This window comes from Erinaceus europaeus, chromosome 5 (assembly GCF_950295315.1).
Source record: "Erinaceus europaeus chromosome 5, mEriEur2.1, whole genome shotgun sequence".
Lineage (NCBI taxonomy): Eukaryota > Metazoa > Chordata > Mammalia > Eulipotyphla > Erinaceidae > Erinaceus > Erinaceus europaeus.
Genome location: NC_080166.1, coordinates 61,988,905 through 62,060,993, shown reverse-complemented (window position 1 = coordinate 62,060,993; position 72,089 = coordinate 61,988,905).

The window sequence follows — 72,089 nt, the reverse complement described above, 5'->3', positions numbered from 1 at the left end:
TACTATAGTCTTAAAATGTGCTAAATATTTATTTGTGAATTAATTTCTGTGGAACTGGGGCCTCCCTAATGTGCAGTTTCATTGCCCTGGGCTGCTGTTTAAATCAGACAGAGGTGGAGAGAGACAGGAATTGGTAGAGACATGGTAACTCCAGAGTTTCCTCTGGTGCTTTAGCACTTCCCATGTGATGTCACCACTGGAACTTGTGTCATGCTCATGGCAAGGCATTTGGCCTACCTGGAGTTAACTCTCCCTCTCTCCCTAAGCACTTATTTTTCACTGCATCCTACTGTGTAGGTAGTAGTACAATATTACCTTTTTTTTTTTAAGGTCAAGCAACTGAGATCCAGAGAAGTTTATATGACTTACCTAAGATTACATGGCAAAGAAACTGAGGAACCAGAATACAACATCAACCAGGATCAAGTGTGGTAGTTATTAATTATAAATCTATAACAACTTTAGAAGAGTCTCTATGTGTGGCTAGTAAAACAGCTCAGTTGGCAGAGTTCAGAATCTGAATGCCTGCAGCTCCTAGTCTGATTGTCAGTATCACACACACACACACACACACACACACACACACAGATATCTCTGTGTGTGTGGTGTTTTCTTTACATAGCCACTAGAACACCAGTTCAATCTAGTGGCACAATGAACTTGAAATAATAAACTTCAATATGCATTGTCCCCATGAAAGAAAACCCAGAGCCAGAAATTGCATTTTATAAAATGACTTAGTACTTTATTAAGTAGGAAGAAAGTTAATCAGTGTGCACTTTGCATATCTAACTGGGGTAAAGCTAAAGTCACCATACTTTCTTTGTAAACCACATGAGTGCCTTCGGATGCCCAATCACCTCATATTCAAGTATCTCCAAGTGTTCCAGAGTCGATGTTAGGAAGAGGATCATGTGAATTCCACTTCCCTTTCCGTTCCTATCCTTCCCTTCTTTAGTTTTTTTTTTTTAACTTTTTAAAAATTATCTTTATTTATTGGATAGAGACAGCCAGAAAATGAGAGGGTAGGGGAGATAGAGAGACAGAGAGAAGGAGAGACACTTGCAGCACTGATTCACCACTTGTAAAGCTTTTCCTCTGCAGGTGGGGAACGGGGTCTCGAACCCGGGTCCTGAAGCACTGTAACATGTGCACTCAAGCAGGTGTGCCACCACCTCGTCCCAAAGCTGGAATTTCTTTCTTTTTAAAAAAAAATTTATTTATTTATTCCCTTTTGTTTCCCTTGTTGTTTTTATTGTTGTAGTTATTATTGTTGTTGTTATTGATGTCATTGTTGTTGGATAGGACAGAGAGAAATGGAGAGAGAAGGGAAGGCAGAGAGGGGGAGAAAAAGATAGACACCCGCAGACTTGCTTCACCACTTGTGAAGTGACTCCCCTGCAGGTGGGGAACCAGGGGCTCAAACCGGTATCAATAGGTCGGTCCTTGTGCTTTGCAACACCTGCGCTTAACCAGCTGTGCTACTGCCCGACTCTCGTATCCTTCCCTTCTATCTTCCTGTCTTTTCATCCCTTCCTTCCTTCCTTCCTTCCTCCCTTCCTTCCTCCCCCTTCCCTCCCTTCACTCACACCTTCCTTCCTTCCTTCCTTCCTTCCTTCCTTCCTTCCTTCCTTCCTTCCTTCCTTCCTCTCATTCTTTTTCTTCTTTACTAGGGTAACTGCTGAAGCTCAATGCCTGTACAATGACACCAGTGCTTCACGTGACTTCTTCTTTTCCTTTCCCTTTTGTTCTCTTTCTTCTCTCTTTAGAGTCAGAGAAATTGAGAGGAATGTGAAGGGTGGAGAGAAATAGTGAAAGAGAGACATCTGCAATACTATTCCACAACTAATGAAGCTTCCTCTTCCAGGTGGGAAACAGGGGACTTCAACTTGGGTCCTTAAGCATGGTAACATGTACACTCTACTGGGCACATCACCACCCAGTCCCTTAATTTCACTTCTAAATTCTTATGTTTATCTCCTACTATGCACCTGTGGCTGTTTATCTCTTTGAGGGGTGAGGGATAGCACCCCGTCTCTCAGCTGATGCTCCCAGGGCATCTCAATTGTGGCTGAAGCCCATCAGTATCTAAGTCAGATGACTTCCCAAGACTACCAGCACGCATCCACGGAGATTTTACTTGGATTACCTAAGCATTTTCTTGCCCTTATGTCACAGATCATTTCCCCCAGCTTATCAATGCCTTTAGACAGAGCTAGGAGAAGACTCCCCCTCTCCTTCCAGCATATTCCACTGCTCCATTTCTCTTCTGAGTCAAGTGTTAGTTACCCAGTAAGTGTTACCCAGTAAGTGCTCCATTCACATGGACCAGGCATGTCTGACTTCACAATATTCCAGATGTGCCAGATTTGCTCAGCTCTTAAGGTGAACATCACCTATGCTCCAATTTTCTGTGTTCCTATCTAAAGAGGCCAAGTTTCCATAACACTGGTAATGCAACAATCATAATGAAAATGTATTTCCTTATTATGTAAGGGCTGCTTACGAAATCCCAGTACATTTCTCACAGCCAGATTAAACATTTTATTGCCTTTATTTTTCATCAAGTATGCAAATTCCTTTTAGCAGGTTTCATTTTTGATTTAAAACCATTTTTCATGAAAAACTAAATCATTCATGGCCATATGGTCTCATGACAATGCATAGTTAAGAAAAACTCGGTGAATTTTATACAGGAATGCCTCTTTGATGTCCTTTCAAGTGAAAAAGAACACACTTCCTTACCACAGAGTGAGGTGCTTTAAATAATTTTAAATGTTGGCAAACATGTAAAGTGGATACTCACCAAATAGAAAAGAGGTCAACAGCAGCTCCCTCCTTTCATAAAAAAAAAGAAGTGATGATTTGATTTCCAGCAGGAGGAACTAAAACAATGCACCCCCATATGTTTGGGGAGATGCTTGATGAAGCAAGAAAGACCAGCATGGATGTAATCCAACTGCTTTCTCTCCTCAATGCAAGGAATTAAAGCAAAAAGATAGGACTGCCAGTAATAAAATGATCTATAACTTGGTGAGAAGCTACTGTATCCTAGGCATCATTATATTACTTATATTTTCAGTAATCCACATTTATCTCACAATAATAATCTAAGAAAACTAATCTGACCACTTATAAACAAGAAAGCCCAGGCTGAAGGAAGAAAGGTAACTTCCCCAAGGACTATATATATAGCTAGTAAATGGCATTACTAGGATTGGAGCTGAGGTATGACTGACTGTGGTTTAAAATAGAGTCAGGAAGCAAATCATGTCTTTCCCATACTGGGACCATACGTCATTAGGTGAACCTCTAGAATCCTTTGTCCACACAGAAGAACATTTCTTTTACATATTCTACTATCCTCATTGTCCCTAAAACATTTCCTGGCCATACAGAACCAGTTTTTTTTTTTTTTCAGTGACCAGAAGACAGATGTCATACAATCCCCAAGCATTACGTATTTCCTTCTCCTGTATTTTCATCTTCTTTCTACCTCCAACCCTGTGCCTTCAGTTAAAAGATAAAAGCCCCTTTGCATATTTATTTCCACAGACAGCTAGAAGGAACAAACACTACTTTATATGGCTAACTATTTAGTAAATGCTAATTGCTTCCCTAAACCCGGTGTTATGTTTAAGTCCTCCCCCCTCCCCTCCCCCTCCCCCTCCCCTCCCCCCACACCCACATACATAAACCACCACCAGGGTTACTGCCGGGGTTCCATGAGGGGACCATGAATCCACTGGTCCCAGCAGCCATTTCCTCTCTTTTTCTTTCTATTTTTTATTTGTTGGGACAGAGAGAAATTGAGATAGCAGGGGGAGATAGAGAGGGAGAGATCAGGGGCCATGTGGTGATGCATCTGGTCACGTGCATGTCACAATGTGCAAGGATCAGGGTTCAAGCCCCCAGTTCCCACCTGCTGGCGGAAAGCTTCACAAGTGTAGAAGCAGTATTGCAGGTCCCCTCTCTCTCTCTCTCTCTCTCTCTCTCTCTCTCTCTCCCTCTCTCTCTCTCTCTCTCTCTCTCTCTCTCTCCTCCTCCTCCTCCTTCTCCTCTTGATTTCTGGCTGTCTCTTATGAAATAAATAAATAAAAATTTTAGGAGCCAGGTGGTGGTACACCTGGTTAAGTGCACACACTACAGTAAACAAGGACCTGGGTTCAATCCCCTGGGCCACACCTGCAGGGGGAAAGCTTCATGAGTGGTGAAGCAGAACTATAGGTGTCTCTTGTCTCACTCCCTCTTTATCTCCCCCTTCCCTCTTAATTTCTCTATCTCTATCCAATAATAAAAATAAATAAATAAAAAGAAGCAAAATATTTTTTAAAAAAATTTAAAAAGAGGGAGAGAGAGAGAAAGACATCTGCAGAAATGCTTTACTGCTCAGGTACAAGAGCCAGATCCTTGTTCATGGATGCACGTGTGTTAAGCATGTGCATGCAATGTGTGCTCTTAACCAAGTATGCTACCACCTGGCCCCACCTTAGATATTTTTAAGCAATGTAATCTAGACCCTCTAGGGTATGCAGTTGAAATCAGTGTTGTGAACACAGCACAAAGGACAAAGAAATCTTGTTACATGTCTTGTCAATACACTAGCATTAGACTAAGAAACAGGGCAAATGCCTACAAAAAGACTAAACAGAAGTTAGATATGAAAATTTTAATTTGATTAAAAAAAGAAAGTTTTCCCCTCTTCTCTTTTTTTTTTTGGGGGGGGGCAGTAATGGAGAGGTTTAGATATAAGAGTAGGCTTTGTAAAGATAATGAGACCTTAATCCTTTCTTTAAAGAACTAAAGACAAGGTAAAACCTTATAAAACTTTAGAAGTATGATTATCCAAGTAATGAGAATAGACAGAAAAATCTGGGGAGGGAGAGAAGTTGGACAATGACAGTTAACCAGTTATCTCAGTTTCCTTTCTCCCACCCTTTTTTTCCAGTTCTTTTCTTAAAATCATTTTGTTTGGTGGTTAATGGATTGTACAATTATAGACATATGGGTAAAATTTCACATCTTACCATTTGTGTCAGCAAAACACTTTCACCCCCAACTTATGTCCTTTTCCACTATCAAACACCAGGCTCTCTCCTGCCTGCCCTCCTTCCCCTTCTTTCTGTCCTTCAGTTCTGCCTACAAGTGAGATCATCCTGTCGTTAATGTTCGGAGGCTCCAGCAGGCCGGGCTAGCTTCGCGGTGGTGAACAGAGACTGACTCGGGGACACACAGCTGGGCTGAGAAGCTGTATATCTTTATTCACGAACGGGCAAATCACCACACCATGTGCTTCTCCATCATTCTTCCTCCGCTGCTGCTGCCGGGACTCTGGACATCCTTAGCATATGGGGCAGGGAGAAAGAGGGGCGTGAAACTAGCAAGGACCAAACCAATTCTCTCAGAGGTAGGGGGGAAGGGGGCCAAACCAACACGAAGAATACCAACATATTTCCCCTTTTCTTTTTAACTAAATGACCACAGTATCAGGGATGTGGAGTGAACAGAAACCTATATCGTACAGGCATTTTCAAAAAAGAAACTGGCACAAACATGGAGAAACATGTAAGCGAGTAACAAGAACCAGTGTGCTGCCAAGGGAAGGCCTGAGGGGGCCATTTTTTGCCTCTGGGCAAAACTTTATCAGCTTAAAAAAAAACATTTCCTGCCTCTGGGGGGCGTACTTGCCTCGACGGCATTTTCTAGCATGAGGGAAGGGTGAGGCCTAGAGTCCCAAGGCATGGCTGCAGTCAGTCTTTGAGAAACCCAGCAGCATAAGGGAAGCTGCTAGTTTTGTGCAAAGTGTCCGAGGTGTACCAGTGAGTCCGATAGAAGTCCAAAACAGATGTCCACTGAAGAATTTCCAGGGGGTGAATTGTTGTACGTCTGTCCCGATGGGGAATGTCTGCCATCGGAATTCCGCTTTTCTGTAGAGAACTTGACAGCTGTAATCTACTTACTATGAAACAAAACTTGTAGCAGGTTAGAAGTTTACCACAATTGATAACTCTGTTACAATTGTTAGCATAACCATAGCGCAATCTAACATTTTTAACTGAGAAGGAATTTGAGAGTTTTACATATCAAGAGTGTCTTTTTAACATTTTGTTACACCCATTCAAGATGGAGACACACCCTAGGTGTGTGCAGTTTTTTTTTAGACTAACTTAGTTAAAATACATTGATTTTTAACTAATTTTTAACTCAGACTTTAAATGTAAGTTAATTTTACCTTTATGAGAACTATGTTGAAAACCTTTTTTATTTAACTCTGTCTGGTAAGAATATAGCCTTAAAGTTACATTTTTAACCTTAAAGTTAATGTCACCAAACTTTAAACACACACGTAAACATGGTCTTTAATACACAAGGAGAGAAACCTTTGTTACGAAGGCATGTCGTTTTAAACACGAATTTAGATCTGTACTGTCTTAGTTGTTGGGGGAGTCACCATCCAGAGGTGGCCTCTCACGCAGCTCCACTTGTAGGAATTGTAGGTTGTGATCTCTGCACAAATCTCTGCATATTATAGCTCGTCTGCCTTCAGACCCAAGCTGGAGATCTCGGCCAGGGGGCCCAGTTTCGGCAGGGAGCCCGCAGTCTCTGGGTGGTCCAGGATCTGTCCAGACTTCATAGCACGAGGGCAGGTGGGCCTGCCGTGCAGAAGGCGCCAGCCGAGGTGCCCCAGGGGGGTGGCCACGATGGGCCGTCATGTCTGCTGCCCTGTTCCCAGCGTCCGAACAGTGTGGGGGGAGCCCACTCCCAATGTCCCGCGCCACGAGGTGGAAAGCCGGCTCATGCGGACTGGCATTGGGCTCTTGCGGACTGGCGTTGGGTGGAAACCACAGAGTGGTCCAGAGATAAATGTTCCAGAAACAGAGCAACATTCTCGTGAAGAAAGGGCAGAGGCCTTTGGAGATCTCTTCACAAGCAGAAGAGAAGGCCATAGTGCATAGGTAGCCAAATTGTCACTTATCTGAGAGATGCGCAGGTCAGGTTCACGTGGGCGCCATTTGTCATTAATATTTCGGGGGCTCCAGCCGGCTGGGCTAGCTTCGCGGTGGTGAACAGAGACTGACTTGGGGACACACGGCTGGGCTGAGAAGCTGTATATCTTTATTCACAAACGGGCAAATCACCACACCATGTGCTTCTCCATCATTCTTCCTCCGCTGCTGCTGCTGGGACTCTGGACGTCCTTAGCATACGGGGCGGGGAGAAAGAGGGGCACGGACCAAACTAGCAAGGACCAAACCATTTCTCTCAGAGGTAGGGGGGAAGGGGGCCAAACCAACACGAAGAATCCCAACATCATCCCATATTCATCTCTCTCTTTTTGGCTAATCTCACTTAACATGATTCCCTCAAACTCCATCCAAGATGAGGTGAAGAAGATGACTCCATCATTCATAATAGATGTGTGGTATTCCATTGTGTTAGTACACTACAACTTTGCTAGCCACTCATATGGCTGTTTGTTATTTGTTTTGAGCTATCTGTTATCTGTTTTGAACTAACAATAAAGATGCGTTAGTATCTACATGAATCAGCCAGCAAAATAAATAAAAAGAGAGGGAGAAATTGTCATCTGCATAAGGATAAGAAGCAATATACACAGGTGGCGCAAAGTACAAGGACTGGCTTAACGGTCCTGGTTCAAGCCCCCGGCTCCCCACCTGCAAGGGAGTCACTTCGCAGGGGGTGAAGTAAGTCTGCAGGTGTTTATCTTTCTCTCCCCATCTCTGTGTTCCCTTCCTCTCTCCATTTCTCTCTGTCCTATCCAACAATAATGACATCAATAACAACAATAATTACTACAACAATAAAACAAGGACAACAAAAGGGAAAAAATAAATATTTTTAAAAAGAAGCAATATACAAAGAAGCATGACACCTGAATTAAGAGTAAAGGTACTGAGAACTATAGAATTTTACTATTCAATGGAAATAATATAGAAAATTAATATATGTTTTTCTAATGTCAAGACAACATCCTTTCCCATTAAATATAAAATATCTTATCATTACTCCCTAAATCCTTGGCATAGTCTTTAGGACTCCGTATAGTCTGAAATTTTCAGTCTAGAAGCAGAGTTCCTTTAGTTTCCTGGAATATGAGTCTTTGTTTATGTTTCTGGTCTTGATTGTATTGATACTACTAACTTACTGTGAAAAGTCCTACAAGAAGTTACTTCAATGTTTTCTTCTTTCTTAGAAGGTATTGAATGAGAACATCTCTAAATTTCTCTCTAAATTCAAATGTTCTATAAGTCTATGAGTATTCAGAAAATCCTACTAGCATAATTTCAAGATAAAAAAGTAGGTAATTAGTATTTATTAAGAGGTAATGCCATGTTTTGACCTAGCATGAAAAAGATGCCTCACTTGTAGAATTTTCTGTAAAAAAAAAAAACAAAAAAACAAAAATCACAGTATTTGTAGGTATTGTAAGAAGCTAAAAATGGTCATTATAGAATTATTAGTAAACTTGTTTCCTTTATAATATTATTAGCAAAATATATGTTAGTAAGAAGAAAAAGATCAGTTACAATTGTCAATACTACAGCCGTTATTCTTGACTATAGTTTTGGCAAATTGACCTCTTTTCTTTAAATATCTCTCTAATCTTACTTGGGTACTCTGTATGCCTTTTGTGCATCATTTTCCAAAATGTAGGAAGTAACTCTCCAGCTAGGACTAGGAGATCCCAGTTAATTTCACATTATTTCCACAATTCTATCTTAAGGATATTCTTTTGTTGTCTTTGGTCCGAGAAGTCTTGGACCTCCTGAATGATGCCAGTTCTCAGGAAGGAATTAGCCACTGTGGCCTGTATATGAGAAGAGAAATGAAGTCTGGGGGAGGAACAAAGGATGAAGGGAGTGTGCATTCAATCGCAGGTAAAATCCTACCTAGAAATGAGTCAATAAGCACAACTCTAGGACTCTAGAGATCATGGAAACAGCACTCACTGATTTTAGAGGATTAGAATTGAATTCAGAAGTGTTCAAAGTCAATAGCAAAATGAGTGGTAGAACACCATGTTTCCACTCATGTCAGGGAATGAGATACCAGAAATCACATGGATAAAATGATGCAAGAGCAGAGCTAAATGGGTAAGAAACTAATAATTGACATAGGCACAGAAAATATTGACCTTTTCTTTAAAACAAACTAATTGAAGTCCCAAATTCAGTGTTTACTGTCCTAATGGGAGACTTTGTCATAGCCTTTTCTTCCCAAATGCTACACAGGTGAGAAAATACATACTGTGCTTCAGGTAAACTACAGACATACCAGTGAACAGAAAATAAGTACTATAATTATTTCTTTACTTTTGAAAAGTATGTTATATTAAAATAAATAACAAACACTAATATAAACACATTCACTTAATTAAACACACAATAAAGAAATAATAGTTCAAGTTGTATTGTTCCTTTTTGACTTAGAATTCATTCTGAATATCCATGAAATAGGGCAAAATATATACCTGAAAACAAAAGTACACAATAGTCTGCAGTGAGTCAGTATAAAGTTCATAATAAAATAGTGTCTATTTAGACTTAGATACCCTCCTCACCTACTTCCTATTACAGTTCTCTCACTCACTCCAAAGCTAACTTTATCAAAGTAAGGACTGCAAAAGTTGAATAAGGGCAAGAGACTGGCATACTTTAACGATGACTCTTTAGTTACTATCAGGCCACCACCCCATCAGCTGGGGCCCTAATTGAGGAGTCCTGAGATTCCCAAACAGACATGATGGACCTAAACCTGAATCAATACCCCTCCCCAATGTTACCAGTCATCTCTATCTGGAACAAGAGAATAGACCCCTTTGTGGGCCCCCATAGGGTCTTGCCCTCAACTTGGATCAACAGTGGTAGAGAATGTTCCATCCTTCGAAGGAAGGCTGGACAACATACTCTATGTCCCACCTGAGGAAGATGGGTCCTGATATTGGGGCAGCTTGGAACATTCCTACTCATGACCACAGAATGTGAGCTCAGATCTATAGGGATGCAGAGGTCACATAGGCTCCTAAGCTGAATATGGGCCCCAGATCAGATCAAATCGATGGAGTTTACAGTCAACAATATTTAGACACCTTTCCCATATTTGGGAGCTACTATATTCCTTGATTCAGCTTTCTGGTCCTTTTTCTACCATGACATCATCTCCCCAGACAATAACTTGGATCCACCTACATATCAGGTTTCAGGCTCAGGGAAAAAAAATAATAAAACAAAACAAACAAAAAAACTAGTACAGTCATGGGCCCTTTGGAATATAACTAAAATATGCCTACTAGCTATCTACAAAATGGAGACTGCCCAACTCTTCATCTGTACTATTCCAGCCTTTAGGTTCATGATTAGTCGACAATTTGTTTAGCTTTATATGTTTACTCTTTTTTCAGCCACCAGGTTCCAGATGCTACCATTGATGCCAACCAGACTTCCCTGGACAGACAATCCCACCAATGTGTCCTGGAGCCCCGCTTCTGCAGAGGCCCACCCCGCTAGGGAAAGAGAGAGACAGGCTGGAAGTATGGATCAACCTGACAATGCCCATGTTCAGCAGGGAAGCAATTACAGAAGCCAGACCTTCCACCTTCTGCACCCATAATGACCTTGGGTCCATCCTCCCAGAGGGATAAAGAATAAGAAAGCTATCAGGGGAGGGGATGGGATACAGAGTTCTGGTAGTGGGAACTGTATGAAGTTGTACCCCTCTTATCCTACGTTTTTGTCAGTGTTTCCTTTTTATCAATAACAAATAAATAAATAAAAAAATAAATAATTCTAACCTTTGAGGTGCTAAGTGCAAGTTGAAAGAGAGACTACAAAATGAAATTCTTCAGCCATATCTGTAAACATGAATGCATGTGTAAGGTAATGTGGAGGTAATATTTTTAGTGTTGTGATAAGAAACGTATAGCCTATCCATTCTCTCATAGAATTTGCTCTAAGAAAATGATTTTTCTTCCAGATTTTATAGTCCTGTTTATTCAATGTAGAAAAGATCAAGTAAGAGCACACCAAATTTCTATATAAATAGAAGAATCTAACTAGTTCTTGATGTCTACAGTAGGAAACCAGTTTGCTCCATAAATATGGATTTGGCAACTAGCTTGAGTTGGCACGTTAATTAGAATAATGTCTTACTGGGAATCACTTCTTTACCTGTTGTTATTTTTTCTTATTGAATATACAAAATGAATGTATGTTCTAGGGTACTGAAATTTAAGGACCCTTTTTTTCCTTTTCTTTTTTTTTTCATTTTTACTGTTTTCATTTGTTTCTTTCATTGTTATTGACTTCACTGCTCCAGGTCAACTTTTTTTTCAGATATATATATATATATATATATATATATATATATATTCTATAGAATATATTCTATATATATATAGAATATATATATATTATATATAGAGAGAGAATATATATATATTCTATAGAATATATTCTATATATATATAGAATATATATATAGAATATTCTATATAAATATATAAATATATATATAAATATATATATTCTATATATATTTATAGAATATATTCTATAGAATATATATAGATAGATAGAGATAGAGAGAGAGAGAGAGAGAAGGAGGGAGACCAGGGGAGAAAGTGAAAGAGAATGACAGAGAGAAAAACCACATCACCAAGTTTCCTCCAAAGTTGCAAAAAACCTATACTGAAACTGGTTCACATGCCTGGCAAAGCAAGAAAACACCCAATTTGTTTTGCCAACCCTTGGGGTATTCATTCTTTTGGGTATCTATGCCAGAAGACTTAAGGCTATTCTTTGAGAAAAAGCACTATGCCCGTTACAGACATACCATTGCACAGCTTACAGAGAATTTGCCACTACCTGAGCAAAGAGACCTGCAAAACTCCAAAATTTTCTAAGCGTTATCTAATTTACTACATGAACAGTTGGTAAGAAATGTGCACCTTTATTTAATCAGTAGCTCAGAAGATAGGCACTTGAAGCCCTCACGAGCAGATTTAGTCATGATTTCACTATGATAAATGCTTTTCTGAAAGCTCAGAGGAAATGCTGACTTTGGAGAGGAAAGCGGTATTTATAGAGTGGGAACAGGATGGCAGAAGAGTCAAGCATTTGAGAATCACCCACAGTGCTTTTGCTAATTCTCCCTTGGCTGCTAACTATGGGCTATTCAGACTGAGTGCACCTTGTTCCGTCTTGCCCTTGCTCATTCTCTCACCTCTCCCAGGTCATACAAAGTTGTCCCAGACCAGGTTCCCCAAGATGAGAATCATATCTTAAGAAATAATGTTTATGAGAAAATCCTATTCCTCAGGTTCCTTGGGAATTAAAAAAATAACATTAAAAAAATATTGTGGCCCTCACTGTTATTAGTACAAAGTCAAAATAGTTTTAATTGTCTAAGTAAAAATTAAACTATTCAGAATGACACACTTTGTATGTAAAGCATAAATTAAATAATAATAACACATTCCAGATTTATTTTCTCTCTTTTATGCCTCCATTTTGCAGGCGCTTATCCTACCATGGATGGGGAAGAAAAGATTGGATTGTCGGAAAAAGTCATGGAACACTTTTGCATAGAACAAAATATGTCCTGACTTTTATGACAACCCAATGCTTGAGGCCAACAGAGCTATGAGATTCTAACTTTCTACTCTTTCACAGTTCTCTAAATGCTATTACTGACCTAGGTAAGGGCATCTGAAAGTAATATCCCTGGACTATATTATCTTATTTTCTGGAAAAATGCCTTCACTGAATTATGATTTAATTTTATGCCCTCAGCTTTTATAAAAGGTCATTTTTGAAGAATAGTCACTCATCCATTTGGAGAACTAGTCTGTGCCTTTTGCAAAAGCTAGTGAAAGACTTTTAACCAAAAACCTCTTGGATGAGCATCCATGTGATACATTTTCATATAATTTAAGGAACAGAAAAATATTTATTTCTCTAGTTAAGCTTGTTTTATGCTTGGGGAGGGGAAGGGCATTTAAAATGAAATAATCTAAAGTGTGTTCCTTTGTATTTGACTGTTACAGCATACAAAATTGATAGTAGTAGCTCCTTATTGTTTAATGAATTTACCCTTATAAGGGAAAATGTTTCTCTGAACTCAGGATAAATATTCTGCCTCAGTTTGTTTTTCATCTGTGCACAATGAATCTTGATCCATCACCCATCCCTTTGCACAAAACCCTGACGTCAATTTTGTGTCTCGTCTCCAGTAAGTATACAAGGTTTAAGGGGCTGCATTTTGTTTAGTAATTATTGCTAGATCCATTTCACTGCCCCCTTCTCTGCTTTGCCACACCTCCCTAGGTAGGTCTGTTAGAATACACTAGACCAAATTGCTAATGATGTCTTTGCAAGTCACTTTAAAGCCACTCTCCCTTTCTTGTTGTTTAAAGAGAAATAAATGAACAGATAGTTTTGAACAGCTGTCGAAGTATTTTGTTCCATTTGTTCTTCTTTTAAGTATCCTCAAATTTCCATTTATACTTCCCTATTTTAAAAATCCTGATTCATTTCTGGAAATAGGCATGGTACAATGATGCTTGAAAATATTATGATAAAGTAATAATAGCAATAATAGTGGCATAAATATTACAAAGAGGACGAGGTTAAGAGTTCTGTTTGGTAGGGTTGAGAGTATGATGAAAAATTGTGACTCAAACTAGAGAGAATTTGTGAAAAAATATGGGGGACACATAAAGCATGACTAATTTTTATTGATGAGACATACTCCAGTTTTCCCTTCCTCTTGATTTTCTCTTTGTCTTTTTTCCCTTGATACATCTTTGTTCAAATCTCCACATAACTACCTTTTTTCTTCTATCTTTAAAATCCTGCTAGGTATTGAAAATACGCCCAAATTTAGACATACTGAGCTCAAAATAGGAAAAAATGTAGACAAATTAATAAAACTCCATGGAAGCTCTACAGTTAGCCTAACTTTGACTTCCCTTTGCAATGTGTGTCTAAGCATAACGTACTATATCAGACCTACCCAAACCAGACTCTTTTTACTGTTTGGAAATTATTATTATTATCACATGTGGGGAAGTGAATGTAGGCATAAAACTCATAGCACCTGAATATAAAAAGGACATATTTTATCATAAGCCTGTGCAAATTAATAAGAGGTAATAATGGGAACCTCTTATGATGGGCTGGAGGTGGGAAAGATGTAAGAGTAAGGGTTTGTGAGTATAATCAGTGATGTGATTTGCTATGTCTAAATATTCCAGTTTATATTGCTAATATATGTGCAGAAATACTGTAGTTTTTTTTTCTTCAGCAATTTATATATAAGTGGTTCTCAAAACAGGGACACATACTGTCCATGATACCTGGCTGAAAGGAGAGGGCATCCCTACACAATACATAGTTGGTTTCCTCACACAGGGTTCACAATGTAACTCATCTAGCATGTGATACAAAATGAGAAATCATTTAAAGTCAGAAGTGGTAAGTACAATTAAAGGTGGTTTTTCAAAAGTGCTATAACAACACAAAAGGGAGATACCATTTATTTCTCACATGTCACGATTAGGGATTTTTATTTTTTAAGTATGAATTGGCATTTGAAATAGATTTGGAAGTTTGAATACAAGACCACATCTTATAAGTATGTGAATACACAAAATACCTTTCCCCTCAAAAACAAACATATCATCAAAATACCAAGGTTTTTTGTTTGTTTTCTAAGAGAAATGAATATACACAAGGGCTGGGGAGGTAGAACATAGGTCAGAACTTGAATGTTGTAAGCTCCTGAGACTGCAGGTTCAATTCCTGACACTAATTTAATCCAGAACTGAGCAGTACTCTGGCATCTCGCCTTTCTCATATAAACAAATCTTTGTGTTTTTTTTTTTTAAAGAAAACATCTCATGCCTGAAGCTCCAAGGTCCCATGTTCAATCTTCAGCACCACCATAATCCAGAACCAAGTGTAACACGATCTGTTACACTGCTTTAGAATTCTCTCTTGATTACTGATCCAACTGGCCCTAGACTTTTCCTGAGGATCCTGAATTACATTCAGAAGCATTTGAAATCCACCTGACTAAAATCTGATTTTGCCTTCTGTGTCAAACCAGACCAGCCAGCAAATGCATCCTACTTTTCAATTAGCTACAGCAGTTCCATTGAGAGAAGAAAGTCTACACACTGGTGACCTCGTTTATGTCCAATTTCCCTACAAATTTGATCCTCATAAAAATCCCAAAAAGTACATTCTTATTTTCATGTAAGGGAAGTGAATAATCTCCATGTTTACTTCCAAAGGCTCGATGAACAAGGAAACATGATCAAGAACTTCCAGGATCCACACTAATAAAAATAGCAAGCATGCACTTTGCAAATAATGTTTCAAATGGAATAATAAGCCATATAGGCCATTCACACCAGGTTTCATGCAAGAGAGTACACTAAATTAGAAATTGGTGAGAATATGAAGCAAAAAGAAATCTTTTTTTTTTTTTGGTTGGTGTTTTTTTAGTAATTTCTAGAACATAAACTCTTTCCCAAAGTCTTTATTTAAAAAGTCTCAGAAGCTACTGAAAACATAATAAAGCATATTTTTCTACTGATGCTGAAATATTATAGATCTCCTCCCCTAATCATAGCATTTATGTGTTTTATAAATATAGACAGACATTATGAGCTATAACTCAAATATACATTTGTAAAAAAAAGAAAGAAAAGGTTAAACTGTACATATTTAATAACACCTTATAAGATTGCATGTGTTCCTTGTTTTATGAACCACATTGTTCAATACCTTACAAGCTGCACTTTAATCCCAATAAAATTTTTTTTAAGTGGAAATGACATTAGGACTTTAAGTGTAGCGGCAGACCTGGTTCCTCTGTGCTGCGGTGTCAGCTGTTTCTAACCTGCAGATACAGATCTGCATTTGAGTGTCACAACTCAGGTCAGAACCAATGTTTGCTTTGCTACCTCCAAAAAAGTAATAACTCTTACAACTGCCTGGCCAGATAAATATCTGATTGAGGCAAAGTCTAAATGAATCTGAAGGTGGTTTGTCCACACTGAGATGTAAAAGTGTTATTACTCCAGGCTACCCACAAGTTTGGGGAAAGGCTGCAAAATGAATGTGGTCTACTAAGAAAGGCAGTCAGTGCTGGCAAGCTGATTTGAGTTTCTAACTGCCTAACTTTTCACTTGTGAGTTTTTTATATGTTAAATATGGTTCAGAAGATTAAAGTCTTCATTTTAGGCAAAGAAAGGAAATAATGTTTCCTGTCCCATTTGCCAAGCTAAGTGAACAACTGCTCCAGCACAATTAGAATTGTTAATTGATTTGAAAACATAGGGCTTTGAAGGTGGAAAACTGCTGACATTATTTCAATGGGGAAATGCACTCCTGAGAGAGAGCACTGCAGTACCATTTCTCTCCTTGTTTTGTTGAATATACATCTATAAAAACACTGTGAATCATGCAGTAAAAACTGCTGTGCTGATATCATAAATCTCTGATAATAAAAATTTCATTGTTGAAACAATAAAATAGACTTTTATTATAACACAGAGTATCCACCTAAACATTGTCCTTTTAGCTTCTTCGAGTTAAATGTATGCACAGTTTTACAGTCTATAAACAGATCTGGAATAAAAGTTAATAAATGTCAAAATTTGCATTTCAAAAAATTCTTGCTGCATTTTAGGGAAGATCAATCTATGAACCTTTCAACATTATGTCAAATGAAATGCTAATTGTACCTTTAGGAATTTCAGAGACAGTGACAAGAAACTAAATGCTCTGTTCCTTTGCATCAGCAAGTCGAGGATAATTGTATATCTACTCTTGTGAACTTCTAAGAAAAAAAAAGAGGGGGAAAAACTAAGAAAAAAGGGTTTTCTATTCTTTAACTCAGGAGGGTAAATTCTTTCAGCTACCCTCCATCAATCTACCTTCAAATAAAGTGTGTTAACATGTTGACAGTGGACAAATCACACAGTGCTGCATTTATTCATTTTATAATAGGTTTGTCAAATGAGCTTCAGTTAAAGAGATTTAAGAGTAAGAAAAAATTTCAGCCAGAAATAACTGACTTATTCCATTCAAAGTGATGTAAGGTTTAAAGGTGTACTTCTTAAAAGCCTAATCTTTATTAAAACACACGATTTTTGAAGGCTAAGTCACACAAATAAATACCTGGAGCCCAAAAAGTGCTTTTATTTTCCCTGCCCTTAAGATAAAGCACTAATACATCCCTTCCCTATTCTGCAATAAATCTTACCACTGTATCTCTAAGAGATACAAATTATCCTCTATACTGTCGTACAAGTGTGAGTATAGATTGAACCAATGAGCAATGTCATCTAGAAAATAGCACTTAGTGTAAGGTTTGCACCATTTTTTTGAGCATTATCCTATTTGTGGCACTGCCTTCATTTCAGAGTCAAGCTGCTGAAATATTTGGCATACCTACAAACCAGTGAAAAATGAAGGTTGAGACAACGAGAAAGCTGCTCATGTTGTTAACCTGCAGCACTCAGTCACCTATCACCACTCTAAAAGTAAAATAGGCATTTTCACCTTCCTCAAATACCATTACAGATAGCACTGAGTCAAAAGCAAAGATTGCTCCCCTCCACATTTCTGGAATTCTACATTGTCTGTTGATACATAGTAGGCCTATGAGGCAAAACCACTCTAGACGTTGAAAAGACTTCATTTACAAAGTGTATGACACAGGGGCATTTTCAGGCTTATATTGGACAGCTGATTTGTAATTCTGTAGCTTGGAGGAAAGAAAAATGCCTGAGGATTCTCACACAACAGTTACAATTTGACTCAACAGATTCTGTGTTTCAGAAAACCCAAGTGGAAATAATATACATATTTCTTCTACTGGGTGGCACTTGTTTATCTTACACAAACTCGAAATTGCCTTTAAAAATAGTATTATTTTACTGCACAGAATTAAAAAAAAATTATTATATTTCTTTATTTTCCCTTTTGTTGCCCTTGTTGTTTTTATTGTTGTTGTTGTTATTGTTGTCGTCGTTGTGGGATAGGACAGAGAGAAAAGGAGCGAGGAGGGGAAGACAGAGAGGGAGAGAAAGACAGACACCTGCAGACCTGCTTCACCGCCTGTGAAGCGACGCCCCCTGCAGGTGGGGAGCCGGGGGCTCACACTGGGATCCTTACTCTGGTCCTTGCACTTTGCGCCACGTGCACTTAACCGCTGCGCTACTGCTGGACTCCCCTGCACAAAATTTTTATTGAATCGATAAATAGATTTAAATTCTTTTAACAGATTTATTTATTTTTAAAGAGATAACAGCAGTGCTCAACAACTCTCGTGTATGGTGATGACAAGTATTGAACCAGGGATCTCTACGGCTTTAGTCATATAAATCCTGTGCTCTATGCATTGAGCTATTTTCTGGCCCAAATAGATTTGATTTCTAAACCTGCTAATCCTTCATAGAAACTGGAATTCCTGCAAATCAACAAAATTTCAAAAATATATTTAGAATATACATCTGGACAAAAATTAGGAAAAGCATTATCAAAAAACAGAAGCTTCAGTGCATTTCAGATGTCAGTGACTTCTCTACAGCAAGAAGCTCTGTGTGATCCATTCTGAATTGCCTTTTGACCAGGAGATTTTCTTCTTTAAAAAAATTTTTTATTTATTTATTTATTTATCAGAAAGATAGAAGTAGAGAGAGAAAGGACCACGTATCACTCTGGTACATGTGCTGCCAGGGATTGAACTAGGGACCTCATGCTTGAGAGTCCAATGCCTTATCCACTGTGCCACCTCCTGGACCACAATCATGTGATTTCCATGACTGGATATGGATTCTACTGCATCCCTGAGTATAAAATTGTACCCCTTAAGTGGTAATGAAACAGAATAAACAGCATACTTTGAAAAACAGGTTACCATACAAGTAGATTCTCAGGCATAATGTAGTATAAACAACTGATAAAGGAGGTAAAGAAAGCATAACTTTACTTTTTCTTTCTTTTTTTTTTCTTGAAGGTTTTATAGAATTCATTTCTAAAACCATCTGATCCATGTTCTTCTTGGGAAGGCTTTTGATAATTGCTTCAATTTATTTGGTTGTGATTGGCCTGTTTGTATTTTCTTTCTTTTTAAAAAATTTTTTTATTCATCAAAAGGAAACACTGACAAAAAAGCATAGGGCAAGAGGGGTACAACTCCACACAATTCTCACCCCCAGACCTTCTTTTTGAAAAAAAAAAAAACATTTTTTAATCTTTATTTATTAGATAGAGACAGCCAGAAATGGAGAGGGAAGGGGGTGACAGAGAGAACACCTGCAGCCCTGCTTCACTACTTGTGAAGCTTTCCCTCTGTAGGTGGGAACTGGGGGGGCTCGAACCTGGGTCCTTGCACATTGTAGCATGTGAGCTCAGTAAGGTGAGCCACCACCCGTCCCCCTCCACCAGATCTTGCAGTTCATTTTTTTTTTTTTACAGAATTTTTCCAATACTCTCTAATGTTTACAATTCCAAAAACAAATGGAAAACGACCAATTATTCTGAGAATCTTTTGAGCAAATTTCTTAGGATAAGCTTTGCTATTAATCATCCTACTTTTGTTCATGTTGTATTACAATGGTGGAAAATAGTTGTAAAAGGGACCAGTATACTACTAAACAAAATGATCATCTTTTTCTTAAGAGTGAAAACGGAAGGCTAATAAAGACCATTTAAAATAAAAGGGCCCATTACTCCTCAGCTTTATATGAGCTTACATGCTTTCATTGTGCAGAGTGTGTTATTAATTTCACATGCCAGATTCATAGGTTTCTGCAATATCAGGTTTGATGTATTCATTATCGGCACTCAGTACATTAATTCACGCTGAAGTCCGGTAAATCAAAATTATACCATCTGGCTTCCTGTTCTTAATGATGAATTTGATGTAGGGGTGATTAAGATTGTTAGGCTTTTGAATTTTAATGTAAAAATTAGGGGATTAAAAAGGCATTTAGAAATGACCAATAGTTAGAATAAACTTACTGACAGGATCTAATTTGTGTACTTGCTAGTAAAGCTCCATTTTAATTAGCAGCCACAGTCTTTCAGCACAAGCTCAAAGAGACAGAAGTTTAGTGATTAAGAAGATGAAGCTGTTAAATTGATAAATTGACCTTGAAATACTTGTAACTGTGGGGGATGGCCCAGTAACTCAAATTGTTAGTGTGTTGCATTGCCACATGCAGAACTGAGTCCAAGAGTGACCCCTGACACTCAATTGTGCTCTTTCTTTTTTTCTTTTACTTTGTGTTTGTGCCTGGGGCTGGGGTTGGGGGTGTTGTAAGTGTGTGTGTGGGGGGGATGTTTGTTCACCATCCTTATGTTGGAGTCTGGGCTCCAGGAATAAATATAAAATCCTTCAGATGTGCAGGTTAGCACTCTAATAGTAGGAAGGTAAAGATCCCATCACTGTTTCAGAACTCCTTGACTGGTGACATTTGAATACTGTGTTTAAACCTGTAAGCACTGTATTGGTCTTCTTGGTTTCCTACCAGAAGGATGCTAAAAACACATACTGAAATCAAAGTAGAGGGCACTCAAGTCATGAATTAACTCAGCAAATCCGGGACACAATCGCCAACATTCTCTTCTTGGCACCATAGTTCAGAATATTGAAATGGAGGAATCCTTAATCTCTACTACACAGAGCATGTACATAATACACAGTCATTGCACTCAAACTTGACATGAGACTTCTTTTAATTGAAAGACCAATCTGACATAGATGTTCCTTTGACAGTTAAAATTACCTCTGATTTGAACAAAAGCATTTGAAATATTACACTGAACTCATTTACACCTTCTCTGCATTTAATAGTTAAAACAAGTTAAGAAAGAATAGACTCTTAATGTAAAATTGTATAAAGAAGCATCCACACTTTTTCAAACACATAAAGGTACAAGTATTAGAAGCCAAGAAGTAGAAAATGAAGGTTTAAAATAAAATGATTTCCTGAAAAGAAAATAAATGTACTACCTTGTGTGGTCTCATAAAATGTGATGCTTTGGTTCCTGGGAAATTAATAAATGTAGTCACTAATGCACTAAAATAAAATACAGGCAGAATGACTTACATCAGAAAACAAGTACCTCTGTATATATCAACAATTTGAAGGATTCTGATTCCTGGCAAGTCAAGGAATATTTTAAATCTTATATTTTAGAGGAAATCGAATCTTGACTAACCACTGCAATTTATGTCATTTTAAATAAGATATATTTGAATAAGTATATTTTTCATGCCCTAAAAAGACTGATGTCTTCTTTTATAAGCTCATCCTGTGACACACTTGAGTAGGTAGGTATATTGATTTTTTTTTCTTTTTCTGATGGCAATGAAGTGTAAATGGAAAATATCAGACTTGGCAATCACTTAAACCATGTGAAAATTTCAGAGTGAAGGCTATTAAAGTCACTTTGTGATCTCCCCAGATGACCAGGGGAGGGGGGGGAAGGAAAAAAAAAACATTTTTACATTTCTTCAGATCCTTTGTGTGACAGCTAAAGAGAATAACATTCTTTCTAATACGCCAGTTTTCGTCTCTGGTTGAGAATAACCTCAGTGCTTTCTTATGTCACTGGCTGAGAGAAGATGAAAGACCCAGCCTTGTGTAAATGGCTTTGTCTAACCATCAGTCTTTAGCTCTGCATGGCAGCTGTACTATTGACATTAGCTTGTGCACTGGGTGAAATTGAAGTGAGTTAAATGTGACCTTGGCTTAGTTGTTGAAGTAGAAATGAACTCTACTGGGAGTGAAAAAAAAATAAGACCAGTTTCTCTAACTTCATTTTTCCTTTAATGAGTTTAACAGCACTCTTAGGATTTGATACATTTTATAAAAAAGCTTTTATTTCCTTTTCTATTATACACTGAGTAATCGGTATTTAGCCTGCCCTTTTGTTATGAAATCTTGTTTCAGGTATTTAGATGTCACATTCTGGAAAAAATATGGTGCATTTCTTTTCCCTCCTTGTTGATCATGACCCTTAAATATGGACCAAAGGTTTTCATGCATCTTCACTGACTTAAATAACAAACACTGGGCCACTGACATGGCTTTATATGCCCAGTGTTCCTGATGAGACTGCACTGTCCCCTAGGTCACATTCATCTACCAAATAACCTGCTGGTAAGTCATGTGCAATGGATATGTGAAACCTGTAGGCAGACGACAGGGGCTGGACCACATCTAAGACTGTAACTTCTTTGTTTTTTCAGATGCAGTATGAGGAAATGATTGTATCAGAAACACATGAAGACAAGTTATATCTTTCAAATGGATATAATTCATAATGTCTTTGGGGTTTCATTTCTAATGGGAACAACTCAAGCTCATATATGCACATATGGTTGAATATCTTTTATGTATGTGTTAATGTGAATGTGTATAGATGAATGGGGATATCTGCATATACAAATTAATTTAGCTTATAATAAAGACACAAGAGCAACAAGTCAGGTACTTCAAGTTCCGTGTCTCATCAAATTTATTTAAAAAAGACCCTGATGAAAATATTTTAATTAGCCTGTCCAATCCAACTTGAGCAAGCACAATCCAAACTATTCATACTTTGCAATTCATATTTCACTAATAACTCACTTCTACTGCTACCCTAAAGTAATATCGCAGTTGGGTGTTAATGGGGATTATGCTTTTGGATTATTTCTTTGTATCAGTATAATGCTGTATTTTTTTTTGTATTCATGCTTGTTTTGCAAGAAATAATGGATCCTCAATGATATCTACATTTCAATTTCCAGAATCATATGGCAAAGTGATTTAGCAAATGTGATCAAGATAAGAATCTTGTGAGGGAAAATATCCTGGATTATCTGTGTGGATAATTAGAAAGGTCCTTATCAGATAGAGTCAGGATGGTTAGAGAGGAAATGACAACAAAAGTAGAAGTCAGACTGATACAATGCCATGAACCCAGGAATCCATGCAGCCTCTATAAACTGGGGGGGCGGGGGGGAGGAAGAAGGGAAATGGATTGGCATTATAAATTCTCAGAAAGAACACAGCTTCACCCACCTACTTTTGGACTTCTAATATCTATAGATGATATATTTGCATTGTTTTAAACTATAAGTTTATGGTTATTTGTTTCAACATAGTTGGAAAACTAATGCATTAGTTTATGCATACTTCAGCCATATGTACAGAATAATATGTGCAATAGCATAGTTATTAGTAATCTACCTGGTCTAACACTTACTGTTTTCTCTTCTTTTAATTTTGATGCTCAAGTAAGAGGAATAGAATTAGTAGAATTATATTTAGGATGGAATCAACAATATTGTGGAATTCAAAAAAGGAATAAAAAAATAAGAGGCACTGACATAGTCTTTTGAAATAATCCTGAATGTTAGACAGGAAACCATAAGCTACACTGAAAAAACAAAAAACAAAACTGTCAGAACACTCCATGATACTGGAGTCTGAGATGTCTTTGGAGACTGAGATTCAATAGCAAAGAAAACAAACAAACAAAAAACAATGAGATTGCACTAAATTAAAAAAAAAAAAAAACTTTTAAAGAGTAAACTATGCCATTTCCAGAACTAAAAGAGATCCTACTGAGTGAGAGAAAATATTTATAAATTATACATCTGACATAGGACTAGTAACCAGTAACCGAGATATATAATGAACTCATGAAAAGCTTCAAAAACCTGACCAAACAACCACCCCAAAATGCCTAGAACATCTGATTCAACCCTTTACTAAAGAAAACATACAGGGAGCCATGTGGTGGCCCCACCTGGTTGAGCTCACATGTTAAGATGAGTTCAAGCCTCCAGTCCCTGCCTGCAGGGGGAAGAAAGCTTCACAAGTGGTAAAGCAGTGCTGCAGATGTATATTTCTCTGCCTCTGTATCTCCCCCCCCCTCAATTTATGTTTGTCTCTATTCAGTAAATAAACAAGGATAATAAAAAAGAAATACACGAACAAATTCAAGAAAAAAATGCTCTTCATTAGCTAATACAGAAATGCAAAACAAAACATGAAACATCTTATTACAGGAATGGCCCACATCAACAGGGACAGAAACAAGTGATGGCAAGGATGTGGGGAAAGAGGGACACTTTTATACTGTCACACAGTTGGTGGGAATGCAAATTAGGTCAGTTCCTATGGAAAACAGTATGGCAGTTCCTTTATAGAGCCACAGATTTGGAATTATCTGCATTATTTATCTGAAACAAAAAGAGATCCTACTGAAGGAAAGAATGGATAAGTGTGAAAATGCTTCTCAGAATAGATGTATGAATACCTATGTATATCACAGCACTATGTACAATACCCAAGATTTGGAAACAACCTAAGTGCCCAATGGCAGAAGAATGGATAAGGAACATGTGGTATAGATACACAATGGAATATTACTCATCAAAAAGAAAATATGAGATCTTGTCTTTTGTTAAAATGTGACTGGAAATAGAAGGGGACTATGCTAAGCGAAATCAACCAGAAAGAGAAAGATACATACTATATGATCTTCTTCACACATGATATTTGTGGAACACAACAGGGAAAAGGTAGGAATAAATATTAATGTTCCATTGTCTATGTCAGCAGATCTGAGGAAACTAATGGGGAAGGGAAGGAGGAGCTAGGAAGGGACTGAGATTATAGTGCCATTGGTAGAGAGAGAAGGCATATTTGATGGTGGGTGACAGGTATTGACACTCAAAGCACACTGTGAGAAGTTACCCAGATGTCACGTGTTCCTAAGCAGAAGGTCAGATTTTTCCTAGTTCAGCCATTAAGGCAGTCAAAGGAGGACGATACCTAGAGCTTTGTTGCTGGCTGCTGACTCATTTAAGAGCTAGCCTGGGGAAAACTGGGAATCCAAGATAAGAACTAGAGAAAGCTGCTGTGTTCACACAGGCTTTTGTTTACAGGGTATTAATCCAAGTAAAGAAGGAAACTGTGACAATCCCTAATTATCCGAAACGGAGGCTACTGGACAACAGCAAAGCAATTACAGTGCAGGAAATATATATTATAAGAAGTTATAAGTGAGCCCCTTGAAGGTTTGTGTTTATGGGAAAAGGATGCAAAGAGGAGGAAGTCCAACCAGAGTCCGTCTGAAAGGTCACCCACTGTCTATGACAGAAAGACAAACATCACACTGGCTTGTTCAAGAAAAGAGCATAGAGAAAAAGGAATAGTTAGATTTACCTTCTCATTCCCCACATCTCTGTTTCAGAGAAAATTAAAAAAATAATGATTTATCATTTGATAGAGACAGAGACAAATTGAGAGGAGTGGGAGAGATAGAGAGGGAGAGGAAGACAGAGAGACACCTGCAGCCCTGCTTCATCACTTGTGAAGCTATCCCCCTATAGGCGGGGACCAGGGGCTTGAACCTGGGACCTTGAGCACTATAATGTGTGCGCTTAACCAGGTGCACCATTGCCTGGCCCTGAGAAAATTTTATATACAGAAGGAGGAACTGGAAATTTCTTGAAAACCACTAAGTGGGTTTCCAAGTAAACAGACTGACCTAGATCCAATGGATTTTCATTCCATTTATTCCAGCTAATGGCCTTAAATTCTGCTATTTGCCCTGAAGGCAAAAGACAGGCAAGAATAAAGAGAGTGATTAGACTGCTGCTTCTTGTCCTTTTTTTTTTTTTTTTTTTTTGCAAATTTAGATTTTAACATATTAACTGTTCCTTGCAAATCAGTTTCTGTAAGCAGAGTGCTTGTGCTACAACTTTGTTTCTCTTCCATGTCAAGTCAAAGCCAACTCTAGTGCCATGTCAGGTAGGCCTGCCTCTTTGGAGTCATGGTTTCAAGAGTCCATGCAGTAAGCTCACTAACTTGAGGATGAGGACCCAGCTCAACAGATAAACATTCTTCTTCTATAAAGCATGTGTTTTAATGGATAATGTGTCTGGAAGTTCTACTCTTCTAGGACTTATGCTTGAGATTCTCAATTTCCTTTCTTCTGATTTCATTTTACGTTGAAACCCTTTTACAAAAAAGTAGCAAGAGCGTGGAGATAAAGCTGACTAGCTCTAGAGTAAAGTCTTCAGACTGTGCCTTATCTGTAAACCAAGACCTTTCTCCAACTAAATGAGTTGTTTTATGCTTAATCACCACAACCGAGGAGACACAGATTGATATTTTTTTAATTTATTAATGGATAGAGGCAGAGAGAAATTGAGAGGAGAGGGGAAAATAAGGAAAGAGACAGAGACATCTGCAGCCCTGCTTCACCACTTATGAAGCTTTTCCCATGCAGGTAGAAACCAGGGGCTTGAATCTGGGACCTTGCACACTGTAATGTGTCCTCTTAATTAGGGACACCACCACCTGGCCCCCACAGATTGGTATTTTAAAAGTGCATATGGCACACTGGAACTACTGTGCCATCCCATTTGTGGGTATATTTTTGAATAACTAAATTAATTTCTCTGAAACTCGTTTTTCTACAAAACAGAATAATGCCTACATGACAAAGTGCTTATGACTGTCAAGAAAAACAAGGCAGAAAAAGATACACTATCTGACATGTAGTAGTTGCTCAGTGAAAATGCGTTAGCCTCTTTTCTCCCAGCTCTTTCTGATTTTCCAAGTCTTTATTCATCTTACTTCCTCCTCCTCATCTCCATGCATTTTTTTTTTGTTCTGAAAACCTATTAAACTTCTTCATAGTCCCCAATTCCTTTCTTGAGTCATAAACACAGAACTTCATGGTAATATTCTCCACTATTCTCCAATTCTATTTTTCATATTTATTTCATACCTGTCATATATTTTCATATACTCAGCAGGTTCCATTTTATGCTATTTTCCTCTGTGACCTTGAGAAAGTCATTTAAACTCTCTGGGTTCCAGCTTCTCATTTCTGAAGCACAGAATTGTTGTAAATTGTAATAATTCAATTAAGAAAAGTGTGTTATACTGTTTGAAATTTACAAAGGTATTAAGGGTAGATGAGGTACTACATCCCATATCATTTATCAAAAGTAATTATAAAGTCCCAAGATATTTAAATTTTTCAGGATCATTTCATTCAAGAAAACTTTCTTTTTGAAATGTATTAAAGCTATCATTTTATTCTGATAATTATTCTAGAAATAACATGGTCAGTACATATTTGGGTGTCAAGGGCAAAGTTGGCAAAGACCGTGATAGTTTCATTGAAAACAAAAATGTCAAAGAAAAGTATCTTTTAAAACTATTATTCCTTCCTTGTTTTATTCTACGCAGGTCCTTGCACTTCGCACCATGTGCGCTTAATCTGCTGCGCTACCTACCGCCAGACTCCTGTTCTTGTTTTATTCTAAACCATATGATCAGCCACCTGCAGCAGACTGGGTAATGCTCACCTGCAGCAGACTGGGTAGTGCTACCAAGATAAAGTAGGAGATCTTAAATCACTGACTTCCAACTTTATTGGAAAAGTCACCTGGCAATTACTAAGTCATTAGTACAGAGTTTTAAACATAAGCTCCAAAACATCTCACACAGCATTTAAAGATTTAACAAAGTATCCTTGGTAGACATAAACTTTTCCTTGTAGGTTAAGACATCACAAGATGTCTAGAAAACTCAAGGTAAGCGTGAGAGAGATGATATATGGGTATTAATTAGGTCTAAAGAAAATGTGGAGGCCAGTGAAAAAAGTTACTGCTTCTATTCTGGAAGAAAAATGAAGAGCTGGATATTATGCAAGTAAAGATTCTGCTTACTATAAAATACAGCTCAATAGACTTTTATCTCTTGAATTTACCAACATTCACCCAACTTAGGTTTTGAATACAATTAAACTATGGAGTGTCTGTCACCTGGTAAAAGATAAAATCAGTATGCATTCCAACCTGAATTCCTTTCTATTATAGAAACATTATCAAGCAGGTGAAAAAAATAGAATATCTGAAATCAATTGAATCATTGCCAGAAAAGAGGAATGCAAATGATGATTTTGCACTTTGGCTAACATCTAATAAGGTCCACTTTATTGCTAAATTTCTATGAAATGCTCATGTTAAGATTCTCAAATAATGGGAGTCAGGCGGTAGCTCTACGGGTTAAGCGCAGGTGGTGAGAAGCATAAGGACCAGCGGAAGCATCCCGTTCGAGCCTCCGGCTCCCCACCTGAGTCACTTCACAAGCGGTGAAGCAGGTCTGTGGGTATCTATCTTTCTCTAACCCCTCTCTGTCTTTCCCTCCTCTCTCCATTTCTCTCTGTCCTACCCAACAACGATGACAACAACAACAATATTAACTACAACAACAATAAAAAACAAGGGCAACAAAAGGAAATATAAATATAAAATATTTAAGAAAAAATTCTCAAATAATTAAAAATATTACATTAGGATGTTCTGAGGGAAAATAGATGCAAGGGGGCAGGGCTGGGCGCAGCGGGTTAAGCACACATAATGCTAAGCACTAGGTCCCACACAAGGATCCCGGTTTGTGCCCATAGCTCCCCACCTGCAGGGGGGTTGTTTTACAATGAAGCAGGTCAGCAGGTGTCTCTTTCCCTCCCTTTCTGTTTTTCTCTCTTGATTTCTCTCTGTCCTATCTAGAACAACAACAGTAATGGAAACAATAAAAATAACAATATCAACAAAGGCAACAAAACTAGGAAAATGCCCTCCAGGAGCCATGGATTCCAGCAATAACCCTGGAGGTAAAAAAGAAAATAGACGCGGGAGTTGGGCAGTAGTAAGGGCAGGCGTAAGGATCCCTGCAGGGGAGTTGCTTCATAGGCAGTGAATCAAGTCTGCAAGTGTCTTTCTCTCCTCATCTCTGTCTTCCCCATCTCTCTCCATTTCTCTCTGTCCTAACAATGACGACAACAACAATAACTACAACAACAATAAAAACAACAAGGGCAACAAAAGGGAAAATAAAATAAATAAATAAAATTTTAGAAAAAGAAAATATATAGAAGGAATTATTTAAGCAAGTGCCTACTTTAAATTCATAGAATCCAAAGAAGGCGTTTTTAAGCTATAGGAGGAATTTACTTTACTCTTTTCTACTATATTCTTTTTAAAATAAAGATACCATTATTTATTTAACTCTTCTTTAGTCTTCATGTCTCTTGTTAACTGGTTATTTTGGAAATGGAGTAGTTTTTAGGTCATTAAAGAAGCACTCCCTTTTGATGGCTATGCAAAAATAGAGTAAAAACATACTTCTTTATATTATCTCTTTTTAAAATCTCATTTCCTAATATATCACAGCAGAAACCCTGTGAAAGTTACTCTTGAGCTATGAAGTTCCACCAACATTTTTCATGTTTCTTTGCATGTTTCATGATGTTCAATCTTCAAGGATGTATTCAAGACCAATTTAAATATATGAAATTAATTGCAGCACATTTCAGAACAACTCATATTTAATGTTGTTAAATAGGTCTCTACTATGGAAAAGGATATTTGGAGTAAGTGACTGATCATTTTCAAATCTAATGTCAATAATAACAAAACAACAACAAAAAAAGGATCAACTGCAATAGCCCCTTGTCCATTAACTTGATAAACTCCTTACATCTGCTATCCGGAAAATATCCTAGTCACACATACCCAGATAGTCTCATCAGGTATTTATGATCAAATAGATAATCCATTCATGGAAGACATTATCTTTGACATCATGAGGAATTACCCAATAATACATTTTAACTGTCTTTCCAGATTGGTTATGGAATTTTATATGTTCTACCTCTTCATTTCTCCAATCATTAGCTCGGTATCATGTATCTATCTCTGAGGCCAGTCTCACCTGAATAACTTTTCTCCACTAAGCCATGACCCCTTTGTTAATGTTGTCCTAATGTACAAGTCTTAAACCAAGGTAGGGAATACAATAAGAAATTGAAACTAACACATATGCTTCTTTTTCGTATCCAATATTGCCATCAAAATTGGTTAATAATCTTTTTTTATTTTTTTTTATTTAAGAAAGGATTAATTAACAAAACCATGGGGTAGGAGGGGTACAACTCCACACAATTCCCACCACCCAATCTCCATATCCAATCCCCTCCCATGATAGCTTTCCCATTCTCTATCCCTCTGGGAGTATGGACACAAGGTCATTGAGGGTTGCAGAAGGTAGACGGTCTGGCTTCTGTAATTGCTTCCCCGCTGAACATGGGCATTGACTGGTTGGTCCATACTCCCAGTCTGCCTCTCTCTTTCCCTAGTAGGGTGGGTCTCTGGGGAAGCTGAGCTCCAGCACACATTGGTGGGGTCTTCAATCCAAGGAAGCCTGGCCAGCATCCTGATGGCATCTGGAACCTGGTGATTGAAAAGAGAGTCAACATACAAAGCCAAACAAATTGTTGAGCAATCATGGACCCAAAGCTTGGAATAGTGGAGAAAAAGTGTTAGGGGGGGTACTCACTGCAAACTCTAGTGTACTTCTGCTTCCAGGTATATATTTTGCAGTAGTTTATGGATACATGTGAACATAAGCTCTCTCTCACAGAACCTGGTGTATATCTAGGTTTTGGGACTTTGTTAGAAAGTGAACCACCTGAGATGAAATTAGAATGTACTATAAAAGGAAAGGTCTCACCAGAGTAATGAAGCTGAAGGGTTGTCATTCCACACGTGAAGTCTCTGTACACAGTCTGAGGTGAAGCATGTTGAGGTGGCAATCGTTGGGTTGGTTAGGTTGTGATCGACGGATGCAATATTATTTGATATGGATTGGGAGAGGCATACGGGAAAGTGGGTCCTATCCAAGGGTTCCAGGACTGGGGGAAGTAGGGGCTCTATAGTGGAGATGTGAGGTTCCTGTTCTGTCTTAGGGTTCAAAAAGACAATCAGTAGTTAATGTTATCATCACGTTATTTGGTAATTGGGTTAACTTTGAAAAGTCCTTTTGTTAGGGTTTGCTGTACAGTACCCAGTATCTTGTATATAGCTGTGCTATTGGATGCTTCTGATCTACTAGGTCTAGGCTTTTGAGAGAGTCTGCATATCAAATACACAGCCTATATATTAAAAAGATTCAGTTTGTGTTTTGAAAAACTTTGAGACATACAATTGATTTTCCCCCTCTCATATTAATTAACTAGTGATTTATGTGTCTCCATTTTGCTAGCAGTGTACATAAACACCATTCCCACCACCAAAAGACTGTGACCCATCCCTCCCACCCACTCCCACCCCCCACTGGCCCGGAAGCTGCATGTCTACCCCTCACCACAGGGCTTTTACTTTGGTACCCTACTTACAATTTGGTGAGGTCCTGCTTTTAGTTTCCCTTTCAGATCTTCTTACTCAACTTCTGTTGATGAGTGGGATCATCCCATATTCATCTTTATCTTTCTGACTTAGCTCACTTAACATAATTCCTTCTAGCTCTGTCCAAGATGGGTCAGAGAAGGTGGGTTCATTGTTCTTGATAGCTGCATAATATTCCATTGTGTATATATACCATAGATTTCTCAGCCACTCATCTGTTGTTGGACACCTGAGTTGCTTACAGGTTTTAGCTATTATGAATTGTGCTGCTATGAACATAGGAGTACACTCCTCTTTTTGGTTGGGTGTTATGGAGTCCTTGGAGTATAACCCCAGGAGAGGAATTACTGGATCATATGGAATGTCCATGTCTAGCCTTGTGAGAGTTTTCCACTGCTCTCCACAGAGGCTGGACCAATTTACATTCCCACCAGCAATGTAAAAGGGTTCCTCTGTTCCCACATCCTCTCCAGCATTTGTTTCTGTTGTCCTTTTTGATGTATGCCATTCTTACAGGAGTGAGGTGGTATCTTAGTGTTGTCTTAAGTTGCATTTCCCTGACAATCAGTGACCTAGAGCAGTTTTTCATATATTTGTTAGCCTTTTGGATCTCCTCTGTGGTGAATGTTTTGTTCATATCCTCTGCCCATTTTTGGATGGGGTCATTTGCTTTTTTGGTGCGAAGTTTGCTGAGCTCTTTATATATTTTGGTGATTAGTTTCTTGTCTGATGTCTGGCATGTGAAGATCTCTCCCATTCTGTGAGGGGTCTCTCTGTTTATTTAATAGTTTCTTTAGATGTGCAGAAGCTTTTCAACTTGATGTAGTCCCATTGGTTTGTTTCTGCTTTAGTCTTCCTTGCAAAATTGGGTTTGATTCATCAAAGATGTCCTTGAGGTGTAGGTGGGAAAGTGTTTTACCAATGTTTTCCTCTAAGTATTTGATTGCTTCTGGTCTGACATCTAGGTCTTTGATCCATTTGGAGTTGATTTTTGTTTCTGGTGAGATAAAGTGGTTCAATTTCATTCTTTTGCATGTTCCAACCCAGTTTTCCCAGCACCATTTATTGAAGAGAGCCTCCTTTTTCCATTTAATCCTTTGGGCCCCCTTATCAAAGATTAGATGTCCATAGGTGTGGGGATTTATTTCTGCACTTTCAATTCTGTTCCACTGGTCTGTGTGCCTATTTTTGTTCCAGTACCATGCTGTTTTGATGATGATGGCTTTATAATATAGTTTAAGGTCTGGCAGTGTGATGCCTCCATTTCTGTTTCTTTTCCTCAAGATGGTTTTGGCATTTCTAGGTGTTTTCAGGTTCCAGATAAATGATCGTAGTGTTTGTTCTATTCTCTTAAAGAAGCTTGGTGGAACTTTGATGGGTATTGCATTAAATTTGTATATGGCTCTGGGGACAATATTCATTTTGATGATATTTATTCTTCCAATCCATGAGCATGGGATATTTTTCCATTTCTTGGTATCAGTTACTATTTCCTTGAGTGGTGACTCATAGTTTTCAGTATACAAGTCTTTTACTTCTTTGGTCAACTTTATTCCTCGGTATTTGATTGATTTTGCTGAAACAGTAAATGGGAGTGATTTCTGGATGTCTTCTTCTTCAGATTTAGTGTTTGCATAAAGAAATGCGACTGATTTTTGTACATTGATTTTGTAGCCTGATACCTTGCTATATTGCCTAATAACTTCCAGTAATTTTTTACTGGATTCTTTAGGTCTTTCTATGTATACTATCATATCATCTGCAAATAGTGAGAGCTTGACTTCTTCCCTTCCAATCTGTATCCCTTTGATTTCTTTCTCTTGCCTGATTGCTATGGCAAGAACTTCCAATACTATGTTGAAGAGTAACGGTGACAGTGGACAGCCCTGTCTAGTCCCCGATCTGAGAGGGAATGCTTTCAGCTTCTGTCCATTGAGTATGATGTTGGCTGTAGGTTTGCTATATATAGACTCCACTTTCTTGAGGAATTTCCCATCTAATCCCATTTTTGGTAGAGTTTTGAGCATGAATGGGTGTTGGATTTTGTCAAAGGCTTTCTCTGCATCTATTGAGATAATCATGTGGTTTTTGGCTTTGCTTTTATTGATGTGGTGAATGACATTGATTGACTTACGGATGTTGAACCAACCTTGCATTCCTGGAATGAATCCCACTTGGTCATGATGAACAATCTTTTTGGTGTGTTGCTGTATCCGGTTGGCCAAGATCTTCTTTAATATTTTGGCATCTATGTTCATCAGAGATATTGGTCTGTAGTTTTCCTTTTTTGTTTTGTCCCTATCAGTTTTTGGTATCAGGGTGATGTTGGCTTCATAGAAGGTGGAAGGGAGTATTCCTGTTTCTTCAATCTTATGAAGTATGGTCTAGGACTTTTGTTGTTGGGGAGATTCTTAATAAGGGTTTCAATTTCTTTGTCTATGATTGGTGCACTTAGATTTTGTAGTTCTTCTTGGTTCAGTTTTGGAAGGGAATATGCTTCTAGGAATTGTTCCATTTCTTCCAGATTCTCTAGCTTGGTGGTGTATAGTTCTTCATAGAAGTTTTGCAGGATTCTCTGGATTTCTGTGGTGTCAGTTGTGGTATCTCCTCCATCATTTACAATTCTATTAATTTGAGTCTTCTCTCTTTTTTGTTTGGTGAGTCTGGCTAGGGGTTTGTCAATTTTGTTTAATCTTTCAAAGAACCAACATTTGGCTTCACTGATCTTTTGTATGGTTCTTTTATTTTTGATGTTGTTTATTTCTGCTCGAACTTTACTGATTTCTGTCCTTCTGGTTGCTTTAGGGTTCCTTTGATCCTCTTCCTCTAAGTCCTTGAGGTGTGCAGTAAGGTCGTTCATTTGAGCTTCTTCTTGGTGTTTAATATGTGATTGTATGGCTATAAGTTTCCCTCTCAGTACTGCTTTAGCTGTGTCCCAAATATTTAGATAGGTTGTGTCTTCATTTTCATTTGTTTCCAGGAACATTTGAATTTCCTGCTTGAGTGAGTCTCTGACCCAGTGGTTCTTAAGGAGCATGTTGTTTAGTTTCCAAATTCTGTGACTTTTATTAATTTTCTGTTGGTTGTTAAATGTTAGTTTTACTCCACTGTGGTCTGAGAAGATGCTTGGGATGATTTCAATGCTCTTGAATTTATTGATGCTGTCTTTGTGGCCTAACATGTGGTCTACCCTTGAGTATGTGTTATGTGGATTTGAAAAGATGGTGTATTCCAGTTTTTTGGGGTGAAGGAGTCTGAATATGTCCAAGAGGTCTAGTCTGTCAATCTCTTCATTCAATTCTCTTGTATCTTTATTGGTTCTCTGCTTTGTTGATCTGTCTAGGTGTGAGAGTGGGGTATTGAAGTCTCCCACTATTATTGTATTACTATTGATGTATTTTTGAAATTCTTTCAGTAGGTGCTTGATGTATTTAGATGGTCCCTCATTTGGTGCATAGATGTTAATAATTGTTAAGTCTTCTAGGCTGATTTATCCTCTAATCATTATGTAATGTCCTTGCCTATCTTTTATTACTTTATTTAATTTAAAATCTATTGTGTCTGAGATGAGAATGGCTGTTCCTGCCCTTTTTTGTGGACCGTTAGCCTGTATGATAGTTTTCCATCCTTTCACTTTAAGTCTGTGTTTATCTTGTTGTGACAGATGGGATTCTTGCAAGCAGCATATGGTTGGGTTATGTTTTCTGATCCATCCCGCCACCCTGTGCCTTTTGATGGGTGAGTTTAAGCCCTTAATGTTTATTGATATTATGGATTTAATGTATTGTAGTGCCATTGTTCAAAAAAAAATTTTTTTGTTTGCTCTGGTATATTGCAAGTATTATAGTGATGTTCTTGTTTATAAGAGGTCTTTTAGAACCTCTTTCAGGGCCAGCTTGGTGATGGTTGCCTCCTTTAACTGTTGTTTGTCTAAGAAGGTTTTGATCCCTCCATCTAGTTTGAATGAAAGTCTCGCAGGATATATTATCCTTGATTGAAACCTTTTTTCATTCAGGGCTCGATAGATATCTTGCCATTCTCTTCTGGCTTTTAGAGTTTGAGTGGAGAAGTCTGCAGATAATCTTATGGGTTTTCCCTTGTATGTGACTTTTTGTTTCTCTCTTGCAGCCTTTAGGATCCTTTCTTTATCCTTACTTCTTCTCATTGTGACTATGATGTGTCTTGGTGTCTTCAGGTCTGGGTTGATTCTGTTTGGTACTCTCTGGGCCTCTTGAATCTTGATGTCCTTTCTGTTATTCAGGTCGGGAAGTTTTCTTCTATTATTTCCTCTAGAATGTTTGCTTCCCCTTCCTCTCTTTCTTCCTCTGGCAGGCCAATTATACGAATGTTACTTCTTTCGAGATCATCCCATATGTCTCTGTTGTTGCTTTCAGTGTCTCTCAATCTCTTTTTAAGCTCTTTCACCTCTTTCTTAGTTTTCTCTAACTCATCCTCTGTGTGACTAATTCTGTTTTCTGCTTCTGTTAGTCTGCTTTCCCTTGCCTCAGTTTCTTTCTTCATTACAGCTATTTCAGCTTTCAGTTCTCTAATTGCCTCAATATAATCAGTATTTTCCTTGGGGGTCTCAACTGTTGTTTCCCTAATACTGCCATTCCTTTCCTCCAATGTTGTTTTCATTTCGTTTCCAGGAGATGTGGTCAGAGCTCAGCCACTAGCAGCTTCTCAGTCCGCCGTCTTCTGGGAACCCCAGTTAATAATCTTAATCTACATCCTTCTTGTGTTTTTTTCATTGACTTCAAAGTTTCAAAACTTTTTAACATCTCATTCATACAATAAGCTCACCCTTATTGGTGAGAATTTCCTCTTCTTTTCATGTTTACACTTAACTTAAAATTACTGATCACAAAAATGTAAAGGAGATTTTAGCAGAAACATGTAAATATATTTGTCTACTGATCGACTGGGGCAAGTGGAGAATACACTTGCAAAAAGTATGTAACTTGTAACTTGCTTTTGTCTTAATGGTTAAAAGAGGCAACAAAGGTGAAGCACACACACAAATGTGAGAACAAAAATGTACACATGCACAGTTTTCAGAAAACTATCTGAGGCAGGAAATATAAAGAGAGCTCTGGGCAGGGAAAGGAAGCCTCTTTTTCCTTTCTGGGACTGAATATAGTGCAAGAAACATTTGGAAATTCTCTTCTTGGAGGTTGAGCTATTCTTTAGGTGGAAATTTCAAGTTAGGGTTGAACTGGATTAGAGTGGGTTCCTAAAGATAATGATTTAAAATTTTTTTTATATTTATTTACATTTATTTTTCCCTTTTTGTTGCCTTTGTTGTTTTCTATTGGTATTGTAGTTATTATTGTTGTTGATGTCTTCATTGTTAGAACAGAGAGAAAAGGAGAAACTAGGAGAAGACAGAGGGGGAGAGAAAGATAGACACCTGCAGACCTGCTTCACCACCTGTGAAGCGACTCCCCTACAGGTGGGGAGCCAGGGGCCACATCCAGGATCCTTACACTGGTCCTTTCACTTTGTGCTACATGCGCTTAACCTGCTGTGCTGCCTCTGACTCCCCTTTTTTTTTAGATTTTATTTATTTATTCATGAAGATAGAAGGACAGATATCACTCTGGTATCACTCTGGTACATGTGCTGGCAGGGATTAAACTCAGGACCTCATGCTTGAGAATCCAATACTTTATCCACTGCACCACCTCTCAGACCACAGTAGTGATTTCTAATGACAAATGTGAATTACTTTACATATGTCATATTTTGTTCTTGGTTCTTCTTAATATTTTTTCTTTTTTCCTTTCTTCTATTTTATTGGAAGGGCAAAGAAATTGAGAGAGGAAGGGGAGGTAGAGAGAAAGATAGACACGTGCAGACCTGCTTAATCACTTGTGTGGAGAGGGGGCTAGAACCCAGGTCCTTGTGCAAAGCAATAGTGCATTTAACTGAGCGTACCACTGCCTGGCTCCTCTCCTTAATATTTTATTAAGTCCAAACTATATCTCTGTGTGGATTCAAATAGGAGCCCATGTCTATGCTTGGGACAAATGGCATCACTGAAAAATTAATGACAAAAAGTGACTCATGTACTGTCTGTTGCAACCAGTCATTCTTAGGAAAAGTTTGTAGAAAGCAGAAGCATTAATTAGGTTTCCCAGTGCCGGGATAGCTTTGCAGGCATTTCTTCCCGGGCACATGCTCTCTGGGTTGGAGAGAACTCAACGTGAGCCAAACTGGGCTGCTGCTAACTCAGAGATGCAGAAGAGAGACAAGGAACTCATGGAGGAGCGGGAACACAATGCTATGCCTTTATTCATCAGAGACAATGCCTTTATATGTATCTTTAACATGTAGTGGCAAGTGGGAAAAGGAAATGACTAGGAGAGGGGGTGGAGAAAAGAGTGAAAAGGTAGGGCAAAGGTAGAAAGCTTCCACAGCAGCTGTTGTGAAGGTTCTAAACAGTGGGATAAATTAATACTCTGTAGGCAAGGCGTGTCTCAGGCAAAACAATGATTATGTAAATAGATCACAGCATCAAGCAATGCAGGGGAGTTGGCGTAATGCCCAACATCCCAGAAATTATATGTCATAGCATCTGAAAGGATAACAAATATACCCAAGAAAACTTCAGCTAATTCATATTTTCACTACAATAAAATTAAGTATTGTTCCAGCTCTGAATAAGTACCTGAGGGTCATGATATGCACTGGGTTTAACATTTAAGAAAATTTCTGTTGATAATTTCCTATTCAGAGTTTATCTGCATTATGCTGTAATATGTAACACAGGGAATATACTATACTTTTATATGTTCAAATCATCACTGGAAATTCATGCCTCCAGGCCAAATTTTCAGACAAAAAAATACAGATACATAGAAGTGACGGATAGACACCACAGCACTGAAGCTTCACTTATTGCAGAGATGGCCAGGCTCAAACTTATGTTGCACACATGGCAAAGCAGGCAACTTCCCAGATGAACTATCTCACCCTCATAAGGAATACTATCTTTTCTTTTTTAAAAACTCATTTATTGGGGAGGTTCCCAGAAGATGGTGGACTGAGAAGCTTCTAGTGGCTTGAGCTCTGACCACATCTTCTGGAAACAGTAAGATTTTCTGCCTTTAGTAGGCCAGTCAATAAGGGGTCCTAGCGGAGACACCAAGGAGGTGACTATAACTTAATTTGGGTTAAAAAAGAGTAGAAAAAAAGGGGAAATTCGATGAGTGGCTGAGAAAGCTGTGGTATATATACACAATGGAATACTATGCAGCTATCAAGAACAATGAACCCACCTTCTCTGACCCATCTTGGACAGAGCTAGAAGGAATTCTGTTAAGTGAGCTAAGTCAGAAAGATAAAGATGAGTATGGGATGATCCCACTCATCAACAGAAGTTGAGTAAGAAGATCTGAAAGGGAAACTAAAAGCAGGACCTCACCAAATTGTAAGTAGGGCACCAAAGTAAAAACCCTGTGGTGAGGGGTAGACATGCAGCTTCCTGGGCCAGTGGGGGGTGGGAGTGGATGGGAGGGATGGGTCACAGTCTTTTGGTGGTGGGAATGGTGTTTATGTACACTCCTAGTAAAATGTAATCATATAAATCACTAGTTAATTAATATGAGAGGGGGAAAATTAATTGTATATCTCAAAGTTTTTCAAAACACAAACTGAATCTTTTTAATATATTGGCTGTGTAATTGATATGCAGACTCTCTCAAAAGCCTAGACCAAGTAGATCAGAAGCATCCAATAGCATAGCTATATACAAGATACTGGATACTGTACAACAAACCCTAACAAAAGGACTTTTCAAAGTTAACCCAATTACCAAATAATGTGATGATAACATCAACTACTGATTGTCTTTTTGAACCCTAAGACAGCAGGAACCTCACATCTTCACTATTAAGCCTCTACTTCCCCCAGTCCTGGAACCATTGGATAGAGCCCACTTTCCCGTATGCCTCTCCCAATCCATATCAAATAATATTGCATCTGCCGATCACAACCTAACCAACACAACGATTGCCACCTCAACATGCTTTACTTCAGACTGTGTCCAGAAACTTCACCTGCGGAATGACAACCCTTCAGCTTCATTACTCCAGTGAGACCTTTCCTTTCATAGTAGACTCTAATTTCATCTCAGGTGGTTCACTTTTTAACAAAGTCCCAAAACCTAGATATACACCAGTTTCTGTGAGAGAGAGCATATGTTCACATGTATCCGTAAACTACTGCAAAATATATACCTGAAAGCAGAAGTACACTAGAGTTTGCAGTGAGTACCCCCCTAACACTTCCTCTCCACTATTCCAAGCTTTGGGTCCATGATTGCTCAACAATTTGTTTGGCTTCGTATGGTAACTCTCTTTTCAGTCACCAGGTTCCAGATGTCATCAGGATGCTGGCCAGGCTTCCCTAGACTGAAGACCCCACCAATGTGTCCTGGAGCTCAGCTTCCCCAGAGACCCACCCTACTAGGGAAAAAGAGAGGCAGCCTGGGAGTATGGACCAACCAGTCAATGCCTATGTTCAGCGGGAAAGCAATTACAGAAGCCAGACCTTCTACCTTCTACAACCCACAATGACCCTGCGTCCATGCTCCCAGAGGGATAGATAATGGGAAAGCTATCAGGGGATGGGGTGGGATATGGAGATTGGGTGGTGGGAATTGTGTGGAATTGTACCCCTCCTACCCTATGGTTTTGTTAATTAATCCTTTCTTAAATAAAAAATAAAAATTAACAAATTAAAAAAACTCATTTATTGGAGGTTAACTGATTACACTACAGTTGTTGACAGATGATTTCAATTCCTCATCTCCTTGGAATTAGGTCCTTCTCCACTGACATGCACCAAAGTAAAGTTTCAGAAAGCTTTTCTGCTTTATCATATTCTTTATTTTCAGTGTACTGAAGGGACAGTTAAGTTGCTTTGAATACACTGGGCTTTCTGTTTTACAAATGAACAATATTTGATACATTTTTAAATCCACTGCTACAGAGAATGTATTTTGGGTAAAAAAAAAATTGACCTCAAAAATGAAACGTAGGCCAGCAAAAGAGCTCACCTGGATAGTTAATCTGCCTTGACATGAGCAGAACGAAGTGTAAACTCAGCCCTCACCACACTGAAAGAACCTTCAGTGATGTCATATCCCTTCCCCCCCTCTTCTCTCTCTCTTTCTCTCTCTCTCCTCCACCCCAGTGGTGCAGAACCAAAGTAAGTTCACACTATGGTGGTTTTATCTTTGAGAGATTGGAGGGTGGGCTATGGAACTTTGGTGGTGGGTGTGGTGTGGAACTATACATTGTAATTTTATAATCTGGTAACAAACTACTAATACAAATTTAAACATATGAAAAATATATGTTCACCAATTAATTAATTAAAAGTAATAAGATTGCAATCATACAAAGTACCTACTCATACCCTAATAGTATGAAACAGAATCAATAATGGAAGAATAACAAATATATGGAAGATAAATAATATACAATTAGTGACCGGGTGGTGGTGCACCTGGTTGAGAGCACATGTGACAATGAGCAAGAACCCAGGTTTGAGCCCCCATCCCCCACCTGCAGGAGGAAAGCTTTGTTGAGTGGTGAAGCAACACTGCAGTTGTCTCTCTGTCTCTCCTTCTCTATCACCCCCTTCCCTCTAGATTTCTGGCTGTCTCTAACCAATAAAAAAATAAGGATAATAAAAATTCAAATAATAATAAACAATTAAATGATAAATAAATCAAAGAAAAATCACAAGAAGACTCAGAAAAAAATTGAGTTAGAGGAAAATAAAACACAGTACCAAAATTGATAATTTTCTAAGAGCAAAAGAAGGCAACACTGTGCATATTCCTTCTCTTATCAACAAATTATTAGAGGTTCTGGTCATACCCACGAGGCAAGAAAAAGCAATTCAAAGCCTCCACAGTGGAAAGAAAGTGTGATGGTTACTGAAAATGTGTTCTTTTGCACACAATTTTTGCTTTGTGTTCATTATTTTGACAGGCTTTTGAGCATGACATTTATAGATGTCATTCAATCACTTTCATCACAATATAACAAAAATGAATCAACATTTATTTATCAACTGCAGTACTGATGAGGATTATTGCTTCCAATAACTTGCTATTAGAGATCTAACTTGGGTAGGGTAATTATGTTAACATTAAAATACTGAGTCCTGAGGTATGACCATAAAAATAGTCCTATTAGTTGTGTAATAATAAATAATAAAACAAATGTCTTTGCCACTTGATTCTGGCTCATAAATTGTATTACTTTGTAACTTCCCACATGATAAGATCTCATTTTTGTTCCAATATTTGTCTTTGAGTCTGGTTCTTCACAAAGAGTTCCTAACTCCCTTAGAATTTTTCAGATGAGTGAGATCATCTGATAGTCATCCTTCTTCTTCTAACTGATCTTACAGAACACAATCCCTTCAAGTTCCATCCAAGATATGTCTAAGGAGAGTATTTCATCATTCTTTATAGATGCAACTTAAGAAACAAGGGAAGACAAGGAACACACAGGGTGAAACTTGAATTGTGTTTGTGTTGTAAAACAATTTTGGAAAAAAATCCCTAGATGGTAGGAAGGTGTTCTTTCTAATGGTGCAACTCTTGGTGAAATTCAGAACTTAGGAAAGATCATACCACAGTTAGAAACTTGGCACTTTCAGCTCCAACTTCCATAGTGTGGAGAGGGTCTGGAGATTGAGTTAGTTGTTGAATGATCATATACACATTAAGAAGTTTCCATGGAAATCCTTGAAGTGAAAAAGTCAAGCTTTACAGGAAACGAAGTCCCTGTGCTCTGGACAATTCAGGACATTCCTGAATGTATCTCTTTATCTGGCTGTGCTTTTGTATACTTTGATGTCTTTTGGTAGAAAAACTGCTCATCTAAGTAAATGGTTTCCTTGAGTTTTGTGAAGACTATCAAAATTATCAAATGTGAGAAAAGGGTTATGGAAACCTCTGATGTCTAGCCAGCAATTGGAATAGTCTAGTAGTCTAAACTTATAACTGACTTTTAAAGTGTGTGTGTGTGTGTGTGTGTGTGTGTGTGTGTGTGTGTGTGTGTGTGTGTGTGTGTGTGTGTGTAGGAGGACAATCTTGTGGGATTGAACTCTTAATTCATGGGATTTGTTGCTAAGTCTTTGTAGATAGTGTCAGTACTGAATTAAAATTTCTGACACTGGAGGTAGAGCAGAATTATAATAGAATAATGAGTATGTGTGTGATGGGGTGATGGGGGGAGCCTAAAAATGCACATGCAGTGATAGAGTGATATTTCTACATAGTAGGTAACAGAAAATTTATTCAAATTTTAATTTAAATTCCTGTTAGTACTGCTTGTATGAGATGTTGATATTGTCATAATTCATATGTCAGTAGGGTATGAAATGGCATCCCATTGTGTTTTTAATCTGTATTTGCATTTTTCCTAATAAAGTTATCATTATTATTATTTTTTTTGCAATGTAGGTCCATTTATGTTTCTTCCTCAGTGGAATATCTATCTTTATTAGCAGTAATTCTATTTATTTATCTTTTTCTTTTATATGTCCAATATACTAATGCCATGACTGATACATACAAATGTGTATATATGTTTGTGTATTCGCATACACATAATTTATAAATGATCTTTTCAAAATTTAGAAACAGTGTATGAAACAAGGGCTTGATCATGTGTGGGACCACCTCCTAGGATGAGTTCATTTCATTTTTTTTTTAATTTTAGAAAAGGGAGGGAGAGAAAGACTGACACAGAGACAGACATAATAAATAGTACTTAGTACCATTCCATCATCCTTGGAGCTCTCCTGGTACCATCCTTAGTGCTGTCATATAGTACCAAATTTGAACTCATTGCCTCACACATAGTAATATATAAGCTTTAACAGGTGCTCTATAACACAGCCCATATAGATAGATTTATCATAATTATTTTCTTCCAACATTTGTCTTGTTATTTTCACACTTTCCTTTTGATTTAGAACTTCTTTTTTAAGTCTATTCAAGTGCATTTCCTTTTTACTGGGTTTGTGCTTTTTTGTTTCTGCCTTAAAAATCATTCAGTTTAAGTCATGAAGATATTTTCTTTTAAAAGTTTTTAAGATTTTTTTTTTTGCATTTCACACTGAATACCAGTCCATCTGGAACTCACTGCTATTTTTGGTGTGAAATGCAGATTTATTTTACACATAAATAACCTATTATTATCTAAATATTCAGTAGTCTATTTTTTCTGCACTGATCTGTAATAAGTATTGTAATGCACTGTTTGAGAGTTCTCTATTCTAATCCTTTATCTGTCTATTCACCACTATCATATTTTAAAATTATCATTTTAAAATATATCTTAAATCTATCTCGAAATGGCTACACTTTAATTGAGTTTGGTTCTTTGACATTTTAAATAAATTCTAGAATAATTTGTTGTTTCATAACAAAATTATTATTATTTTTTAAATTATTTATTTATTTTCCCTTTTGTTGCCCTTGTTTTTTATTGTCGTAATTATTGTTGATGTCATCATTGTTCAATAGTACAGAGAGAAATGGAAAGAGGAGGGGAAGACAGAGAGGGGGAGAGAAAGACACCTACAGACCTGCTTCACTGCCTGTGAAGCGATGCCCCTGCAGATGGGGAGCTGGGGGCTCAAACCAGGATCCTTATGCAGGTCATTGCGCTTTGGGTCAACTGCGCTTACCCTGCTGCACTACCGCCTGACTCCCAACAAAATTATTTTTCTATTTTAACTAGACTTATTTTGAATCTATAGATATAGAGTTTTGATATCTACCACTTTATCAATAAGTATGCCACTAATTTAGTCTCCCTTATCTTTTGAAGAATTTCAGTATTTTCCTAATTAACCTGGAAAGATATTAAGTTAGGGAAAATGATATATTTTTTATTGATTAACTTCACTTATACTGTTTTAAGGAAAATACAATTATGTTTATATCTCACAGCTGGGAAACTTCAATGATTCTCTTATGTCATCTAATGATTTGTATATCGATTGAGGTTTTCTAATACACTATTATATATTTCTATCTCAGTGGATAATTACAATGTACTTGTACATTACTAGTTTATAAGCACTTTTTAATCAGTTATATTAGTGCCCTAGAACTACCATAACATATAACTACAGTGTGGTGGCTTAAAATAACAGAAATTTATTCTGTCATAGTTCCAGAGGTTAAAAGTTCAGAACTGAAGTTTAAGCCCATACTCCCTCTGAGATTCTACTCTCCCCTGGTCTGTCCATTTCCTGGTGATTCTTAGTGCTTAGGGTTTGCACAAGATTAACTCCAAACTCTGTTTTCATATTTGCTTGGCATTTTTAACTTTCTCTATGCCTGTATCACCTTCTCCTATCTCTTACATAAACACTTGTCAGAAGATTTATAGTCTACCTTTCTCACTAATTATACCTTCAAGGACCCTATTATTCAGTAAAGTTTCTTTTTGAGGTTCTAGATACACATGCTTTTTTTGGGGGGGGTGTGGAGTAGGAGGCAATACTCAACACCCCATTAGTTTTTACAGATGCTGTTGCTTTTGCAGACAGAGATAGAAAGAGAGAGAGAGAGATATCACAGCTTCCAATTGTCCTCCAGTGTCATGGCAACTCCCATGTAGTAGTGTTGAGGGAAAATTCAGGACACAGGGTGTCCTGGGGAGTACATCCTGTATTTGCTAGGTTTGCACACATGGAACTGGGATGCACGCTAGCACATTTCTAACATATAATTTGTTCTCACTGAATTTGCACGTGTGAAGTGGAGACTCACTTGGTGAAGGGTTCCCCTAATTCTTTCTTGCATTATATGAAGGGAAAGGAGTTTCCTCCATCAGGCCAATGAAAAGTGGGCCCCAGTGTGATGTGTCATTCATTTTTATTTTATTTTATTTTATTTTTTTCCCTTCAGGGTAATTGCTGGGCTTGGTGCCTGCACCATGAATCCACTGCTCCTGGAGGCCATTTTTCCCCCTTTTGTTGCCCTTGTTGTTGTAGCCTCGTTGTGGTGATTATTATTGCCATTGTTGATGTTGTTCATTGTTGGATAGAACAGAGAGAAATGGAGAGAGGAGGGGAAGACAGAGAGGGGGAGAGAAAGACAGACACCTGCAGACCTACTTCACCGCCTGTGAAGTGACTCCCCTACAGGTGGGAAGCCGTGGGCTCGAACCGGGATCCTTACGCTGGTCCTTGTGCTTTGCCACATGCGCTTAACCCACTGCGCCAATGCCGGACACCCGTGTCATTCATTTTTAAAACTAGACCTTGTCAATGGTGTGTCAAAGATAACAGATACAACATTTTCCCCCAGTGGCTGAAATACATAAAGTCTCTGTGTCCTTAAAATAATCAAGCATCATAAGCGATGTTAATATCAATGCAGGAGTTCCTTGGAATTAGAGGTGGTTTCATAGAAATTGGGTGGCAAAGATAAAACCTGTTTCTATATGATTGTTCGTATGTTTAGGATGTTTATACCCATGTTCATTGGTATGACTGGGCTGTAAACTTTTTCTAGGCTCTTCAAATTAGTTTTACTAAAATAATTATACTAAAATCAAAATGAAGTTGACTTTGAACACTATTTTTCAAAATATGCTTATTTGTATATTTGTTATGACTAACTGATCTTGGTACTTTATTTTTTTAAAAAATAACCTTGAAATATAAATTTAAAATAATAGGGTTACTGGGAGTTCTTTTTTTTTCTTTTACTTTTTTTTTTAAAGTATTTTTTATTTTTCCTGTTTGTTGCCTGTGTTGTTTTTTTTATTGTTGTAGTTATTATTGTTGTTGTTATTGATGTCATCGTTGTTGGATAGGACAGAAAGGAATGGAGAGAGGAGGAGAGGAGGGGAAGACAGAGAGGGGGAAAGAGAGACACCTACAGACCTGCTACAAGACAGAGAGGGAGAAAGAAAGATACCTACAGACCTGCTACACTGCCTATGAAATGACTCCCCTGCAGGTGGGGAGTCTGGTGAACCAACTGGGATCCTTAAGCTGGTCCTTGCAATTTACACCACATGCTCTTAGCCTGCTGCTCTATGGCCCAACTTCCCTGGGAGTTCTTTGGTTTTAACCTATTTTTATAGTGTCTATTTTACTGGACATTTCAAATACATTGACCTACTTGTTTTTAATATTTTATTGTTTTATTTCTCTTTCCGTTGTTCATAGTCATGCCCTCATTTTTAGTATACTTTCATGTCTTTCTCCATTTTCCTAATTCTTTAGTCTTTTTAAAAATCTAATATATAACTTTACCCTCTCTGTTGTAGGCTTTCTAACTACTTTATTAGTCTCTGTGGACATTTTTGCATTTTCTTCTTTCTGTCTCCTTAGATTTATTTTGCTTTTCTGCTAACTTATTCCCAGCTTACTTCAGACCACTAAATTCCTAAAAACACCAAAGGATGTGGCATACATATACTTTATAAAGCTAGTCAGATTATAATAAATTCCTTTCTGTCCAAGAGATATGGTTACATGGTATTGTCAATGTAATGAATGAAGACAATGTTCTGATTCCATAGATGTGATTAGGGTTCATTAAACCTACACTGCAGAAGACAGCAGAAGAATAGTCCTGAAATCAATAATAAGTGTATGCTGCTATATTTTCCATATAAAAACAAAGTGCCCTTCAGTTTCATTGTGATCAGGGATTTAAAAACATATTTTTTCAAGTCTATGGACCAAGTGCCAGAAAATGAATGATATAATGATTATTCAGAGACTTGGTTATATATTGCAATCAGAGGAGGTTGTAATTTCAAGGTTTTCAGGTAGTTATTCTTAGTATAATGACTCTTACAACAGAGAGTAGGAGAATAAAAAGTTTGTATTTCCAAGATAAATATATCATTTTGGATTATACACTATAGGACAAATAAATAGCTACCAGGTAACTTCATGGTCCACTGGGACAAATGGTACCAAACTTTGATCAGGTCTCCATTTGTCACTTGGTCTCCACAAGTTTCCTTTCTAGCTAGAGAACTGGTATGGTGCTTGGCATCTCTAAATTTTACCAGTTGAAAATATTTTTCTTCCATGCTCAGTTAGCCTGGTAAATGGCTACAAGTCCATTCAGAGACAAACTGAGAGACTATTTGTAATATACACCTACCGTATGTATTAGGATTCTTCCTCAAAGAATCCTGGTCTCTTTTTTACTCAATTATCTCTTGAGTCAGAAAACCAAATGATCTGAAGCTTGATGAAGAACCCCAATTTAGCCCTGTAGCAGCTGACTTCCTCATCCACATTGCCAGTTCTCAAACACTGTCTGGCTACACACATCAAGAAATGCCCTATTTGACTTTTTAGCTATATAGTTCTCATAAATACTGCATGCTAGCATCTATCACTATAGATCACTGCTGAACAAGGTATCCAGTTGCTGCTCTGGTCTAGTTGACATTAATATTAATTATATTCACTTTGACCCTGCTGGTTGTCACAACCTGGCCTCTGCCATTTTGAGTTATAATTCCTATTGCTATTGAATAATCCAATATCATGAGCTACACACTACTTTTAGCTCTAGCCCATAGAGGATAACCACCATCAAGGTACCAAAAGAAATCTTTCCTCAACAGTACATTCTTTATTACTCATGGAATGAGTGAAAGAAATCTTTTGGACCTTTCAAGGTGACCCAGTTGATGAGTACTTTGATATCATGTACTAAATTCATCTGAAAATTGCTACCTCCCCAAGATTTCTGAGTCTTTCTCTGCCGGGATAGCCTGAGGGTACTTCTTCCTGAGCTAGTGCTCTCTAGATTGGAGAGAACTCAACTAGAGCTGATCTAGGCTGCTGCGTAGGAGAGGGATCAGGAACTCGTGCCGCACTAACTTCCGCAGGAGATACACTCTGGAACTCTCAGAGCCGGAAAGCAATTTCCAAGTGTCTTTAATCAGAAGAGCAGCTGTTTTTATACTCTCCAAGTAGGGTGGAAACAGGATGTGATATAGAGAGGGTGGAGAGAAAAGTGACTGGTGAAAATCAGAGTGTGACAAGGAGGGGGCGGAACAGGCGAGAATCCTGTCACTGAACCACCAATGCCCTGGAGGGAGTGCTTTATGTAAATGTAAAAGTGATTTATGTAAATAGACCAAAGCTTTGAATGGGATCAGTAAATCCCTGTATAGGCATATGGTTAAGCAGAAGCCAGGGGGAGGTGGCATACTACCCAACATTTCTCAACACTCTGCCAAGGTATCATTTATGTTTCTATTTTCATTAGATAATAAAGAGTTATCTGAACCAAAAGAATTATCTGAACAGCTTAAAGTTCACTTTTCAGAATAGTAAATCAGGAGACCTGGAAGAGAACTCCACACCAAGTAATATCTATCTCTGCTTACTGACTACCATCAATTTCTACTCCACCCTGTGTTTTGGCAACTCTAACTGGTGTACACACTATGTTCTATATTCTGTCTCTTCTCCATTCTACTTCTTTCCAGCATCAGCAGTTCTCTGTTTGTGTTATATTGAGATCTGACCCTGGCTATTAGACTCGAAGCAGATGAGCTTGTTTATAAGTTCTTTAAGTGAAAGTACTACTCAGGTTCAGGATGCTGAAGAATTCTGCTTTATTCGCCAAATGTCCCTTGTCACCTCTGAAGTAACCACTCTTTATTTAATAAGGGCCTGGATTTAACACAGGACTGTGTAGGCAGTGCACTGTCTTTTGTTAACCTTACAATTAAATCCTGGCCCTGGTTTTTATCACTCTTTGTTCTATGGCTGTATGAGATAAGGGTTTTTTTTAAAGCACTGACATGCAGATCATTTTACTTTCACAAAACACCTTGAAATGGTTTGACTTAAGTCTGTCATTTTCTTTCTTTCTTCTTTTTTTTTTTGAGACTCCTAAAGCAGATAACAAAAGCCAGTGAGCTCTACAATCCTTGTAATTATGATTACCTTCATACCTTTCAAGTGCATTGCCACTGTACAATAGTTCACTTACATTTCATTTTTATTCACTAGTGAGAATCTTATTTTGTGAACACTCTGCATGACAGGACTTATCATCAGTCCACCTTTTCTCAACAATGATAGTTCCAGAATTTTATCCAAAGTGTGTGATTTTTAGGCTTACTGTAGTCCCAACAGTCTTAGTTCGGGCTCTTCTTCCACCACAAAAATTGAAATCTAGTCTCTTTCACTTCAGAAAATGGAGCCTAAAACACAGCTTTGCATTCAAGGACCTCACACTATAGGATGTTCAAAAGAGGTCATTACATAGTTCTGTCACCAATGTGGTTACTTCTCTGAGCAAATGGGCTATGATCTTACTCAGATATTTTAAACAGTCATGTAGGAAGTTCTGCAAGAATTTGCTCTCATAATGAAACAAGCACTAGTTTACTAGTTCCTGTTCCTGATTTGTTAAAGACTGCCTTAATATTCCATACATATAAATATATGGAGGGCAGGTATGTGTACATTTCCCATATTGGGCATCAGAGAGAGCTGGGAAAGAAAGGTAAGATGAGACACATTTCAGGTACACTAATTAATAAATACTTAATCTCAATGTAGAATAACAGTGGTAGAAATTGCCACACTCTCTAAGGGGAGGCTGGATCAATATACTCTGCCATGAAGAAGACTGGTCCTGAAACGAGTGCAGCTTGGAATAATCCTAGCTATGACCATAGAATGTGAGCTCAGACTGACAGGGATGCAGAGATTACATAGGCTCCTGTGCTAAATATGAATAGACATGGACCATGGGTCAGATCGATGGGGTTTATAGTTAACAGTATTTATATACTTTTCCCATATTTAGGAGCTACTGTCTGCCCTGATGGAGCTTTCTGGTCCTATTTCCAACTCTGACACATCCCTCTCAGACAGTACTTTTAGCCCACCTGCAAGTTAGCTGTCCAGCCCAGGCAAAAATTAGTAAAGTCATGGGCCAATTAAAATAAAGCTGAAATAAACTTTCCTAGCTTATTCCAACATGAAGACCCTAAATCTCATCTGCTCTACTCTTACGTTTAGGTTCCTGATTATTAAACAAATTGTTGTGCTTTATATCTTAATGCTTTTCAGCCTCCAACTCACATGGGCAGACGACCTCACCAATGTGTCCTGGAACCTCACCTCCCCAGAGCCCTACCAAACTAGGGAAAGACAGAAACAGGTTGGGAGTATGGATATATCTGTCAACACCCATGTCCAGTGGAGAAGCAATTATAGAAGCTAGACCTCCCACCTTCTGCACCTCATAGAGATCTTTGGTCCATACTCCCAGAGGGATAGAAATAGGGAACTTTCCAATGGAGGGGATGGGATATAGAACTCTGGTGGTGGGAATTGTATGGAATTGTTCCTCTCTTATTCCACAGTCTTGTTGATCATTATTAAATCACTACTACTACTACTAATAATAATAATAATAGTAATGATGATGATGATGATAATAAACCTTGCTGCCATAGCTTTAGCACATGTTCACTTTAGTATTGTGGCAGAAGTACAAAACTTGCCAAACTATTGTCTGGACAAAGGCAGAGCAAATCTAATTGATCTATTTAAAACTTGTAAACATACTTCTTTTTCTGAGGGTGTCATCAAAACTTAAAAAACAGAACACCTGAGAATACACTAATACTTTTCTCTTCTAAACTGATTCTCTTTCTGTATCCTTTCTCTTTATTAGCAGTTTGCCAAACAACTTGGTCATACAAGATATGTGGAAGTCATCATATAACTCTTCATTCTATCAAGTTATCACACCAGATCTCTTGAGCTGGCCCACACTCTAAATTCCAACAGCAAGCCATTACTTGCTGTCAAGTTCTTTACTTTTTTTTTTTTTAGATTGAGACGGGGAAAAGACAGAGACGGAGAGAGGACAAGAGACTGAGATTGCAGCATTGAAGCTTCCTTTAGTGTGGTGTGGGAGCCTTTATTATTCATTATAGACTATTAATGTAATTAAAAGCCAGACTTCTTTCATTTATTGTCCTTCGGGTTTGGACATAGTAAATGTTATTTCTAAGACTCAGTCTACCCATTGGTGCTCTCTTGTAATATGTCTGTTGGTTCTTCTTCTTATAAAACTGCTTACACAACTGAAAATAGCCTTCTCATCTAGCCCCTAGCTCACAAGCCTCCACTTTTAGCCATGCTCTTTTCTGCACCTAGAATACCCTTTTCACAACCCCTTGTCTACCCTGAGTATCCTTAACATCCTCTCAGTCTTTTTCTCCTATGACTTTAACAGGAATTTCTGTCTTTAGATCTACATACTGGTTTTTCCATACTTTTATTTCCTGCACTGCATTGTGTAGAAAAATATTGAAACCATTTGTCTTTCTACATCACTAGATTACAATCACCTGTATATTTTGCACACCCCCCAGCAAGTAGTAGAAACTGTGGACTAATGGCATATTTAATAATAATCCATATCGTGTTGAATACATGTCTAGATAAATAGCATAATAGTATTTATATTTTCTCTGAGACGTACTGCTAAGCAAAACTGAACATTATTACATGTGAATGGAAGGGATCAGTAATAAAAGCTCACTTAAACAAAAGGCAAATGAAAAATACTAAAAGTGCTTTGCTATGATTTATAGGTTTAACTTTTGTTTTCTCCATCATTCATTTAAATCTAAGCATACACAATGAATTGAATTGTAAAAGAACTACGTACAATTTTTTTGTAAATGTATTATTATATCATCCAAAGGGATCTGTATATACCTATATTCATAGCAGCATAATTTGTAATAGCCCGAACTTGGAAGCAACTTATGTGTCCAACAACATACTAGAGGTACAAAAACTTGTGGTCTATATACACAATGGAACACTACTCAGTTATTATGAATGAAGTCACTTTCTTCACCCCATCTTGGATGGAGCTTGAAGGAATCATATTAAATGAAACAAGCCAGATAGAGAAGGATGATCTAATTTGTGGGAAGAATTTAAGAAACAAGAACAGAAAGGGGAAACAAAGTAAAACATAGGCTGGTTTGGCATATTGCACCAAAACAAAGGATTCTGGGGAAGGAGATAAGGGAGAGGGGGAGGAGTGGGGGAGGCTTTCAGATTCTGATACATGATGATGGATCTAATTTGGGGGTGAGTGTATTTTGCAGACACCTATCTTGGTGAGGTGAGAAAGTGTACCCATGTTCTGACTAATACAAACTTTCCAATTAAAAAAATAAAGAAAAAATTACTACCCTAGTTACTTTTTGAGAAACTAAAATTTAGATTACCTAATCAAAATGCACTTTGAATAGAATGTTTTTATACTTATATAAGCTTAAATGTGTCCCACAGTGCAGTAGTCACCAATAATATTCCAGTATTATTTAATGTTTCACAACATTAAAATTTTTACTCTGGTTTTGCAATGCAACTTGCAAATATGTAAAAAAAAAAGGAATATTTTAAGTTAAGTTTCTATTAAAATAATGTCAAAATATTTATATATTGTAATAAGGATAATGAGATTAAGTAATAATAAAGCTTATGAGGTATTAAAATAGATATAGGTTCAGAAGAATAAAGAAGATAAAAGCATGTGGTATTCACACACCATGGGACATACTATTACTACAGAAATAAACTGCAGATAAAAATATCAGTATATATAGTTTAACCTTAAGAGATACAATTAAGCCTTCCTCAAAGCAAAATGTCTCATATATCCAAACTATATTATAAATATAAGTAACATATAATGTATAGGCACACACATATCTATTTGATAATCCAGTTAGCAATATGTTAGGAAGCACATTCATCACAACATAATAGTACTGGAGTCTCATTAATGAACACACATATAGAATACTACTATGTCCCACCCCTGCACTTTCCATCTTGGTTTCAACATTTTCCCAAACATTTAAAAAAATATTTATTTATTCATTCCTTTTTGTTGCCCTTGTTGTTTTATTGTTGTAGTTATTATTGTTGTTATTGATGTCATTGTTGTTAGGACAGAGAGAAATGGAGAGAGGAGGGGAAGACAGAGAGGGGGAGAGAAAGACAGACACCTGCAGATCTGTTTCACTGCCTGTGAAGCGACTCCCCTGCCGGTGGGGAGCTGGGGGGCTCGAACCGAATCCTTATGAAGGTCCTTGCGCTTTGTGCCACATGCGCTTAACCCACTGCGCTACCGCTTGACTCCCCCAAAACATTTTACTCACCGACATACTATACAATTTACTCATGTCTCCATGTAGAATTAAGCTCTACAAATTTACAGAGCAGATAACTAATGCTTGCTCAATAACGAAATATTATAATTCCACTCAGTGTTTAATCACTTACTGTACTTCTATTACTCTCATAACTTACTACTGCCTACTATTCAGCTCCATTGAAAGAGGCAATGACAGTTATTTACAGACATACAATTATGTATAATATGTATAAAATAATACATATGTAAATTATATGATATATTATAAGTATTACTATATATTTAATTGATTGCTACAACTTCCTGGAGTGGGATAGGCAAAATTCATTCCAAGTATTTTTATATCAAAAGAAGTTCTAGCTACAATAAAGCAACTGAGTGTGCATAGGTATGTGCAGGGTTCTAATGAAATCACTCACTTCTTATGTACGTGAGTATCAGCTTTAAAAGGGCAGGATTAAAAGGCCTCATGCAGCACCTCCATTTAGGAAACATATTGAAATTGATATCCATTTACTTGGAGAAATTGCATTAACTATATTATAAAAGGGATTACAGAATTATGTTAAGAATTATTTCCAACTGCTCACTCTTAATTGAGTCTATATTAGAAATGGAAAATAAAGAGGACAGAAACACCATCCAGCATTTTACCAATTAGACCATACCAGCCAAATTAATTAAAAATACTCATTTCTTTTATGTTTTTAATCCACTACAAATAGTATTACCATTCAGATGCCCAAAATCAATAAGTTCTTTATATTTAAAAGAAAAGAAAATGAAATATCTCTGTGAAACTATTTCTTTTTTTTTTTTTTTGCCTCCAGGGTTATTGCTGGGGCTCGGTGCCTGCACCACGAATCCACTGCTCCTGGAGGCTATTTTTTTCCCTTTTGTTGCCCTTGTTGTTTTAGCATTGTTGTGGTTATTATTATTGCTGTTGTTATTGTTGTTGGATAGGATAGAGAGCAATGGAGAGAGGAGGGGAAGATAGGGGGAAAGACAGACACCTGCAGACCTGCTTCACCACTCATGAAGCAACCGCCCTACAGGTGAGGAGCCAGGAGCTCGAACCGGGTTCCTTACGCTGGTCCTTGATCTTTGCGCCATGTGCGCTTAACCCGCTGCTCTACCGCCCAGCCCCTGAAACTATTTCTAAAAATTAAAAACACTAAATTCCAACAATCAAATTACAGGTTCCAAAGGTCTGGGAATTTTTTTTTCCTCACTTACTTTCCTAAAATATTGTTAATCTATGAAAAGCTAGTGTCCCACAAGATATACCCTGAATCAGACAAATTTTTATCAACTTCACTAACTTAATTCTGATTCTACTATCAAGATTTATACCAATTACTGAAATAGCCTTGTAAAAGTCTTCCACTTTTTATACTTCATTTTTATGCAGAGAAGCTAAAGTTACTTTCCCAAAGTATAAATCAGTATGTTCCTTTCCTAGTAGCAGAGAGGCTTTGAGTCTTTTATTATATTCTCTATGGTAGTTAGACTTCTATAGGTCTTCAGTGATTCTCATCACCTGGAATTCATGTCCTTATGTAGTTTCCACACTGTACGTAAGGTGGTCTATGTGATCAACTGAATATAACAATATTATATATAATAATGTGAAAATGATATTGTGCCCCTAAAGCAATCTCAAAAGATAACAAAACTTCTATCTTGGCTAATTCACTCTATAGATAGCCCACCATTATGTCATGAAAATTCACAAGCTGCCCTTATAAAGCACCTCAGAACTAGAGAATTAGAACATCTGACTAATAAATACCAGCAATGTATTAACCATAGAAATCTTAGAAGCAAATCCTCTGCTCTAGTCAAGTCATCAGATGACTGCAGCTCTGGACAACATCTTAACTGCAGATTCACAGGAGACCACCCAGGTAGGATGCTCCTGAATTCCTGATCAACAGATACTATACTAAGCTTTGAAGTTAATTATAATACAGCAATAGGTAATTAGTACGTCAGATTTCTCCTGATATACTCATTTCCCAAGTCCCTAAAGTTCTTTGAAGGTGCAAAAATAATAGGCAAAATAATGACCGTGCTTCTCTGGGCCTCTCTCTATGCTACCTTTCAAAATGTGAGCATACCCTTTCCTGGAATCTTTACCCCTCAGAAAGTTTCTGGTCCTCCAACTAACTAGTTGTACCAGAAGAGAAAGGTCATCTGTGTATCTGAAAACTTTACTATCAACCTTGCAATACAAAGCCACAGAGATGCAAAACTCACAAGAAAATAATAAAATAACATTAAAACTCAACTGAGCATATACAAAAATGGACATTAAAGGATAGTGCATATTTGGGGCCAGGCGGTGGCACACCTGGTTAAGAGGACACATTACAGTGCACAAGGATGCAGGTTCAAGCCCTTGGTCCCCACCTGCAGGTGGATAGCTTCACAAGTGGTCAGGTAGGGCTACAGGTATCTCTCTGTCTCTCTTCCTGTCTCCCCATCCTCTCTCAATTTCTTCCTGTCTCTACTCAGTAAGAAATAAATAAAAAGAAAAAAAGAGACCTGCAGGGGAAGTGAAGCAGGTCTGCAGGTGTCTATCTTTATCTCCCCCCTCTGTCTTCCCCTCCTCTCTCCATTTCTCTGAACTATCAAAAAAAAAAAAAAGGAAGAAAAAGAAAAAAGAATAGTGCATATTTTACAAGTGTTTTGAAAGCAACAAATGAGAGTATGCATATGAAATTCTCAGATGACTAAACCATGCTTAGTGCTAAAGGAATTCTAGTTGTTATTATTGACTCTTCTTTTACGTGACATTTTTATTTGAGCAGACATTCAATTCACTAAAATAGATTAGTGAAAATAGTATATTATAAATGCCTAACATTGCACAATAGCTGATGATTTATATGAGAGAAGTGTTGTCTAAAACCTGTTATCATAAATTGAGAATAGACTTTTTAATACATACTTTTCCAGAGGAAAAAAAATTAAGCTGAAAATTAACCAAAGCCTATGTTATCTAAATTATAATAAGAGACTGTCATCTTAACATATTGAAAACTAGAGAGGGATGAGCAAGAGACTTTAAATGTAGTGAGAAAGTAAAAGCAGCAAGAGATTGACTTGAATGTCATTATCTTATTGCCTTTTGGAACTTAAAATGTATTGTTTCTCACATAAAGCAAAGCACTGAAAACTATTTGGCAGTGAGGTTATTATTTCACATATAATTACATCTCATATGGAGGAACATTGGCAGACATGTGGTGGCTAAATTGTCCATTTTCAACTAGAAAGAAAGAAATGAAGTTCTTTTTTTCACTTACATCAGTCAAGAAGATAGCCGCCCACAGGAAGAGATAAAGACTTATTTGACACTAGATCTATAACCAATGATTTTAGTTATCACTTGAAATTAGTGAGAATTTTGAAATAGGCTTACAATTTTTTGAAAAGCAATTTGATACCACAGTGAAATAGTGATGAAATGGAAAAGTTAAAAAAAGAAGAAAAAGAGAAAGAGAAGTGTTTTTTTTTTCATTTCTTAACTGTATCTGGACTTAGTGATTTCTAAAACAGAACTCCTCACACTCCTGCTAACCCCTGAAAGCAGAAATGTAGTAATCTGTTATTTTTTCAAATAAATTAAGCCTTTAATTAAATTAGACTTCTCTATAAACCAATTAGAAAAATACTGACTCAATGACTATACTTAAACATTATCTAGAGTGCCAACAATTAAGAATATTATTTACAATAGTCAGGCATCAGAATTCTAACCTTTTAAGTTAGACTATTTATTCTTCTGAATATTCACTAACTGATCAGAAGAATTTCATTCATTGTAACTTTAGACAAATATGGTCTCCAGGTATCTGCAACAGACATAAGTCTAAAAGGTATTTGTTTGGTAACTTGAAATACTAGAGAAAATGTAATCATCTGCTTTTCTTTTAGGGAGAGATCTTGTGTGAGTGAGTGAAAGAAAAACCTGGTTAACTGAAACATGGGCTAGTAGTATTCGCTAGGCATATTCCAGATGAAAACATTGGTCAATTAGTTGCTGTATTTGAGATGTGGAGAGGAAGCTCTTTCTGTTTTTGAGATTTAGAGGAAAGAAAAGAAATGAAGGTGACAGGATAAGACTGGGAGAAAGAATATGAAATTAAGTTTCACTAACAACCAAAGTTTAGTGAGGTCAGTCATACAAAATGTTGGTTCTCTCTCACTGTGTGTGTGTGTGTGTGTGTGTGTGTCTGTGTGTGTCTGTGTGTGTCTGTGTGTGTGCATGTATGAGAGAGTATACACATATGAGTGTGCAAGCATTATTAAAATATTTGATTTTCAAGGATAAGGGAGCATGAAACAAAAGACTACATGGCTATCAGCTTTAGAAAATTATCAGGAATAATTGGGAAAAATAGCATTGGACAGTGTCAGGTCCTAGAACTGAGAGTTAAAGGTGAACTGTTCTTGCTATTCAAAAGTCAGAGAAGAACCAATACACAATACAGAGTCTGTTCCTAAATAAAAGCCCCTTTGTTCCCCCTTCCTATAATTTACTTGGTGACTTTTATATTAGTTGACCTTGTTATCTCATCTTCCTAGAATTCTGTCATAGTTTTCACTGAATAATTGGCTCCATAACTATATAGATAATGGCTAGAAGTAACTATTTGAATATAAAAGAAATTTAAGGGATGAAAACCAAAGTACAGAGAAAAATAAACATAAGTTGGATATACAGAGTGAGAAAGTTAACAATTTCACCCTCTGTACTTCTGAAAAGATTCAAACTTCCTCCAAATTCTTTGAGAATGGAAAAACTCAAATTGTTTGCATCTTCTTTTTCATTTTATTTTATTTAAAAAAGGAAACACTGACAAAACCATAAGATAAGAGGGGTACAACTCCACACAATTCCCACCACCAGAACTCCGTATCCCATCCCCTCCCTTGATAAATTTCCTGTTCTTTAACCCTCAAGAGTATGGACCCAGGGTCATTGTGGGATGCAAAAGGTGGAGGTCTCGCTTCTGTAATTGCTTCCCTGCATTTGACTGCATCTTCTTTTTCATATACATTTTATATATACTTTTAATAAACATTGCGTATATACTTTTATATACATTTGAAAAATTATTTATTTGATAGAAACAGGGAAATTGAAAGGGGGAGATAGTGTGTGGGACAGGCAGAGACAGAGAGACCTGCAGTCCTGCTTCACTATTGTTAAAGCTTTCCCCCTGCAGGTGGGGATGGAGGCTTGAACCCAGGTCCTTATGCACCGCAACATGTGCTCCACAAGGTCACAACACCCAGCCTGCCATTTACATTTCATGGTAAATCTTATTCAGTGTTCCTCATACCTCCTGAACTCTCAGATTTAGTTAGTTTCATTCATTTGTTTTGTAAAGACTATCTACAAAATCAGCTCAGATACACAAGACCTTCTCCCTAATTTTTACAGAACAAAACCTATCCACATATAGAGCACATGCATGTAAAAAATAACAATGTTAATGAGATGTAACTGAGCTTTAACATTCAGAGCCACATAGCACATGGCTTACCATGAATACTACGTAACTTTGGTCACCTAGAAATTTTACCTTGTGTTCAATGTAACTATCTTCACTCTTTTTTTATTAGTTATTTAATACTGACTTACAAAATTACAAGATAGCAGGGCTCTGATTCTGCACTGTTCCTTCTACCAGAGTTCTGTGTCCCCCATTTCCTCCATTGAGAATTGCAGTAGTTCTCTCAAAGTCACAGATATGGGTTGATGATTATTTCTATATCTAACTATATATCCCATTTTTTTCTATGGTCCTGCCTTCTCTTCCTTTCTAAAATATCCTTCCTTTTTTCTCTCCAGGTCCTAATGGAATTGGAGCTTAGAATCCTCTAGTCACCTGTCACTAACATTTCACTCCTTCTAAAAATAAGGAACCAGAATTCTTTTTTTAAATTTTATTTTATGTTATTTTATTTTATTGATTTTGTTTTTGAGGGAGATGCAGAGAGAGAAAAACACTAGAGCACTGCTCAGCTCAGGCTTATGGTGGTATGGGAGATTGAACCTGGAACTTTGGAGCCTCAGACAGGAGAGTCTGTTTGCATAACCATTATGCTATCTCCCCCGCCCTGGGACCAGAATTCTTTATGGCATGCAGAAGGCCAGAGTTCTGCCTTCTGTAATTGCTTATCAGCTGGACATGGGCATTGGCAGGTCGAACCATACCCCCAGGCTATTTCTATCTTTCCCTTCTTCTTCTAGCGTTTGCCCTTCTTCCGTAGCCAGTCAACAGGTCAGTGTGAAAGCTGTCAGGAGCTGCTTGTTGCTGGCTTTGAAAGTGACTGGGATCCATGTGGCTTCAGTCGGCTAGGAAGGATCGTCAGTTTCCCCAATGAATGGGTGCTCACGGGATGCACCACGAGAAGGTCGATCCAATGCATCCCTAGTGGAGCAGGACTCTGGAGAGGTGGGGTCCCAGGCCACATTGGTGAGGTCTTCTGCCAGAGGTGTATCCTGACTCTCTTTAAGATCCTTTCTCCCTCCCTCCCTCCTTCCTTTCCTTCCTTCCCTTCCTTCCTTCCTTCCTTCCTTCCTTCCTTCCTTCCTTCCTTCCTTCCTTCTTCCTTCCTTTTCTTCTCTCTCTCTCTCTTTCATTCTACCTATCTATCTATCTATCTGTCATCTATCTACCTATCTCTCTTATCATAAACCCTTAAATATATCATTTCCTTTTATTTCCCTTTACAGTCAGGACCCTTTCCATTTGTAGTTTCTCTGCACCCTAGATTAATTTTTCATTTTGATAAAAGGACAGAGAGGGAGAAACACCAAGGCACCAGAACTTCCCGTGATGCCATAACATTCTCACACAGTGCTTGGGCACAGACTTGGGTCACACACATGGCAACACAAATGTCCTAACCAGTAAGCTATCTTTCTAACCCATTATCACTTTTTGTGTGTAGAAGCATAGCTATCTTTTTGTAGTCTTCCTCTGAACCCTACCCTAGACATCATACTACCCATGCAAATGATCTATATTGGAAATAAATCCAACTGCTCACTTGGAGGAAGAACTGAGTTTTAAAGAAGCACGAAATAATTTTACTCTCCTCTATATGTATCTTGTATTAAGGGCTGTATTTTTATTACAGATCCTTGTATTTTTCAAGGACTGTATTTTTATTACAGATCCTTCTGCTCTACACTTTGTATTTAACAAATGTGGGGAGCAGATTCTGAGAGAAAGATACATGCATTCTAATCGTCTTTTTTAATAATATAGCTTAGTTCTGCTACTTGTTAAGGACTAATTATTTGATTTTTTTACACTTAATTTTCTTCTGTTGCATAATTAAATTAAAATGTCAATATACTTTAGATATATTATTTACTAATCAAAAAAGAATTACACACACACACGTATGTTTTTTTTTCCCAAAATCCAAGAATTCTCATTCAAGCATTTGGAAATATCACTGATTTCTTTTACATTGCAAATAACACTGATTTATAGAGTACATAAGCTTTATGTTTATGAGAAGAAAAGGTCTGTTTTATAGACAGAAAGAAATTAGTAGAATCCTGCATAAAATACACAGTAAGTTTTCAGTAAATATAAGATAATGAAAATGTTTGTAATGTGCATTGGAGGTTATCAGTGGAGTTAAAATGGAAATATATAAGCACAACCATCTATGAAAGTGACCTTAGAGACTGTTACCAATAAAGTGACTCTCTCACTGAATTCAGTCAAATCATCAAGGAACAAGTCCTGGATGATAGTTTTGTACCCGCAAAGATTCAAATTTCTTCCTCCTTTACTGGAAATGCAAAGAAACTACTTCATAAAGGCAAATGAAGTCTATAAGTTATTATAATAAGCATCAGAAGATAATGCTTAAGACAGCCAAGTAGCTTTGCTTCTGTATTTCTTTACCTGCAAAAGCATCTCTTAGTTTCAGTGGTGTTTCACTTTTCAGGTGAAATTTTATCAACTTAGCATCATCTTTAATTCTCTCTTGTTAATCTGACTATGCACATAAGAACTAAACAGGAAATCTAAAGTCTCCATCAGGGCTTTTATCTAAGACCCTGGGATAAAAGAAAAGCTAGAGGTGGAACTCATCCTCAATTAATCATGGGTTGTGATATCTTTATTGGCTACTGACCTTGCAATGAGTTGCATGAGTTATAAGAAGGTTCTCTGTTACCCCAATTCCTATTTTCTTGAAGGAGGATATAAATCACCTGAGCCTCATGAATTTCTCATATTTACAAGTACACTTCCAAAATTTCCACAGAGGATGCAGTGTAGCCACTTTTTTTTTTTTCCAGTTTAAGAAAATAACTTTTCAGCTTGTTCAGATGTCACACGAGAAGACTGATGATGGGAATGATCTGATGGAGAGTGACCTGAGGAACTGAGGTGGATGTCAGCAAGAAGCCTAGAAAGCAGAGGATAGCTTCTATCACCCCCATTCTCAGGTTGTTTGTATTAGTTCTTTGCTAACCTCATGCTCGAAGCAACAGTCGTGGTAGATTGCCTTATTCTGTTCCATTAAGAACTGGAGCATGCAATAAATCAAATTCCATAGTGACATAACTTGTTTCAGTAACATGATAAGTTGCTTCTTGACTGAAATTCAGATGAAGAATATCTGGATTTTATAAATATAGTTCTCCATATCCTCTTGAAACTTAAAATTTTAGTATTATTTGGAAAAATGAATGGAAAGAATAAAAAAAGAAAAAAGAAGATGTTAACCATCAGTTATATTAAGAGGTCTCAGTGGGCAAATATCACTGTGGGAATTCTGAGTAATTTTTCCATGTATGTAGTAGCTATGCTATTTAGAAGAAACGATGCATACACTCTTGCTCTTAAAAATGCTACATGTTGGGAGTCAGGCGGTAGTGCAGTGGGTTAAGCGCATTTGGCGCGAAGCACAAGGACCGGCGTAAGGATCCTGGTTCGAGAACCGGGACCCCCCCACCTGCGGGGGTGGGGAGGCTCGCTTCACAGGCAGTGAAGCAGGTCTGCATGTGTCTATCTTTCTCTCCCCCTCTCTGTCTTCCCCTCCTCTTTCCATTTCTCTCTGTCCTATCTAACAATGACGACATCAACAATAGTAACTATAACAACAAGAAAAAAGACAACAAGGGCAACAAAAGGGAAAATAAATAAATATAAAAAACAAACAAGCAAAAATGCTACGTGTTACAAATGCTCTAGACTGTTACATAATAACATATCACATAAAAAGCATACTTTATCATGTAGAAAATATAATTTTACCCAATTTGGTTCCCTGGGAAGAAACTCTTAGTTGTATTTTCCCAGGGGAAATCTATAGTCAGTTTGAGAAATTAGAAGTAAATATCATATTCCAGCTACAAAAAAGGAATCTAGTCTTAAGTATGAGATTCCTCTTTTGAAAAGTAGTATGAGATATTTAGTTGTTGAATAGATTTTTTTGCATTTACCATCCATAATTATTATTTAGCTCTTTTTTTCCCTAATTTTCACTATTTATTTATTGGATAGAGACAGCCAGAAATCAAGAGGGGAGGAAGTGATATAGAGGGAGAGAGACACCTGCAGCCCTGCTTCACCACTCGCAAAGCTTTCCCCCTGCAGGTAGAGACCAGGGGCTCGAACCCAGGTCCTTGCACACTGTAATGTATGTGTTCAGTCAGGTGCATCACCACTCAGTCCCCATAATTTTTATTTTGACATATCCATGTGCATGGCAACATACAGAATTTCTTTTTTACTCCTAAGATTTCAGTCTGGGCTGGGGTGGGGGGGCAGGTAAAGGCACTTGTGCATGTAAGCTAAAGCACAAGGCAGAGAAGTGCCCTGTGATGGATAATAATCGATGCTTTAGTCATTAGGAGTACAATATTTGGCCTCAAAGATATACTAATACATAATAGACAAAGCATCTGACTCTGGTCTCCAAGAGGAGTGATGTTTCAATACACAGGAAGTGGGAGATGATTGGGGTAGGACAAGCAAGGAGACAGTACTGGCAAGAGTGCTTGCTCTATGCCAAACACTGCTCTAAGCATTTACATTAACTCATTTCATTCACACAAAAGCACCAAGAGGTGGGTAGGTACTACTTCTGTCAAGCCCATTTAACAGATGAGGAACCAAGGCACAAAGTGTGTATGTCATACATACAGGAGTGAGAATCAAGCCAGAATTTAGTTCATGCACATGCTCTTTATCAGCAAAATTCGGTGGGGCCATTGGAGTTTATGAAAAAAAGTGAGATAAAGTAAAATACATATTACAAAGTTTCCCAGATAAAAAGTAGCCACAGGTTATTTTGAGCTAGAAAATAACTACAGTAGCACTTTAGGAAGATATCTTATATCTGTATATTCAACTTTCATAGATAAACCTTATAATAAAAAGTAACACATTAAAAGCTATTACAATAATCTTGGATAATTTAGGAATGGGAAGATGTAGTTTTGAAGAATAATATTTCACTGCATATACAGATATAGATATTGATATAGATTAGATAGAGATATAGATACACACACACACACACACACACACACACGCACGCACGCACACACACACACACACACACCAATTTCTTTCTCTCAGTTTAAAAGAGGATTTCTCTCCCATTCCTATCAATTTGTTTTTCTAAAATTGACAGCATGACAAGATAATCCTTCAGGCAGTGTGCTTGGTTTTACTTTCTAAGTAAGTTAAATTGTGGCCTTTGCACAAATGAAAATCACATGGACATTATGACTTTCAGTTCACAAAAGTAATAATGCAACTCTGCATAACTAGTGACCCAAAGAGACCGGTATACCTTTGAAGAATTCAACAAATATTTATGTGAAAAATGAAAAATATGGTTAATACAAAAATACACTGTGTTAATATTTTTCCAGTGACTTAATAAATGCTCACATTAAACAAAAATAGGACTGGGGAAATAGCATAGAGGTTACACAACAGACTGTGGGGGGGAGGGGGGAGTATTAATGGTTTACAGTATAATCTTTAACACATAGGGACAACTTCTCATCTCCCTTTGATACATGTCTAGGAGACACACTAAGACTCCATGGGCCCCTGATCCAGTCCCTTTCTCTTCTTCCTCAAAGTCTTTTGCTTTGGTGCAATATAACACACCCAGTCTAAATTTCACCTTGTGTTTTTACTTACTGTCATTTACTCTTAATTTCCACCTATAAGTGGAATTTTGACAGAATAGACACTCATGTCTACCTTTATTTCTTTTAAAAAAAAATATTTTTGATAAAGATGCAGAGAGAAAGACAGACAAAGAGAGACACCAGAGCACTGCTCAGCTCTAGCTAGCTAATAGTGGTGAGGGGGATTGAAGCTGAGACTTTGGAGCCTCAGGCATGAGAATCTGTTTACATAACCATTATGCTATCTCCCCCACCCAAGACTCTCATGTCTATCTTTCTAAGCTTCTAATTTAAACAAGATCAGGCACATGGTTTTCATCCTAAGAACTACCATAAACCATATATGAACTCTATTAAATTAATAATAATAACAATGATAATAATAAAAATAACTTAGAAACTTATAAGAATAGCTCAGTAAATACTACAGTTTCATGGCAATGGCCATTTTATATCTTTTTTATTTTTAAAAACCAAGATCTTAACAAACTTTGTGAAATTTTAACCTTAGCATTATATCTAAAAAAAGAGTTCTTCAAGAGAGGGATTTTATGTAAATTTCCATTTTCTTTTTCTCTGTTTAAAAAGTAACAGGATTTCACTGGTTTAAAGTTTTCAGTTCCATCTGTGTTATCAGCAAAGAAAATCAAGCATAAGCTTAAAACAATGCAAGAGAAAACGATGTAAAATTAAGCTAAAACTGTCACAATGAAACTGGTAAATTTCACAGAGATCAAATTTCAGTACACTGAAAATGTTTCTTGGACCTGCCTAGAATTTCTCACCTAATTAGGTGTGAAAAACATAAATTGAGCACTTTTTTTTTTTTTTTAATTTTGTCCATGATGAGAACAGTTGGGGAAACAAAGCTCTCCACAGCCCTTAGATCTGGTATCTGGAAGAGTGACTGAAGTGATTGAAGGCTGAACCTCTTACAGATTCTGGGCATTTGCAGAGTGATTGTTCTTGAATCTTCAAGTGGCTTATAAAATAATTAATTCATTCCCACATTTCCATTTCTTTCAAGAACACAAAATTAGCACTCTTCTTACAAAAAGAAAAGAGAGAGAGAGAAGAGATTGAGAGTCAAAATACTTGGTCAAAGCTCCGAGACTAGTTCTGAATTCAAGAACTTGTGTGTTTTGAGTCCTGGACCTTATGTCTCTTAAGTCAAACCACTCAGCTCTTCATAATGCATTTCTTAAAGAATCCCACCTTTTAATTTCAGTGATTTGTCTCTGCTTGCCAGACATCTAGGTGGGATTTAATTCTACATGCATATTAATGCATTCAATTTAGAAAGGTTGGAAACTCTGACTCATTGCCCATCAAGTTAAAGTACAAATTCAAGATTTTTAAGTACTTAATCTGTACCATGTAATGAGATTTATATTACAAGTAGAAAAAAAGAAGAGCACTTAGGATACATTCCAAAATAAAACTACCTAGCACAAGTGTGAATATGTGCCTCCAAACTCTATTTTCCACACACTTGCCCTAGTACCTATAAATGAAGTATTTATTTTTATTGTCCCCCAATTCCAAATAGCCTAAATCCTACTGTCCTGCATGGAGTATCAGATTCTACATCCCATCACTTAAAATTTCCCCTCTTTTTATAATCATGTTTAAAACACTGAATTTCCTAGAATGTAATTGAAGCATTTCTTACTTCAAAAAATGATCAAGACATCCACATTTGATACCTATCACCATCTTACATTTCCATGGCAACTTGAACTTTTTGCTGCAAAAAGTGAAGGACAGTTCAAAAGTGAGTAATATAAAAGGTCATTTCATTTTTCAATACCCAAAATATTTTTATATTGTACCTCCCACACACTCCCACCCTTAAAAGCAAAGGACTTTGAAGACAGAAATCATAAAGGGTAATTATAATGCAGCTTAATGAAGTTAGAAAATAAGGTATTTTATACCAGTGAGTCTTTTATAATTAACTCTGGAAAACGATACCAACATGTGCATTTCAGCTTCCACTACTTCAGGTAAAACCCTAGAGGGACAAATCACAGTGTCATCATACTTTCTTTCATAAAATAAAGGGAGGGATAAATCTTTGCTATTTATCTAATGTACATTTTCTAATATATTTATTTTATTATTTTATTTTATTTTGCCTCCAGGGTTATCCCTGGAGCTCGGTGCCTGCACTACAAATCCACTGCTCCTAGAGGCCATTTTTCCCCTTTTGTTGTCCTGTTATTATCACTATCATTGCTGCTAGATAGGACAGAGAGAAATCCAGAGAGGAAGGGAAAGACAGAGCAGGGAGGAAGAGATAGACACTTGCAGACCTGCTTCACCTCTTGTGAAGAGACAGCTCCCAGCCCCTACCCCCCACCCTACAGGTGGGGAATCAGGGCTCCAACCAGGATCCTTATGCCGAGCCTTGCACTTTGCGCCATGTGCACTTAACCCATTGTGCTACCGCCCAGCTCCCATATATTTTATTTTTTAAAAGTGTCAATGAGGCGCTAGGTCAATGATAGCCATCATAGAGTATAGTGACATCTAGCCAGTGAGGTTAATCTTGATAGTTAATATCCTATAGAGCTTTCAGAAGACAGTATGTACCTATTGTCTTTTTACTTAACTAGAAAACAATAGTTTGACTTTACTGGAAAGTGAAACACTTTGAATTTGGAACTTTTCTCTAAATAAAAACAATCTACATGTCATCAACTGGAGAATAGTACAAGAGGAAAAGGAATGGGGGGGAGGTCCATATTTATTGCCAACAGGGCAACAAAACAATGTGAATCAAAAATTATCACATAATAAATAGCATAGTAGAATTTATGAGCATGTACAAAAATTTATTGTCCTACTAAGTTTATGCTGGGCTAGCATCACAGGAGAGAGAAGAGGAACTCCTGGAGGAGTGGGAATGTAATGCAATGCCTTTATTGATCAGAGACAATGACTTTATATGTATCTTTAACCCGAAGTGGCAAGTGGGAAAAGGAAATGGCTAGGAGAAGGGGGTGGAGAAAAGAGCTAGAAGGTAGCACGAAGGTAGAAAGCTTCCGTAGCACTGTTGTGAAGGTTCTAACCAATGGGATAAACCAATACCCTGCAGGCAGGGCGGGTCTCAGGCAAAACAATGATTATGTAAATGCTGTGGTCACAGCATCAAGCAATGCAGCATGGAGCAGGGGGGAGCTGGCGTAATGCCCAACAAGTTTATACCATATGAAAAGAAATACAAAACAAAGACCATAACCAGCTTATCATGTATCTTATCAGAATGAGGAAAGGCCTTTTCCCAAAATTCACTTATGAGAGTGCTTCTGCCACAGGGTTTTTAGATTAAAGTGTGGTGACTAAAGCGGGAGTCCTAGTGAAGAGGGAACTAATGAAGTCAGGAACTATAACATTGTATTTTCATTTCAGACCTCTACTAGTATAATGCAACATTGAGAACAGATATCTAAATAGAAGTACACTGTGATATAGTTTAGCTTTTTCTAGAATTATATACGTAATCTAGACTATGATATTTCTCAGGCCTTTCCTTAAGGGTTGGAGGAATAATACGGGATAGAAACATTTGTGAAAACTCTATAAGCTCTTAAGACTCAGGTATATTATGTTTAACTAATATCTGCCATTTTATATATTTACCTTCCCAAAAATTCAAGGGAAATTATTACTGAAACACGGGATACGTAGTGCCTTTCTATGCAGACTTTAGACAGGTTCAAGAACATTTTTTCCATGGTATCTTGGTAAACATTGATGGACAGAATATCACAAAATGTAGAGTCCTTGTCTCTACTATTTTAACTTGGTTTATATATAAAATCTATATGTGTGCTAAATTATCATTTTTTCCTTTCCAGTTTACAACTTGTTAGGCTTTATCACTCAATTCTTTCTATAGGCTTAAGAAAAAAAAGTATTCCATTGTTTAGTAAAAAAGGGCAGAAGGAATAAACTACAGATAGTTCTGTAGCAGTAGACATAGGACTCCTTTCTTTGCTTTACATTTGTTTGAGTTTGAATAAAATGCCAGTTCTGATGACCTCTTTGTTATAATTCAGTCACCATTTTACCAAGTTCACAATGGTTTCACAAAAAATTGTCAGGTACACTTTGCAACACCTGGGCTTTGTACATACACATTCAATCCTCAGCACATACTCCTTTCCCCCTCCTCCACCATCTCCCAAAATAAATACTCTGTGCAATACTTCATCTGCATATGTATCAAACTAGCAGAACTATCTGAAAGGACATGCATAGGACTGGCAAAGTTATGTATTATTTTTTGCTATGCTGACTTCCAATGTCTCTTTCTCTATTCACTAATCATTCTAAAATACTAGTAGGTACTTAACAATCATAGGTTTGAAATTATATCCATTTTTTTTGTTAAAAAAAAGAACAAATTTCCCATACATAATATTCTAAAACTCTTAAAGGGTATTTAGAGTAATGATAAGAACATTTCTGAAACATTATTCACATTCCAGAAAATACCTGTAGCCAGACTAGATGAGGCATGATACATGAGTGCAAATATTTCATATCAAAAGTACTAATGGCAGAGGTCTCATCAGTCATATTATATGGTAAGGCACAGCCTCAAGTCCATCTAACAAGTTTATGACTTAAATTCTATTATAGAGAAGATACGCCATTATTTCCTTGTCTGTGTTCCCCTTTCTGAAGCTTCTCTCTTCTGTCTGATCAATGTCTATGGAGAGGTGGCAGTAATAAAATATGTTAGTACACTGTTTAGAACCCATACTTTTTAGTGAAAAACTTAATTTTTAACAAAGAGACAGAATTACTCCCTGATATATCAATCTTAACAACGTCGTGTCTTCAAAAAACAAATGCAGTATTCAAATCTGGGAGTAAGTTGCTCAGTCTCAAATGTCTAAAAGAGGAAGAAAGGCAGGGATGTCCATTAACATTATCTACACTGGAATTTTAAGATCACAGAAAAATTTCCTCACTAGTTATCATCATACTTCCTTGGGCCTAGCTAGGGGTATATAGTCCATAACAGAGTCATCTAGATAGAAGATTTAAGACCAGCTCAGCCATATTTTCATGCCCATCAGGAAAACTTCTGATGAATTTGATTTTCAGTCATTTCTCTCTTGAGAAAAATGCAATCTGTTATTTAATCTTATCTTATCTATCTACCTATCTATCTATCTATCTATCTATCATCTATGCATCTATCTTCTAGTATAAACAATCCAGTATAAGTCTCTTCACCCAGAGATCAGGCTCTCAATATTGAGCTTTTATGCTACAGATAGTTCTAAGTGCATAGTATGAGTTTGTTTAACCCTCACAACAATCCTATGAAGCAGCAGTAGGTATAATTCTTTTCTTCATGCTAATCTTTTGAAATTGCACACATTATTCCTGTAAGCAGGAAGTTCAGTCCTCTCTCTGTGACTTCCTTGGTCTTCAGTCATCTATCTAATCTTGATCCCATTGGCCCTACAAAGAACCAATTCATGTCTAAACCCCTCAACTAGAAAAAAGTGTTCAATTTCTTCAGATCATGACTGTTGCTACTATTCTCATATACAACATTGTTAAAAAGTGATTATGCAACATATGCCTTTCATTACTTTTATGGGATTCAAACTATATTAAGCTTACATGTATATTGTTAGTCATTTCCCTGTGACCATAGTACAATGTCAAGAGTTCTTGATCCTCCCTGCAGGTCCTTTCACAAGTGGAGAAGCAGGTCTGCAGGTGTCTATCTTTCTCTCCTGTCTTCCCCTCCTCTCTCGATTTCTTTCTGTCCTATCCAACAACAACAGTAATAACAACAATAATGGCAACATAAATGGGGGGAAAAAAAGGCCTCCAGGAGCACTGGATTCCTAGTGCAGGCACAAAGTACCAGTGATAACCCTGGGGGCAAAATAAAATAATTAAATTTTTTTTTTAAAAAAAGGGAGTCGGGCGGTAGCGCAGTGGGTTAAGCACATGTGGTGCAAAGTGCAAGGACCAGCTTTGAGGCCTCGGCTCCCCACCTGCAAGGGGGGTGGGTGGTTTCATAAGCAGCGAAGCAGGTCTGCAGGTGTCTATCTTTCTCTCTCCCTCTCTGTCTTCCCCTCCTCTCTCAGTTTCTCTCTGTCCTATCCAACAGCGACAACAACAATAGTAACTACACAATAAAACAACAAGGGCAACAAAAGGGAATAAATAAATATTTAAAAAAATTTTTTAAAAATTAAAAACAAAAAAGAGTTCTTGGTCCTAATGGGATGTGGCCTCAGTCACACATGATGCCAGGCCTATCTTCCTCCCTAACATTTATGTATTGAGATTATTCTCAGGTCACTGGACTAAAGTTCTCATTTTCAGTAATCAATACATTTTCCCCATAGTTTTTAATCTTTCTCATCATAGTTCACTACAGTGTCATTTTCTAATATTAAAGCCAAAATATTAGAAATTGAGGCCTCAGTTTCTTATATCCTAGAAAGTCCTCGAATCTGCTTGTATATTATTTTTTTTCCATTCTGATATTAACTTGTTAAGTAGAATTGTATAAGATTTAACCTTTATTCTTTTGCATCCAGAATACTCTACTCCACTTTTCTCTTTAAGTGTAATGGGTGAAATTAAATTAAACCTTACATAACAAGGAGGTCACTAGTGTCATATGTTTGTAAAAAAGACAGATGACTTGCCAAGTCCTTCCTGAGCAAAAATATCTGAATCTATTTATTTTTATGCAAATTTGTATTCATAACATTTACATACACTTAAATGATTTTTTATTATTTAATGGACTTATTATTTTAATCCCCCCAAGGAATGGATATACTTCTCATGCCATAGTATGATCTACAGAAGCAACAGTGAAGAACTGAAATTTGAATCATGTTAACAACATACTACTCTATATAGTCTGGACTAAGTCACCCCTTCAAATGTACCAGGCTGATTTTTACCTGGTGTGTTTCAACACACTTTCCACTTTGCCTGAAACACTTTATTTTTCTCTTTATGACCTGGTTAATTCTCACTCACCTCAAAGATCTCAGCAAGACATCATCTCCTTTTCTGACAGATGAGTATGTGCATTTCTACTATCTAAAAAATTATCCATGTAGCAGGTACTCAGTAAATAATGTTGAATGAATTACTGATCTCTAAGGTGGCAACCAGATTTCTCCCAAGTGTCTAATTTTCTTCAAACCAATTCTCTCTCTACATTTATCCATAAAGAAACACCAAATCTCCTTGTCATCCTGAGACAAACTTCCTAATCATCTTCGGCATTCCTTCATGCTCTCCTCCAGTTACTTAAAAGTGTTCAATTTCTTCTTC